General features: G+C 45.1%; 1 protein-coding gene across 1 annotated transcript; it reads left to right on the forward strand.

The window, feature by feature from the left end:
• The first annotated feature begins 18844 nt into the window (after positions 1-18844).
• On the forward strand, positions 18845-57374 carry LOC141109011 (uncharacterized). Its single transcript, XM_073600969.1, has 6 exons — positions 18845-19198; positions 38642-38857; positions 45832-45910; positions 48155-48322; positions 52436-52609; positions 56814-57374. The coding sequence occupies exons 1-6, from the start codon at positions 18845-18847 to the stop codon at positions 56831-56833; spliced, it is 1011 nt and encodes a 336-aa protein (XP_073457070.1). The 3' UTR covers positions 56834-57374.
• Positions 57375-72089: the final 14715 nt, after the last annotated feature.

The following is a 72089-nucleotide window of genomic DNA, read 5'->3' on the forward strand; positions in this document are numbered from 1 at the left end:
TGTGAGACTTTTACACAGTTTGGCCACATACAGAGGCCCAACATCCAAGTAGCACCATCAGGCATTCTAGGAGCATAAATTACATATATAATTTCCTGACAACCTATCATTTTTGAAGGCCCTTCATATTTCTAACACATAGCATGTACATACCAAGAATTACAATCCAAAATAAATTCTATTGCGGAAAGGGTAAAAAAAAAAAAAAGTATTACCTGTGCTTTTAGTAGTGTTCACAGAGGAGAGCACTGGTCCAGGCAGCAGGCAGGGATGTGCTTAGCGACAGCAATAGTAATTATCCAGGCAGCAGGCGGGAATATTGTCTATAGTCAGCACAAGGATATTGTCAGCGCAGCCAAAGCATTTGTCCATAGAAATTGCCCAGGCAGAGACAGCCAGCACAGCCATAATATTGGTCCTGGTACACTGTTACCTGCAGACACTCATTATTATACCGCTCTCCAGCCCTTCATGAACATACTGCCTCTTGCTACAGCTAATTATTTGCATAGTCCAGGTAGCAGGCAGAGGTGTGGTCCGTTAGTCAATAGGCTGTGGGCCGCAATCAGGTAAGAGCGGTGCACAGGGGTGGAGGCTTCGCCCACCCAAATCTCTATGAAGCCTCTGGACTCCAGACCCTAATCTGGAAATTATGAAACCCGGAGAAAACAAATAAAAATTGTTTTCTCCATCCTGAAAAACAATTATGGAGCCCCTCACATATGTGAGACCCCTGTGTACTACAGTAGCAGGGCAACAGATCAGTCCAAGCAGGAGGGAAAAGCATAGTCCATAAAACAGGCCAGGGTCAGTTCACATGCACGCAGCCCACGCGGCCGGCAGAAGCGTAGTTGATAAAACAGGCCAGGGTCAGTTCACGTGGAAGCAGTCCGAACGGTAGGCAGAGGCATAGTCAAAAAACAGGCCAGGGTCAGTTTACGTGGAAGGCAGTGGCATGGTTATTTGGGGAAGCATGGAAAATGGTCAGCACAGATGATGAAAATGGTTAAAAATATGGGCTAATATTTTAGGGATGTATGATAAAGATGGAAGCATTCACCAATGCAAAGGCCAGGTTGGTGGGGACACTGGGGACAATGGTAGCTGGTATCTCTTCAAAATCCTCTTTTGCTGCACACGCAACATTTTTTTTTTGCCGTCTTCGGCCTGCTTCAGATGGTGGAATGTTGTACGGGAAGTGACGCTCATGAAGTTGGCTAACAGTATCAGAGCGAAGGTCTTCTGAGGGGGGTCTTTGTTGATAGATGAGGGACGTGAAAACTTCTTCTATGAATTTTAGGAAGGGGGCGGGGCTTTCCGTGAATTTGGTGTAGACTACATAGGAATTATAAATGGCCAAATGGATGAGATAAATTGCTATCTTCTTGTACCAGAATCGGGACCTCCTTATTGACAAATAGGGCTAAATCATTTGATCATTGAAATCCACCCCCCCTTGTAGAGACTGTAATGTTGGCTTTTCAACGGGACCTTGTCTTCTTTGAACCTCTTTGTAGTGTCATCGTGGATTGTGGACATCATGTGAATGTTCCTGTTATCCTTCTACCTCAAGGCCAGCACTTTGTTGCATCTCAGTGTTGCTCTTTCCCCCTTCACAGCTTTTTGTTCACTAGAGATTGTGGGAAGCCTTTCCTATTCTTTCTGGAGGTTCCACAGGCCAGGGTTTTTGTGATGTATAAATGTTTGAAAAGGGGCAGGCTGCTGTAGAAGTTGTCAAGGTATAAGTGATATACTTTTTTCAGAAGTGGGTATGCCAGGTCCCATACAATTTTTCCAGTTGTGCCCATGTAGGCCGGGCACTCAGGGGGCTGGAGCTGGGAATCTCTTCCTTCATATATGCGGAACGCATACAGATATCCCATGACTCTCTCACAGAGCTTGTAAAATTTGACTCCTAGCCCTTTTGCTAGGAATGTATTGCTTTATTCCTAGCCGGCCTGAAAAGGGTACCAGGGACTCATCTACACATATATGCTGATCGGGGATCTAGAGTTCTGCAAATCGTTGGGAAAAATAATTTAATCAGTGGGCGAATTTTATATAACTTATCGTAATTTGGATGATAGCGGGGAGGGCACTGGGTGTTGTCACTAAAATGAAGGATTTGCATAATCATCTCATATCGGGACCTGGACATTACGGCAGAATAAATGGGCATGTGGTGGATGGGGTTGGTGGACCAATAGGCATGTCCTTTATTTTTTTTTGTAAGCCCCGTGTTTATGGTGAGGCCCATAAACAATTTGAACTCCTCCAAATTCAGATCTTTCCACTCAAACGGACAGGCAGATGATGATTGGGAGTTGTTGGCAATATACTGCTGGGCATATAAATTGGTCTGGTCCACAATGAATTGCAGCAAAGTGTCAGGCAAAAACAGATAAAAGCAATCGATCTCAGTGAAATTTTTGTGTTGGCCTGCACACCTGGCTGTGCTGTGAACGGGGGAATAATTGGTGATCCCGAGTCGGAAAGCAGCCATGTTGGTTTGGCAAGACCATCTGGCATGTATGTAGAGGCCCTGGCTCTTGGAGGACATGACACTCTAGTAGTTGGGGGGATTTGAATTCCCTGTGCTGGTACTCAGGCGTGATGTGGTAGCACTGGTACTGGGCCTGGGCATTTGTTCCCGGGGCCAATCGCCAGTGGCAGCACTGGTACTTGGCATTTGTTCCCGGGGCCTATAGCTGGCGGCAGCGCTGGTACTGGGCCTGGGAATTTGTTCTTGGGGCCTACTGCTGGCGGCAGCGCTGGTACTGGGCCTGGGAATATAATCCTGGTTGCTGGCGGCTGCCTGGTTTCCAGAGTGCCGTGCACTTTTAGGAGGGACCCATTCTTCATATTCATTTGCCGATCCACTACTCTCAAACGGTTCAAATGCCGAATTTGATTCGGAATCAGAATTGGAATCTGATAAGAACTCCCCGCTGCTCTCATCAGTCATGGAGAGAATCTGGAACGCCTCCTCACTGGTATATACTCTTTTGGACATGACGCTGATGGCTATGTGATGGGTGGCAGGTGACGGTCACTGATGGGCTGTGCAGTGGGTGGCAGGTGACGTTCACTGATAGGTAATGACGGTGTGACGGCGATGGTCACTGATGGGTGACAGGCGATGGTCACTGATAGGTGACAGGCCACGGACGGTGATGGTCACTGACGGGTGACAGGCCATGGTCACTGATGGGTGACGGGGCACGGTCACTAATGGCTGACAGTCACCGATGGGTGACGGGTGACAGGCCATGGTCACTGATGGGCGACGGATGATGGATGACAGGCCACGGTCACTGATGGGCAAGGGGTGATGGATGACAGGCCACGGTCACTGATGGGTGACAGGCCATGGTCACTGATGGGTGACAGGTCACGGTCACTGATGGGTGACGGGTGCACCGCTGATGGTCACTGATGGGTGACAGGTGATGGGTGACAGGGCACGGTCACTGATGGGTGACAGGCCACGGTCACTGATGGGTGACAGGTCACAGTCACTGATGGGTGACGGGTGCACCGCTGATGGTCACTGATGGGTGACAGGCCACGGTCACTGATGGGTGACAGGTGATGGGTGACAGGGCACGGTCACTGATGGGTGACGGGTGCACCTCTGACGGTCACTGATGGGTGACACGCAACAGTCACTGATGGGTGCACCGCTGATGGTCACTGATGGCAGTCTCTTATGTGACAGGTGCACTTTATGGGGGTGACTGTTGGGTGACAGATGACAATGGGGGGGGGGGGGGCGATGGGACAAGTGTGGTGTTGGTGCAGACACTATAGAACACAGGTCTGTAACTCACTGTTCCTGGCTCTTCTCTCCTCACACTGGAAACGGTATGTGAGGAGGGAAGAGCCAGTAACAGATAGTTAACCACTTGCCTACAGGGCACTTAAACCCCCCTCCTGCCTAGACCAATTTTCAGCTTTCAGCGCTCTCACACTTTGAATGACAGTTACTCAGTCATGTAATACTGTACCCAAATGGATTTTTTATCCTTTTTTCTTACAAATAGAGTTTTCTTTTGGCGGTATTTGATCACCTCTATGTTTTTTATTTTTTGCGCTATAAACGAAAAAAGAACGAAAATTTTGAAAAAAACACATTTTTCTTAGTTTCTGTGATAAAATTTTGCAAATTATTAATTTTTCTTCATAAATTTTGGCCACAATTTATACTGCTACATATCTTTGGTAAAAATGACCCAAATTATTGGATATTATTTGGTCCTTGTGAAAGTTAGAGAGTCTACAAGCTATGGTGCAAATCATAAAAAATTGATGCACTGGTGGCATCTCATTTCTTGCGACCCGAACAAGCCAGGAAAGTACAAATACCCCCCAAATGATCCCTTTTTTGAAAGTAGACATTCCAAGGTATTTAGTATGATGCATGGTGAGGTTTTTGATGTTTTCATTTTTTCCCACAATTCTTTGCAAAATGAAGATTTTTTTATTTTTTCCCCCACAAAATTGTCATTGGAATAGGTTATTTCTCTCACATGGCATGTATATACCACAAATAACACCCCAAAATACATTCTGCTATTCCTCCTGAGTATTACGATACCACATGTGTGGGACTTTTTCACAGCCTGGCCACATAGAGAGGCCCAACATGCAGGGAGTCCCATCACGTGTTCTAGGAGCATAAATTACACATCTAACTTGTTGACTACCTATTACACTTTTGAAGGCACTGGAGCACCAGGACAATGACACGTGACACTGAGGAGCCCTGATGACAGATGGCACTGATACATGGCACTGATGACACTGATGTGGCACTGATGACAGATGCCACTAATACGTGGCACTGATGACACTGATGGCACTGATATGTGGCACTGATGACAGATGGCACTAATACGTGGCACTGATGACAGATGGCACTAATACGTGGCACTGACAGCTGGCACTAATACGTGGCACTGATGACACGTGACACTGGTGACAGATGGCACTTATATGTGGCACAGATGGCACTAATACGTGGCACTGATGACACGTGACAATGATGACAGATGCCACTGATACGTGGCACTGATGACACTTGACACTGATAACAGATGGCACGTGACACTGACAGGTGGCACTGATGACAGATGGCACTAATATGTGGCACTGATGACAGATGACAGTGGGGACAGATGGCAGTGGTGACAGTTGGCAGTGGGGACAGATGGCAGTGGGGACAGATGGCACTGACAGGTACTGTGTTCACTTTTTTTTCGTTTTTTTTTTTTCTGACACTCAGGCTGCAGCGGTTCGTTCTCCCTCCTCACACACTGTCTCTGTGTGAGGAGGGAGAGCCGGCGATGAGAGATGATCTCATATGTTTACAGAACTTCCCTGATGCACGCCCGCGGGAGCGCGCATCGCGGAAGTAAACAGCAGGACGTCCAGGGACGGCCTCCCGGCAGTTAGCGCCCGCGCTGCAGCCACCTTTCGGCTATAGTGCGGGCGCGAAGTGGTTAAAGGTCTATGTTTACATTTAGTGAATGGATCACAGCCGATCACATGGTAAACAGCCATGCCCAATGGCTGTTCACCCCCGTCGGTGACGAGCAGTGTCACGGTGACACGCCACTACCGACAGTACAGGGCTGTACGCACATGATCGCGCGCATGCCCTGTTTAAATGGATGGACGTCATATGATGCCCGCCCAGAACGAGAGCCGCACCGGCCAGGCGTCATATGACGGTGGGCTGGCGGAAAGAGATTAAAATGATCAGCTTTTATTTATTCATGTAAAACTTTTATCCCAAAAGGAAAAAAACAACTATTATGCCCTGTACACACGATCGGACATTGATCGGACATTCCGAAAACAAAATCCATTGGATTTTTTCTGACGGATGTTGGCTCAAACTAGTCTTGCATACACACGGTCGCACAAAGTTGTCGGAAAATCTGATCGTTCTGAACGCGGTGATGTAAAACACGTACGTCAGGACTATAAACGGGGCAGTAGCCAATAGCTTTCGTCTCTTAATTTATTCTGAGCATGCGTGGCACATTGTGCGTCGGATTTGTGTACATACGATCGGAATTTAAACGATCGGATTTTGTTGTTGGAAAATTTTATATCCTGCTTTCAAACTTTGTGTGTCAGAAATTACGAAGGAAAAAGTCTGATGGAGCCCACACTTGATCGGAATTTCCGACAACACAATCCGATCGTGTGTACAGGGCATTACTGTTACTGTAGTGTGAGCTGGAGTTTAGCTTCAATTTGTTAGTGTATTTAAATTTGCTAGTGTCGGGGGTAGAATCGGGGGGCTTCAGTAACCAAAACTGCAGTGTTTATCCTTATGACACAACACAGGAAGCACCTCCATGGTTAACAGAGGACAGAATTATAATTAGACTTGAGAAACTTAACATTAATAAATCACCTGGACCAGATGGCTTTCATCCGAGGGTACTTAGGGAACTCAGTCAAGTGATTGCCAGACTGTTGTTCCTAATTTTTACAGACAGTCTACTGACTGAAATGGTACCAGCTGATTGGAGAAAAGCCAATGTAGCACCAATATTTAAAAAGGGCCCAAAATACATCCCTGGGAATTACAGACCAGTTAGCCTAACATCAATAGTATGCAAACTCTTGGAGGGGATGATAAGGGACTATATACAAGATTTTAGTAATAAGAACGGTATCATTAGCAGTAATCAGCATGGATTCATGAAGAATCATTCTTGCCAAACCAATCTATTAACCTTTTATGAGGAGGTGAGTTGCCATCTAGATAAAGGAAGGCCCGTAGACGTGGTGTATCTGGATTTTGCAAAAGCATTTGACACAGTTCCCCATAAACGTTTACTGTACAAAATAAGGTCCGTTGGCATGGACCATAGGGTGAGTACATGGATTGAATACTGGCTACAACAGACGGGGGCGTGACCGGATGTGGAGGTGAACAGAGGTGTGCGAGGTCTCCTCCTCGCTCCAGCTCTCTGCTGCTTGCTTGTGATGGACTGATCCGAATCCGAGTGTATCATTGCCCGTACCTCCTGGTCTCCTGTTCTCCTCCTTGCTACCTCCACTAGCCCTGTTGTCTCGTTGACGCTGCTATCCTAACCCTGCAGCGCATCCTTACCTGGAGGATTCCGGCAAAGAAGGGGGAAGAGGACGGCAGTAGCAGGGATCGGAAGCCCAGCGGTAAAGTCAAGGAGAGACTGACTGATTACTTCAGGCTCGGGCGGTTGCCTGGCAACGCCCCAGGCTCCCGTTCCAGGCTCTCGCGGGAGCTGTGAAATCTACGCGTCCTGTCAGTAAGTGGCGGGCGGTTCGTCTGGCCTGGGAAGCCGAGGGAACGAAGGAACGATAAGAGGGTAAAGGAAGAAAAAAGAAAAGGAAGAGAAGGAGGAAAAGAGAGGAAAGAAAAGGGAAGGAAGAAAAGAGGAAAAGGGGGCACAACTACACAGCAGTCCTGGACAACAGGGCGTCCCGCTGGAAGGGCTTCATCAAGCTGAGAACCGGCCGGCTTCGCTGTGAGGTAATAACCTAGAACTTTTCCCTTTTTTAGAAGAACAATACTCTCTGTGTTAAGGTATTGCTGATAGGCACTTCAGTATTCACCGTTTAAGTTACTTTGCAATTCAAGTTGCATTAGGTTCTGAATAGCACCCTGGTTCATTAAGGAAAAGAGGAAGTTGCATTGGTCACCTTTCCAGTCATAGATTCCCGGAATAACTGATACATATACTGGGCAAAATGACTAAGAAAAAGGGAGAGGAGCACCCCCAGCACCCTCATGAGGGTTCCCTTGCACAGACTACCCGGGCAGCTAAGGAGAAAGGGAATCTAGCAGCGTCCGCGTCAGCAGCGGCATCTAAGTTGGAGAAATTTGCCCATACTCCCTCGCAATCCCCAGCTAAGGGTACTCAGCAACCCCATGAGAAGACACTGATGGGGGCTACAGGGGATAGAAAAAGCTTAAGTAAGACTACATCAGCATCATTAACTACTACAAAAGCTGTGAACAAAAAAAGCCCTGAAAGGGACCCCCTGGGAAAAATGACGGAAGCTAATCTTGATATTGAGGCACGCAGTGAACCCGAACCTACACTGAAAGAGGTATTGAGCGCGGTTAATGCTTGTAGGGGATCACTGAGTGATTTATTTGACCAGTTAAGAAGAACTGTGCTCCATGAGTCGTGAATTACAGAATGCTGTGGAAAGGACTTCCAACTTAGAGGAGAGGCTAAGTCAAGTAGAGGATAGTTTATATCCTATGAGGCAAGAGTTTAAAACAATGCAGACCCAGCTGGATACTTATAAGATCAAAATGGATGAAATGGAGAATCGCCTCCGCAGACAAAATGTGAGGGTTCTAGGCTTCCCAGAAGGAAGCGAGGGGTCCTGTCCAGAAGTATTCTTGGAAAGGTGGCTAAGGGAGGTTTTCAGGGCGTAGACTTTTTCCCACTTCTTTGCCATTGAGAGGGCTCATAGGGTGCCTACCAGGGTAATCTCTTCAGGCTCCCGCCCTAGACCATTGATTATGAAGCTGTTCAGCTATAAGGACAAAATAGTATTAATGCAGAAAGCTAGGGAAAAGGGAGACATTATCTACAAAGACACCAGAATCTCAATATACCCAGATTATTCCCCGGATCTGCAAAAGAAAAGGGCAGGATTTGTGGAAATTAAGCGCGGCTTGAGGAACATGAAAATTCCATATGCATTGCTTTACCCAGCGCGGCTACGTGTTAATGCTCCAGGAGGGACACAATTCTTTGATTCAGTTGATAGGGCCAAAGAATGGCTGGAAGAAAATAAAAAGAACTTTTAGATTCGGAGTAATATTAGCTGATTGATAATTTTTTTTTTTTTTCTGCAGCGGGGACTGGAGGGGGGGGGGGGGGGATGGGAGCGTTCGAGGTGTTGGAGAAAACCACCTATGGAAGTCTATACAAGGTGGAGGATGATTGTATTTTGGTTAGTAGAGTTACAGGTGATTGAGGTTGGAGAGGGGGAGGGTACGGTGAGAGGGGCGGGGGGAGGGCGATTGAGGTGTTGGAGGAAAATATCTACGAGAGTCTGTAAAAGGTGGAGGATGATTGCTTTGTGGTTAATAATGCGATTGGTGATTGAGGTGGGGGGGAGGGAGGGTAGTGCGAGAGGGGTGGAAAGGTCAAATAGGGGAAAGTTTTTTTTCTCTGCCTCTGTTTGGCCGAGGAAAAGGGGAATAGATTTGGGGAATGAGTTGGTTGGGAGGGGTAAACGGGTCACAAGGTATGCTCCTAGGGTAGGCCAAGAAAGGCAGGGGGGGGGGGGCGGGGGATGGAGGGGCACAAGGGTAGAGAAATATGTAAGACTCAATTAAAAATAAAAGGTTGTTATGCACTAATACCAAATGCACATATGGTAAAGATAAAATATCACATAGATTGCTGATACACTTATTCACATCTTAAATTAGGAAAGGAAAATTTTGGTAGGATTAAAAAGAGTGGGAAATTTGGTATACGAGACACACACACACATATATATATATATATATGCATATACATATAAATAATATTTGACACTGGTGGGGTTAACTAAGGAAGGTTTTAGTGCTCACTATCATAAGAGGTCTATGTCCCTGATGTTTTTTTTTTTTCTTTCTCTCTCCCTTTGATGTAAATTTATTTATTTGTATGTATTTTGTATTTATTTATATGTATGCTTATAATTTAAAGGAGGGTTAGGATGGTAAGAATAACCTCATGGAACATCCGGGGTATGGGAGATCCCATTAAAAGAGCTACTATACTTTCAGAGCTGGAATCACAGGGTACGGACCTGGTGTGCTTACAGGAGACACACCTCACCAATGAGTCTAAATCTTTAATTTGGAATAAAAAATTTCAAGTACAATTCCATTCAGTGCACACTTCCTATTCAAGAGGAGTGTGTATAATGGTTAAAAAGGGGATGGTGTTCTCTTGTAAGGATGTTAGGATAGATCCGCTGGGCTGTTATGTTTTTTTATTCTGTACAATGGAGGGTAAATCTTTTGTTATAGCTAATGTGTATATTCCCCCTCCCTTCAAGATGGAGATTTTATATCACCTCCTAGAATATGCTGAGGTCAAAGGGGATACCCCACTTATAGTGGTGGGCGATTTCAATATGGTCCTTAACGGTAAAATTGATAGGTTCCCTCCAAGGGCTAGGGAGGATAGGGCAACTGAGGGACGGCTCACTCAGCTGCTTGAAGAGATAGGGTGGTGCAACCTCTGGAGAATCCGTAACCCAGAGGAGTGGCAGTACTCTTGCTTCTCGGAGTCGCATCGCACTCTCTCTCGTATAGATATGGCAGTGGGAAATAGGGGGGTGTTTCCCCTTCTAGGAAAAATAGAATATAGGCCGAGAGGGGTATCGGACCATTCTCCTCTGACGCTGACATTAAACATCCGTAACAGACGTAATGAGAGAGTATGGGCATTAAATTCTATTTGGCTGGAGATTATAGGAAAAAAAGAAGAATTCGCCGAAAAAATAAAAGAGTTTGTGGTAATTAACTAAGGGTCGGCGTCGCAGGGGATGGTCTGGGACTCTCTGAAAGCGTTTCTGAGGGGTATCCTCTTACAGCATATATCACGGGTTAAGAGACAATCAAGAGAAAAGGGGGATCAGATTAGGAAAGAGTTACTAGAGCTAGAAAAACAATACGTGGCGGACCCAAGCCCAGGAAAACAGGAGCTTTGGGTAAAAAAGCAGCAGGAGTATAAGATGGATATACTTAACCACTTGCTTACCGGGCACTTAAACCCCCCTCCTATCCAGACCAATTTTCAGCTTTCGGCGCTGACGCACTTTGAATGACAATTGCGCGGTCATACAACACTGTACCCAAATGAATTTTTATCATTTTTTCACCACAAATAGAGCTTTCTTTTGGTGGTATTTGATCACCTCTGCGGTTTTTACTTTTTATTAAAAAAATGTAAAAAACTGAATTTTTTTTAAAAAAAAAGTTTATTTTTTTATATTTTGTTTTAAAAAATTTTAAACGGGTAATTTTTTTCCTTCATTGATGTACGCTGATGAGGCGGCAGTGATGGGCACTGATAGGCGGCAGTGATGGGCACTGATGGGTGGCAGTGATGGGCACTGATGGGTGGCAGTGATGGGCAGCACTGGCAGGTGGCACTGATTGGCACTACAGGTGGGCATTGATAGGTGGTACTTGTGGGCACTGATAGGTGGTACTTGTGGGCACTGTTAGGTGGCACTGTGGGCACTGTTAGGTGGCACTGTGGGCACTATTAGGTGGCACTGTGGGCACTATTAGGTGGCACTTTTATTGGGCACTGATGAGGCAGATGTGCCTCTTCCACTTGGGGACCGATGTCCCTCACATCCGATCCGGTGATCGGCTTTTTTTTCTACTCGCGCTGTCAGCGTGAGTAAAAAAAAAAAACGATTACCGATCTTTTGTTTACATCATGTGATCAGCTGTCATTGGCTGACAGCTGATCACATGGTAAGGGGCCGGGACCAGCCCCTTACACAGATCGGTGATCAGCCGAGTCTCAGTGACTCGGTGATCACAACGCGCCCGGCGCGCGCCCTACAGGGCGCGCGCAGGGAGCGTGCACAGGGGAGGACGTCATATGACGTCCTCCCGGGAATGTAGGTCCGCGCTGTAGCCGTCATTCGGCTATAGCGCGGATGCCAAGCGGTTAAAAATGCTGAAAATAAGAGACTATTCCAGAGGCAGAGACACTTTGGGGAGGGGGAAAAACTGGGCCCTATGTTGGCATTAATAGCTGATACTAATTCACCCTCTTCAACGATCGCAGCGATTCGGACCTCTAGTGGGGTAACTTCGTCAGACCCCTTTATGGTTAAAAAGGTATTCTTTGAATACTATAGTAATTTATATAAATCGCAACAACAACTAGAAGTAGGAGAGATAGAGAACTTCTTAGAGGGGGTCAGCCTGCCACACCTCTCTGAAAATAAAAGGAATAGCTTGGATTCCCCCATAACCCTTGAGGAAGTACAGCAAGCGGTATCAGATATGCCTAATCAGAAAGCCCCAGGTCCTGATGGCCTGCCTGTGGAAATTTATAAGCATTTCGGGAAGGTTCTACTCCCAGAATTTTTGAAGACATTGAACTGGGCGATTACTGATGGCAGCCTGCCCTCTTCAATGACTGAAACCAACATAGTCCTGATAAGGAAAGAAGGGAAGGACCACCTCGAAGCAGCATCATACAGACCCATCTCGTTACTATGGTCCGATATAAAAATATTGGCAAAGGTAATGGCTACTAGGCTAAAGAAATATATATCTGAGCTAGTGCACCCGGACCAGTCAGGGTTTATCCCAAATAGATCCACTAGTATTAACATCAGGGCATACCTGAACCTCCAGTCACCAGTAGGGACTAGGAGCTCCAGAGCGGTCCTCGCTTTGGATATTGCCAAGGCGTTTGATAGCCTGGAGTGGGAATATCTCTGGTGGGTACTGGAGAAGTTTGGGTTTGGCCCTAAATTTATTAAATGGGTTAAGACCCTGTATTTCCATCCAAAAGCCAGGTTAAAGATTAATAGCAAATATACGGAGTGGCTATCCCTTGAGAGAGGGACGAGGCAGGGGTGTCCACTTTCGCCCCTGTTATTCGCTCTAGCAATGGAGCCACTGGCAGTGGCAATTAGACACTCGCCTGGAATACAAGGCTTTGGAGAGAAGATTAGACTGGAAAAAGTGTCACTTTATGCTGATGATGTGCTGATTTTTCTCGGGGATATGGGACCATCCCTTGAAAAGGCAATACAATTAGTGGAAAGATTTGGGAGGTCATCGGGCCTGGTGGTTAATTGGGAAAAATCAACATTGCTTCCACTAGACCAGCACTTTCATCTTCAAGCTGCTCCACTTGGAGACCCCCCTCACGTGTAACGTTGACTGCAGGGGACTCAGGGGCGATTGATCCTTAGTTTTTTCCCATGGCTTGTTGGGGCATCCCGAGTGGGGGAATACCTGAATGCCGCTCATTTGCTACATCCCCCCTCCCTTCCCCTCTCCTTTGGCCATGGCCGACGACTCTGACTGTTCCTGCAATGTTAACATTTAAGTTTGTGCCCCTGGCAGTTGCCGTGAGACTGCACCCAAGTTTTTATGAACCGGTCTCCAGCAAGAGACTACATGTACAACATTTAACTGCTGAACTGTGGATGCCATTCCGCGTGCATTACCCCACCACAGGCGTGATCGCCTCAGTTCTAAGTTGCGATCCTAAGCCTCCCCAAGGTTGGGGCTGGGGTTGGCGGGGTAGGGGGTTGGTTGGGAAGGTTTTGTTATAAGTTGTTTTCTTACTGTTTTTTCACAGGCGATGCATGCATGTCACTAGATACTTAAGATGCTACGTCTTGACCTGCGCAGTGGTTCAGACTCTGCATTTAATGCTGAAAGGTAGATTCTGGTTTGAAAATGTGACACTAGACGAATATGGCTGAATGTACTATAATATCATGGAACACCAGGGGTTTGAATTCCTCTATGAAGAGGTCACTGGTGTTTGAATTCCTTAAAACATACCGTCCCCAAATCTGCATATTGCAGGAGACTCACCTGACGGGCAGTAAACTTTTGAGTCTTCGAATGCCGTGGGTGGGTCATCAGTAACACTCCACATACACCAACTACTCTAGAGGGGTCAGCATCCTTGTACACAAATACCTACCGTTTAGATTGCTGGCACTGGAAATAGATCCGAATGGCCGTTATGTTATACTACAAGCCATAGCAGATAGACTGAAACTGGTGGTGGTGGGTTGATGATCCATGAGAATACTCAACCAGCTGATTTCCAAAATTGCTGCCTTTGCCACAGATAATGTGGTGATACTGGGGGACTTTAATCTGGTTCCGGACTCTGGGGTCGACAGACTCTCGCCTGGAGCGGGCTCATCCTCGGAGTTGCTCTCTTTGGCTGAAGCCTCCAACCTGACTGACGTGTGGAGGTGGCGCTATCCTTCTCGGTGGGCCTATACATGTCACTCAGCTTTACACAAAACCTTCTCACATAAAGACCTTGCCAATGCTGGGGGGTCTGTCCTCTCCAGAGTTCGGGACATTTCTATTCTCCCTCGCAGCATAACCGACCACGCTCTGCTTGCTTTGAAGCTGTGCGTCTCCAGTGCACTGGGGGAGAGTCTGTGGAGACTGTCCAGGTTTTGGCTGTCGGACTCGAGGATCTCTGAGCCATATAGATCCGAGGCAATCCATTACTGGCGGGACCTGGACCACTCTGTACCCTTGATCACATCCTGGGACGCATTTAAGTCCTTCACTAGGGGCAGCTTGCAAACACACATCCGTAAGATCAGGAGGGATCTGCGGGAGGAAACCCTGAAAGCTGAGGAAAGGGTGGCTACACTCGAGGTGGAATACTCCACAACTAGGACCCCCAAGGCATACTCAAACTTTCAGGCAGCATTTGGGAATGTTCTCCTGCTACGAACAGCAGCCACTAAAACTAAATTCCTACACCAGTCCCAAATAATTTTTTGAGCATGGAGAAAAGACAGGTAGTATGTTGGCATGGCTGGCAAGGGAAAGCTCCTTTTGGGTGACTATTTCAGCTATATGCGACTCGGATGGGATGACTTTGACCGACCCCACCGCTATTAATGGCAGATTTGCATCTTTTTTATCAAGAGCTCTATAGCTCCCGGATGGTGTGCACGGATGAGAAGCTAACAGCATGCCTTGATGAGGTAGACCTCCCTTGCCTGACATCCACATACAGGGAGGCATTAGATGGCCCTATCAGGTTGGAGAAACTACAGCGGGTGGTAGCCTCTTTACAAAATAGCAAAACCCCGGGCTCAGATGGCATCCCTGCCGAGTTCTTTAAAACATATGCGGAAGAGATACTCCCATCATTTAAATTAATGCTCCAAAAGTCCATGGAGGGAAACTCTTTCCCCCCCGACAATGTGAGGCGGTTATCGTTGTCATTCTTAAACCTGGTAAGCCCCGTGAACTGCAAAAACAAGGAAGACAGAGGCGCCTCTGGGTGCAGACTGTAAAAACAATTTTGAATAAAAAAGGCAACAACAAAGTTTGCACTCACATTTAAGATGAAAATATCAGGCGTTTAAAAAGTCCCAAGACTATCAAAAGAGGGACTGTGAAGTCATCTCTCTTTGCCATGGATGTATCGTCAATCTGGTTCATGGGCGCTGTTGTTCCTGTTCTTGTTCCTCACTTTTTTAGCTTTATATAACTTCTATCCGCATTCTCTACTTTATATCTTGATAATACATTTCCACCTCTATTATTAAACATCATGCGATGACTTTTAATACCACCTAGCATAGAATGACCGTTCATCCCGGTCCATCCCTTGTTTTTATCATTTAATAATTTTTTTATTTTTTATACATTTTTTTTTTTTTTAATTCATAGTTTAATTCATTCTTTAATATTCGCTTCCATCCATTATTCCATCCCCTTTTCATTTCCCCTCTTTCCATTGTTAATTAATGCTCTTTTTCAAGGCTACATCTCCGCCTATTATCCACTCTGGTCTAAAACCCAAATCTGTATTTTTTCCCACTCATTCCAAGGGCCCCTATATAGAAAGTTTCTACAGAGTAGTCTTCTCAGATATGACCAAACTCTGCAATACTACATCCATTTCCAAGTCACAAAACCTCTCATCTCTCGAAACCAGAGCCCTTCAGCAGTTTATTCATGCTGAAGACCTCATAATCAAGCCTGCTGACAAGGGAGACGGCATCATCCTCCAGAACAGAGCTGATTATATTGCGGAGGCAGAAAGATTACTGTCGGATCAAGCGCCCTACATGAAACTTTCCAAAGATCCGACCCAAGAATACACCGCAGAAGCAGATCTTCTAGTTTTGGTGGCCCTTACTGATAATATCATTTCCAAAGTTGAGAGCTCCTTTTTTCATAAACCATTTTACTCCATTCCTCATTTTTATCATTTACAAAAAAAACATAAAAATAAACAAAATCCCCCTGGTAGACCAATTGTGGCTTCTATGGACAGCATCACCACAGGCTTCAGCCTATATGTGGTTCGATATCTACAACCTTTAGTCCATCAACTTCAGTCCTATATTCGGATGGGACACATCTCCTGGAACTCCTTTCACCATACAGTTGGGAACCATCTTATTCATGGCTATCCTTGGACGTCTGTTCTCTATACACGTCCATCCCCCACAGTTTTGGGATCATGGCCCTTGAACACTTTCTCTCCACAGACTCATCCATCAACCTCTGCCAGGCTTCCTTCATAATAGAAGCCACCAAATTTTGCTTAACGCATAATTATTTCACATTTGATGGAGACTTCTATTTACAGCTCCAAGGGACGGCGATGGGGGCTAACTTTGCCCCCTCGTACGCAAACCTGGCCATGGGGTACTGGGAAAATCAATTTATTTATCACAATAATCCCTTTTTTTTTTAATTCATAGTTTAATATTCGCTTCCATCAATTATTCCATCCCCTTTTCATTTCCCCTCTTTCCATTGTTAATTAATGCTCGTTTTCATTATTGAAAAGCTTTGTTTCTCATTATATTTTTCATAGATATCTTTTTCCACCACTAGACATCACGTGATGTCTGTTAATAGCATTCATTTAATCGATCAAAATCTTCGGTCCTATCCTTCAATATACCTAATTCCCATTTGCTATTTCTTTCTACCCATCGTCATTTTTTATTATTTTATTCCCCTCCATCTTTCATGGTCATTCACTGTCACGTGTAAAATAGTCTTCTTGGTCAGGTTACACTTTCTCTCTCCCCTCCGCCTCCCCCTACCCCTATTCCCCGCCCCTTTCTCCCCTCATCACTCGTTCAGTCACTCCTTCTCTTACCCTTTTCGTCTATCTTCCGCCCCATCCTCCTCCCATCATCTCCCTATATATTGTTCTCTAGCCCCTTGCCTATCAGCTTGAAAAAAGAGCGCAGCCGTCACGCCACTCACGGCTAGCTGGCTCAAGAAACGCGTCGCAGATGGTGTGACCTCATCCACCCTCGCCTGAACTTGCGCTTGCTTCCCAAGCCTCGCTCTGGTGTTCCCCTTCGCTGTCGGCCGTCAGTACATCCAGCGCCTGTGAACCAGATTGACGATACATCTATGGCAGAGAGAGATGACTTCACAGACCCTCTTTTGATAGTCTTGGGACTTTTTAAACGCCTGATATTTTCATCTTAAATGTGAGTGCAAACTTTGTTGTTGCCTTTTTTATTAAAAATTGTTTTTACAGTCTGCACCCAGAGGCGCCTCTGTCTTCCTTGTTTTTGCAGTACCTGTTTGGGACTTTGGTTTTCATTCCCACCGGAGGGCTGCCGTGTATGTGGACTTCACACACCATCCCCAACATTTACCACTGGTATGCCATATTATGGACTATTTGACTTGAAACTTTTATTTTTTATCACACTCTGTTATTAGCAGATTTCATTGTGTATAGTGTTATACCATTTGGATTGTGCGTTTAAATTCTTTGCGCCAAACACTTGTATTATTAAGCCCCCTGAACAGTGTTCCTCGTACCGGTCAATTTCTCTCCTTAATGTAGATGCCAAGTTGTTGGCCAAGGTATTGGCCGGACGACTGAACACTGTGATTATGGCATTGGTGCATGCAGACCATTCTGGATCTATGCCAGGCAGGGGAACCGATAGAAACATCCAAAGCCTCCTCACACATCTCTCCAGGGCAGGCGGAGACGGTCTGGAGGTGGTAGCCTCCTTGGACACCGAGAAGGCTTTTGACTCGGTTGAGTGGCGCTACCTCTGGGCCATCCTATGTAAATTTGGGTTTGGCCCCCGTTTTATAAACTGGGTTCAGATGTTATACCACAGTCCCACAGCCCGCATACGCACAAACAACTCGCTGTCATCACCTTTCCCCCTGTCCAGGGGCACCAGACAGGGCTGTCCACTCTCCCCTGGAACCCATGGCGGCCCGCATCACATCGGCCCCCTCTGTGGAGGTAATTCGGGTGGGGGTAATAACAGATAAAATATCCCTATATGCCTATGACACCCTCCTTTTCCTTAATGATGTTTCCTCTCTTTCACCAGCACTTCAAATAGTAGCTGTGTTCGACTTGTTCTCAGACATCAAAGTCAACTGGGGGAAATCACTCCTCTTCTTGCTAAACGCATAGGGTCATCACCCACCAACAGGCACCCCCCTAAACTGGACACCTGAGTTTAAATACCTAGGAGTAAGGGTTGGAACCCGCTGTCCTCATACTTTGAGCTGAATCTCCAACCACTACTCAAAAACTTCTTGCAGAAATGTATGGCCAGGAGGACTCTTCCCCTTTCACCAGTGGGTAGGGTAAACTTAGTTAAGATGGTATACTTTCCTAAATTTCTCTACTTCTTTCGAAACTCCCCTCTAATTCCTCCCGCCTCATTCTTTGCCAAATTAAAAAGTATAATATCATCCTTTGTCTGGAACGGGAGGCCCCCACGACTGGCCATCTCTACCCTTCAGCTTCCCGTCACCCAGGGAGGCTTGTCCCTACCAGACTTCCAGGTCTACTTCTGGGCGGCTGTCCTGGTGACGGTCAGATGGTGATTCTCCCAACCCCATGACAACCCAGCAGTGACTCTGGAAGCAGCTATAATGGGGTCCTACTCCTCCCTTAGCAACGTGGTGTTCAGGGGGGCGAGATCCCACCCTGGCATCACGGAACTGATGCATACAACAATCACGATATGGCACAGGGCCAGGATCCGTTTTAATAACCCCGAGACATTCTCCCCTCAAATCCCCCTCTGGGGTAACCTTAACCTACCACACATGAACACTGTTCCAGATCCTCAGATCTGGGCGAGAAAGGGAATAGTGAAACTGAAGCACATTGTCATGGGAGGTAAACTAAGATCTTACTCTGATCTCAAGGATGCCTACTCACTACCGGGCTGGATGTTGTTCCAATATTACCAGCTTTGCCATACTTGTAGAAAACAGTTCCCGCCACTCCTCACACTAGAATCAGACTCTGTGGAGGGATTGCTTACTGCCAAGATCATAGACAAGCCCTTGTCCTCCCTATATTTCCATCTGTCCATAGCTCCCACAAAGAAACTTGAAAAAACTCTGGACAAATGGAAAATGGACATTTCTGACCTATCAGAGGACAAATGGGAAATGGTATATATCCTCCGTTGTTACCAATATGATTTCAGCAAGAGACCGATTCATGCAGGTTAAGTTCCTCCAGAGCCTATTACACCCCGAAACGACTGACAATTATGAATCCTACCACCCCGGTGGCCTGTCCCAGATGTGGTCTAGAGTCTGCCTCCTTTTTCCACATGGTCTGGTCCTGCCCCCACCTCGGAGACTATTGGTCGGGAATAGTTGACAGCCTTGACCAGATTACCTCTCTGGATCTGGGAATTAACCCCAAACCGATGCTAAATGTTTTCAACCGTAGTGTACGGGGCAAATACACTAAATTATTTGTAAGCTGCGCTACGTTTTACGCCTGTAGGGAGATATTCCTCCACTGGAAGGACGCTACGTCTCCCACGGTTTCCTCATGGCGCTTAGTATTGAACTCGGTGCTGCCACTGTACAAGATCACCTAATCGAAATTGCCCTAATAAATAGTCGGGATGGATAGATGCTTGGGGTAGAGTTGGCAGATGACAACTGAGACATTGCTGATGCACCACTGATATGATCTCCTGTATAACCATGTACTGTCTATATCGTATGAATCCAACTACTCAGATGAGGTCCCCCCCCATTTTTAATTTATCCTACTCCTCTCCTACCCTCTCCTTTCCACTCTGGACCTCCTTAAATCAGTCTGCCGAGAACTTCTTCTTCCGTCCAGTATCTCACTGTAATGGTATATAACAGCTTTGAACACCTCTCTCCTGTTTACATCACCGAATCAACTGACAATTTATGCAATATTATATTTGTAACTAACTGCGTATATGCATCGCTTGTACTGTAAAACTTTGAATAAACATTTTTCTTGTGAAAAAAAACAGACATTGAGCCATGGTATTATTACTGCACCCCAAGCTGCATGTTAACATGGCCAGCCATTTGCAGTATGGTGAAATTGATAAAACCTGTCATGTTTGGCAGGCTGAACTGCCACTAAATTTACCCTTTTCGAGTGTAATGCTCGCAGTTATGGCAAAGTGCTACATGCTTTTACTAGTTAAAACAAGCATTCAGGAGGCAATATATTGGCTGTGAGCTGCCTTTCAATTATCTTTGAAAAGTGACCCACTGTGGATCCACTGTTGCACATGTAAATGAGGCCTTACATTTCCTTTTCTGCACACACACACATATATATATATATATATATATATATATATATATATATATATATATCACTTTGTCTAAGCCTTCCTTAACCACTTCAATACAGGGCACTTATACACCCTTCCTGCCCAGACCAAATTTCAGCTTTCAGTGCTCTCATACTTTGAATGCCAATTACTCAGTCATGCAACACTGTACCCAAAAAACTTCATATCATTTTTTTCATACAAATAGAGCTTTCTTTTGGTGGTATTTAATCATCACTGTTTTTTTTTTTTTTTTTTTTTTTTTTGCGACATAAGTGAGAAAAGAGCAAAAAAAATTTTTTTTTTTAGTTTCTATGATAAAATTTTGCATAATAAGTCCTTTTTGTTCATAAATTAAATGAATACTGCTACATATCTTTGGTAAAAATAACCCAAATTAGTGTGTATTATTTGGTCTATGTGAAAGTTATAGAGTCTACAAGGAAATGTCAGGACAGTACAAATACCCCCCAAATGACCCCTTTTTTAAAAGTAGACAGTACAAGGTATTTAGTAAGAGGCATGGGGAGCTTTTTGAAGTTGTAATTTTTTTCCCACAATTCTTGGGAAAATTAAGAATTTAAAAAAAAAAAATTTCACACAATTGTCATAATAACAAGTTATTTCTCACACACAGCATATGAAAATTACACCCCAAAACACATTCTGCTACTCCTCCTGGGTATGGTTATACCACATGTGTGTGACTTTTACATAGCCTGGCCACACAGAGAGGTCCAACATGCAGGGAGCGCCATCAGTGGTTCCAGGAGCAAAAATTACACCTCTAATTTCCTAACGACCTATAACATTTTTTGAAGGCCCTGGCACACCAAGACAATGGAATTACCCACAAAATGACCCCATTTTGGAAAGCAAACACCCCAACATATATTCTATGAGGCATTATGAGTCTTTTTTTTTTCCACAAGTCTTCAGAAAACTTGGAAAGAAAATGAAAACCTATTTTTTTTACACAAAGTTGTCAATTTATAAGATATTTCTAACACATAGCATGAACATAGCAAAAATGACACCCCAAAATATATTCTGCTACTCCCCCTGAGTATGGCGATACCACATGTGTGAAGCTTTTACACAGCCTGGCCACATAGAGAGGTCCAACATTGAAGTAGTATCTTCATGCGTTCTAGGAGCATAAATTACACATCTCATTTAATTTCTTCCTAACACACTTCTGAAGGTCCTGGAGCACCAGTACACTGGAATTACTCACAAAATGACCCCATTTTGGAAAGCAAACACCCCAACATATATTTTATGAGGCATAGGCTGCAGATAGATACTCAGGTACTCTGATGGGCTGGTGACAGGTACTCGGGTACTCTGATGGGCTGATGACAGATACTCGGGTACTCTGATTTGCTGCAGATAGGTACTCGGGTACTCTGGTGGGCTGCAGATAGGTACTCGGGTACCCTGATGGGCTGGTGACTGGTACTCGGGTACTCTAATAGGTGGTGACAGGTACTCAGATGGGCTGTGACAGGTACTCAGGTGGGCTGTGACAGGTACTCAGGTACTTAGATAAACCGTGACAGATACTCGGGTAGTCAGATGGACTGTGACAGGTACTCGGGTACTCAGATGGTCTGTGACAGGTACTCAGATGAACTGTGACAGGTACTCAGGTGGACTGTGAGAGCTACTCAGATGAACTGTAACAGGTACTCAGGTTCTCAGATGGACTGTAACAGGTACTCAGATGAACTGTGACAGGTACTCAGGTACTCAGATGGACTGTGAGAGGTACTCAGGTACTCAGGGCTGTGACAGGTACTCAGATGGACTGTGACAGGTACTCAGATGGACTGTGACAGGTACTCAGATGGACTGTGAGAGGTACTCAGGTGGGCTGTGACAGGTACTCGGGTACTCAGATGGGCTGTGACAGGTACTCAGGTACTTTGATGGCTGGTGACAGGTACTTTGATGGCTGGTGACAGGTCCTCTTTATTAGGGGGGGCAATCAGTGTGTGTTGGAGTGCACTTTAAGAGGTAACGAGCTGTTACCGCAATCTCCTTTTCACATATGATCGGTGTGTGAGGAGGAGAACCCAGTAACATCTCGTTAACGCAGTTTGCTGACATTCTGTGACCGGCTGTGATTGGACACAGCTGGTCACATGGTAAAGAGCCAATTTCATTTTTTTATTGGCTCTTTACACACATCTGGGATGGGCTGTGTCCAAGGGACATGCCTCATCCCGGATAGCCACGCTGCGGGCCCCCGGGGGCCCGCAGGAGCGGAGAGAAGCCGAGGACATCATATGACGGCCGCCCAGGATGGGAGATCTCATCTGCGGACGTCATATGACTATGACCTTGTATTGAAGTGGTTAAACAGGAGCTTTATTAAAACCATTCTTGGTTTCAGTGTGAGAAATAGTGCCCATCATTGGTGTCAGAGGAAGGAATAGTGTGCACCATCATTGGTGTCAATAGAAGGAATTGTACCCAATTGTTTGTGTAGCCAGGTGCTTGCGTAAGAATGGAGAGTGGGAGAAACACTTGCTAAAGCTGCACTCTGTAGCTGCTGACCTGCAGTGCTTAAGTGGTTCACAGCTGTACCAGCAAGTGGAGGGAGCAGCTGAGCAGGAAGTGTTCAATAGACTTAATAGAGTCAGGCAGCACGCACTGTGGGAACTGTAGTCCAATAGAGGGAGACTCTATTGTAATCAAAAGTTTTTGAACTGAATTTCCCAGAGGGAGATTGATAGGAGGAGGGGAAACAGCTGCATTTTCTCAAGCTGTACAGGACACGGCTTTCTCTTGCCATGAGGGAACCCAGAGAGTGCACATTGCTGCTAGTGTGCACCACCACTGGTGCATAATGGTGGCCTGAGCAGGACTTGGAGGGCTGAGTCCAGATGTGCTGACAGCCAGAATCACCTGGGCGCAGAGCAGAGAATGGACCGATCGCTGTGCATGTCCGGATGGTGAGCTGCAATATCGCTGGGACTGGTAAACTGCTGCTGTGGGGATTTACTATTTGCTGCTAGAGAGACTGAGCCCTTTGAGAACTGACCATACAGCCATCCAGTAGCCTTATTGCTGCCTGCAGGCTAGACTGGGACTAATGTCAAGTGCACCAATGGTACAACTGGGTCCCAACACTAACTGGCTGATGAATTAGAAATAAAGACTGCCCCTTTACAGCTGCTACACAGAGACCCTTACATATTGCTTTTACTAAGAAGTACCTCTCAGGGAAAATGGCACCAAATCCTAGATATTCTCCTAGAGTGCTCTCTAGACTAGTCATAGTATTATTATTCACATAGCAGTTAATGCTTACAGTATATGCACTGTTTATTGCTGACTTTGCCGAATCATGAGTTAATCCAAATCTACTGGTAAGGAACTCTAACCTAATTTACCTTGGCTGAGTGATTATATAACCATTTGAAGACCAAGCCTTTTCTGGTACTTTTGTTTATAAGTTTAAATCTGTATTTTTTTATAAACTACTTTTAACCCCCAAACATGATATATTTTTTTTGGCAGAGAACCTTGGGAATAAAATGGGGATCATTGCAATGTTTTATATTTAACCAGTTGCCCTTACCAGTTTTACTGTTACAGGGTGGCCACGCTGCACAGGATCACATGCACCGAGCACTAACAGTGGGAAGGCACCCCATATTGGACCCGGAGACTGCAAAGGTCATACCCAGGAGACAGCCACTGTGGGATCGTTTTGGACATTTATCTGCTCGTTATACAGCCTGTATTATATAGGTTCTAACGAATGCTTATCCCAATTTGGCTTATTCAACATACCTGGATATTGGTAACACAATATACATATAGCCTCTTCATTATCTGGGTCTGGCATCCATGAAACACGTCATTCAACCTTGGGGGTCTAAGTGCTGCCTGAACACAAAGTCATTCCACTGGAACCTATACACTTGTAAAATACTTGCAACTCTCAAACCCCTGATGAAGGTATCAGAATACCGGAAACGCGTCGGGTATTGGGGTACACCACCCCCAGGAGAGTACATCTAACATTAACATTTGTATATTTCTTGTTCCAATTTTGTATGGAATGTATTTCTTGTACTTTTGTATGTCATAGACATCTCTACGTCTTTTTAAAGTATACTATTAAAATATATTTTTTACCTTAAGAGTTGGTGGTCTAATAAAGTCCCATTTCAAGGGGGGTACTCTCTTCTGTGGTCTATTACGTGAGGGATTGGATCACCACACTCTATATTTGTCATGATGGAAGCCTCTTTCTTGCTTGTCAACATCAGAAGACCGGAGGGAAGAAGACGACGGAGAAGACCGGGCCAACGCTAGCAAAAGAGCGAGCAAAAGAGCAGAAGATAGTGGGGGAGCCCGGCAGAAGACACTGGAGACCGGGAGAAGAGGCCGGAGAGTGGGAGAAGAGGCCGGAGAGAGCAGAGAAGTCAGAAGAGACCCCCGGAGCTGCCTAATAAATTACTTTAAAAACTGGTCTAGTGTGTTTTTTTTTATTGACACTTTTTTCCCCCCAGGTGAATGGGTAGGGGTACGATGTACCCCATACTCATTCACATTATTATTATTATACAGGATTCATATAGCCCTGACAGTTTACGCAGCACTTTACAACATTAGGGCAGACAGTGCAATTACAATACAGTTCAATACAGGGGGGATCAGAGGGCCCTGCTCGTTAGAGCTTACAATCTAGGAGGAAGGGTCAAGTTATACAAATAGGGAAATAGCTGTGGGGGATGAGCTAATGGAGAAAATAGTGCAGTTGTTAGATGGAGGCAGGATAGGCTTCTCTGAAGAGGAAAGTTTTCAGGCATCGCCTAAAAGTGGATAAATTTGGAGAGTCTGACAGATTGGAGTAGCGATTTCCAGAGGATGGGCGAGGCTCGGGAGAAGTCCTGGAGGCGGATATGGGAGGATGTGATGAGGGAGCTAGAGAGCAGGAGGTCTTGGGAGGAACCAAGAGGGCGATTAGGTTGGTATTTTGAGACTAGTCTAGTGATGTAGCTGGGGGCAGAGTTGTGGATGGCTTTGTAACTTAATGTTAGTATTTTGAATTTAATCCGTTGGGCAAGTGGCAGCCAATGGAGGGATTGGCAGAGAGGGGTAGCAGACACTGTGCGGTTTGTAAGGTGGATGAGTCTGGCAGCAGCATTCATGATGGACTGAAGGGGAGATAGTCTATTTAAAGGTAAGCCAATGAGGAGGAAGTTGCAGTAGTCAAAACAAGAGATAAACAGGGAGTGAGTGAATCAGGAGCTTTGTGGTTTCCTCGGTTAGAAAGGGACGTAGTTTGGAGATGTTACGGAGGTTGAGGCGGCAAGCTTTGGAAAGTGATTGGATGTGGGGCCGAAAGGAGAGTTCAGAGTCCAGGATAACACCTAGCACGCTGACATGTGGGGATGGGTGGATGGTTGTGCCATTGCTCTTGACAGAGAAGTCAGGGGAAGAGGCACATGGACAGGGCCGTCTTTAGCGCAGGGCAAACGGGGCACTTGCCCTGGGCCCAATCTTTGGTAATCTCCTGCAGTATGTCCGCAGTTCACGCGCTAGCCGTGAATTGGGGCCCCGATGACAGCTTTGCAGAGTGCGCAGAGGACACGGGAGGATGTATTCCGTGCTAACCAGCTGAGAGGGGGTGGGGCCGGGAGCTCCACTGACGCTCTGACCCCGCCTATGTGACGGCTTGTAGTGAGAGCCAGTGATCGGAGTGGGAGTGTCATTGGAGCTCCCGGCCCCGCCTCCTCTATACTGGCTGGTGAATACAGAGGTCCGGGGGCGGGGCCGGGAGCTCCAATGACACTCCCACTCCAATCACTGGCTCTCACTACATACGCTCTATTCCGAGTACACAGGCTGCACGTGGGCGGGGTCAGAGCGTCAGTGGAGCTCTGAGCCCTGCCCCTCTCAGCTGACTAGCGCGGGAATACATCCTCCTGTATCCTCTGTGCGCTCTGCAAAGCTGTCATCGGGGGCCCCAATTCATAGGTGATGCGGCCCCCAACACAAAGCGTCAGTGGAACTGTTGTAGTGAGAGCAGAGAGTGGAAGCCCCGCCCACACACCTGAATGTATGTAGTGAGTTTGGCTGGCCAGGTATGTCTTTACACCCATAAAATGCCTGACTGCTGAAACCCTGAGCTATGTTATTCAACTGTAAAGCTGTGCATTGCTGAAAGTTCTTTGACCATCTCCTGTATAATGTCTGCAGTCTCTGATTGTCTCCTGCAGTATGTCCGCAGTCTCTGATTGTCTCCTGCAGTATGTCCGCAGTCTCTGATTGTCTCCTGCAGTATGTCCGCAGTCTCTGATTGTCTCCTGCAGTATGTCCGCAGTCTCTGGTAATCTCCTGCAGTATGTTCGCAGTCTCTGGTAATCTCCTGCAGTATGTCCGCAGTCTCTGATTGTCTCCTGCAGTATGTCCGCAGTCTCTGGTAATCTCCTGCAGTATGTCTGCAGTCTCTGGTAATCTCCTGCAGTATGTCCACAGTCTCTGATTGTCTCCTGCAGTATGTCCGCAGTGTCTGATTGTCTCCTGCAGTATGTCCGCAGTCTCTGATTGTCTCCTGCAGTATGTCCGCAGTCTCTGATTGTCTCCTGCAGTATGTCCGCAGTTTATGATTGTCTCCTGCAGTATGTCTGCAGTCTTTAATTGTCTCCTGCAGTATGTCCGCAGTCTCTGGTAATCTCCTGCAGTATGTCCGCAGTCTCTGATTGTCTCCTGCAGTATGTCCGCAGTCTCTGGTAATCTCCTGCAGTATGTCTGCAGTCTCTGGTAATCTCCTGCAGTATGTCCGCAGTCTCTGATTGTCTCCTGCAGTATGTCCGCAGTCTCTGGTAATCTCCTGCAGTATGTTCGCAGTCTCTGGTAATCTCCTGCAGTATGTCCGCAGTCTCTGACTGTCTCCTGCAGTATGTCCGCAGTCTCTGGTAATCTCCTGCAGTATGTCTGCAGTCTCTGGTAATCTCCTGCAGTATGTCCGCAGTCTCTGATTGTCTCCTGCAGTATGTCCGCAGTCTCTGGTAATCTCCTGCAGTATGTCCGCAGTCTCTGGTAATCTCCTGCAGTATGTCCGCAGTCTCTGCTTGTCTCCTGCAGTATGTCCGCAGTTTATGATTGTCTCCTGCAGTATGTCTGCAGTCTTTAATTGTCTCCTGCAGTATGTCCGCAGTCTCTGGTAATCTCCTGCAGTATGTCCGCAGTCTCTGATTGTCTCCTGCAGTATGTCCGCAGTCTCTGGTAATCTCCTGCAGTATGTCTGCAGTCTCTGGTAATCTCCTGCAGTATGTCCGCAGTCTCTGATTGTCTCCTGCAGTATGTCCGCAGTCTCTGGTAATCTCCTGCAGTATGTCCGCAGTCTCTGGTAATCTCCTGCAGTATGTCCACAGTCTCTGATTGTCTCCTGCAGTATGTCCACAGTCTCTGATTGTCTCCTGCAGTATGTCCGCAGTCTCTGGTAATCTCCTGCAGTATGTCCGCAGTCTCTGGTAATCTCCTGCAGTATGTTCGCAGTCTCTGATTGTCTCCTGCAGTATGTCCACAGTCTCTGATTGTCTCCTTCAGTATGTCCGCAGTCTCTGATTGTCTCCTGCAGTATGTCCACAGTCTCTGATTGTCTCCTGCAGTATGTCCGCAGTATCTGGTAATCTCCTGCAGTAAGTCCGCAGTCTCTGGTAATCTCCTGCAGTATGTCCGCAGTCTCTGATTGTCTCCTGCAGTATGTCCACAGTCTCTGATTGTCTCCTGCAGTATGTCCGCAGTCTCTGAACCTCTCCTGTAGTATGTCTGCACTCTCTGACACTCTCCTGTAATATGTGTATTAATGTGCCCCTTTACTTGCTCAATTATTTGGGATTGCTCCACTGCTCAGTAAGTGATAATGATGTGCTGTAACCCCTAGCAACCAAGTGAGGGCTAATAATGTACATTAACCTCTAGCAACCAATCGGCAAGCAGAAATTATGTGTTGTAACCTCTAGAAACCAGCCAGTGAGCAGTAAGGATAGGCTGTAACCTCTGGCAAACAATTGCAATTGCTGCGTGATCTGCTGCAGTAAACTGATTTTGAGTCTACCTGCTATTTTTTGTATGTCTCAGAATGGAGGGGTGGGGCCCCAAGAAAATGTTTGCCCAGGGCCCAATCAAAATTAAAGACGGCCCTGCACATGGAGGAAGAAATATTATAAGCTCGGTTTTGGACAAGTTGAGTTTGAGGAAGTGTTGTGACATCCATACAGATATGTCTGTTAGTAAGTTAGCCATGCGTGAGGAGACTGACGGAGTGAGTTGAGGGGTGGAGAGATAGATTTGTGTGTCGTCAGCGTAGAAATTATATTGAAAGCCTTGAGAGGCTATCAGCTGACCCAGGGAAGAGGTGTAGATTGAAAATAAAAGAGGTCCAAAAACAGAACCTTGGGGAACCCCGACGAAGAAGGGAACAGGAGTGGAGGAAGTAGAATTGTAAGTGACACTGAAGGTGCGTTGGGAAAGGTAGGATGAGAGCCACTGAAGAGCACAATCACGGAAACCAAGGGAGTAAAGTTTTTTGAGGAGGAGGGATTGGTCAACCATGTCAAAGGCAGCTGAAAGGTCCAGAAGTAGAAGTACAGAACAGTGTCCGTTGGTTTGTGCAGTTAGTAGGTCATTTTTGAGTTTTAAAAGAGCAGTTCCTGTGGAGTGTTGAGGGCGAAATCCAGATTGAAGGGGATCAAGAAGGTTATTCTTAATGAGGTGGTCACTCAGTTGGTTGTAAACCAGGCGTTCAAGGAGTTTAGAGGAAAAGGGGAGCAAGGAGATAGGGCGCAGGTTGTAAAGATTGGTAGGGTCCAAGGATAGCTTTTCAAGTATTGGGGTGACCAGTGCATGTTTTAGAGCATTGGGGAAAATGCCAGAGGTGAGGGAGAGATTGAAGATGTGGGTTAGAGAGTGTAGGATAGAGTCAGAGGGCGACCGTAGTGTTTGAGAGGGAATAGGGTCCAGGGGGCAGGTGGTTAGGTGGGCGTTTGAAAGGAGTTTAGCAACTTTGTCTGTAGTAGCAGATTTGAATAAGGGGAGTGTCAATTGTACCTGTTAATATGGTGTCTTAACTGGGGGAGATACCTGTAGAGTAGAGATTTCATCACGGATTGTATCTTTCTTGTTTTTGAAGTGATTAGCAATCTCCTCGGCTGTGAGTGAGTCAGTGGGTGGAGGCTGTGGAGGACGAAGAAGAGAGTTGAAGGTAGAGAAAATTTTCCTGGGACTGGATGAGAAGGTGTTAATAAGAGTTGTAAAATAGGTCTGCTTGGCAGTGTGGAGGAAAGAATAGTATTTTTGGAGGGCAGATTTGTATTGGTTGAAGTCTTTGAGAGACTTAGTCTTGTGCCACAGACGCTCAAGAGCGCGACTACATTTTTTGAGAATTTTAGTGTCATCTGTTTACCAGGGTTGTAGGGGTCAAGGCCTGATTCTGCGTGTAGTGAGGGGAGCAAGCTTGTCCAGGGTGGAGGACAGGGATTTATTGTAGATGGATGTGGCTTGGTTGGCGCAGGACAGGGGAGAGATTTTGTCATAGAGGTGGTCAGTAGCAGAATAGAGGAGAGAGGAGTTGAAGTTGCGCAAGTTTTTTTGAGTCATGGTTAGGCAATTGGAGGGAAAGGTGGTGGAAGACAGGGAGAGAGAGAAACTAATAAGGTGATGGTCGGAGAGAGGAAAAGGATTGTTTGAGACGTTGCATGGAGTGCATAGGTAGGAGAATACAAGGTCAAGGGTGTTGCCATCAGAGTGAGTAGAAGCCTGTTTCCATTGCTTCAGGTCAGATGAAGAGGTTAGACTAAGAAGTTTAGAAGTAGCAGGAGTGTTTGTATTAGCAGGGATGTTGAAATCACCAAGAAGGATTGTGGGAATTTCCGAAGAGAGAAAGTAGGGTAAACAGGCAGAAAACTCATCAAGGAAAGTATGATGTACCCTATACTCAGTCACATAGGGTGGGGGTCGGGATCTGGGGGCCCCTTATTAAAGGGGGCTCCCGGATTCCGATAAGCCCCCCCCCCGCAGACCCCGACAACCAACGGCCAGGGTTGTCGGGAAGAGGCCCTTGTCCTCATCAACATGGGGACAAGGTGCTTTGGGGTGGGGGGGGCGTAGTGAGCCCCCCTGCCCCAAAGCACCCACCCCCCCATGTTGAGGACATGCGGCCTGGTACGGTTCAGGAGGGGGGGTGCTCGCTCCTTCCCTACCCCCTTTCCTGACCGGCCGGGCTGCGTGCTCGGATAAGGGTCTGGTATGGATTTTGGGGGACCCCCAGGCCGCTTTTTCATCGTAGGGGGTTCCCCTTACAATCCATATCAGACCGAAGGGCCTGGTATGCTCTTGGAGGGGTAACCCATGCCGTTTTTTTATTTAAAATTTGGCGTTGAGTTCCCCCTCAAGATCATCAGAGCACAAGTCGCATGCCAAAGTCGGATCAGGCAAGACGGCGATCCGACTTTAATGATATTCAATGGGCTGAAGTAGGATCAAAGTCGGACCAAATTAGTGCAGGAAGCATTTTCAAAGTCGGACCGACTTGTGTCGGGCCAGTTAAGACAGCTCTCATAGGGAAATATTGATTTTCACATGAGCTCCCAATGTCGGAGCGTTTGTCGCACCAGTGTCAACCCGGCCTTAAAGGTATCTATACTCAGGTTCTTATAAGTGCTTGCAGTACCTTTATTTCAACCAAGTGTGTCAGAGGGGCTGAGGGAGTTCTTGGAGTCGAGGCGCAGAACAGAGAACGCAAATTACCAAGTGACTCCTGCAGAGTAGCGCTACATTGGTGTTTCTTTTTTTTTTTTTATCATTACATTTTATTTCAGCATTTCAGAAAATTCCAAACATTATCTTGAAACATATACAATGCAATTTATCTGTTCCCATCCTCTCCCCTCCAATACCGAAATAGAGGGAGGGGGGCGGGAACCACACAAAAGGAAAGAGAGGAAAAAAGACAAAAAAAAGAGGGAAAGAGGAAAAGAAAAAAAAATCCAAAGGAAGAAAAAGAAGGGAGAGGTTGGGGGGGGGGGGGGGGGGAACAAATGTAAATATATAGAACTATCTGGGAGGTACAGAAACTATAAGGTTAATCATTCTTAATTAATAAGTCATATGCTGATTTACCATCAGAGTCTGATATTATTTCATAATATAGTTTAGTTTCCTTACATTTAAACCATGTCTTAATATATTTCCTGGTCAGCCCTTTATTTCTACAGGTTATTTCATCCATTAGACGGAGCTCGTCAACCCTTCATAGCCACTGTGGGATACTAGGTATTAAACTTTTTCCCCAGTATAGTGGAATCAAAGATTTACAAGCCTTTAACAAATATGGGGGTCATAGACATCTTGTATTGCTCTGTTGTTTAATTCGTACAATGAAGTAAAAACATTAATGGTTCAGGTTTAATTACTTGGCCCAGTATCAGAGAGATCAACTTCGCCACTTCTTCCCAAAATGGCCAGGTTTTATGGCAGAACCACCATATGTGTCCGTGTGTAGCTCACTCTCCACGCTCCCTCCAACATAGGGGCGAGGTCGAGATGGACATTGCATGTAATTTTACTGGTGTATAATGCCATCGAGATAAAAGTTTCAAGTTTACCTCTGTCATTCTACTTGAGGTGGTGGGCACATAAGAAAATTATATAATCTTATCTTTTTGTTTATCTGTAAGTGTAATTTGCAAATCTCTCTCCCACCGACCTATATAATCTGGGTACCCAGGGTATTGCATATTCATCAAATCTTTGAGAAAAAGAGAAATACAATGTTGTGGTTGATTTCTATATTGAATAATTGCTTCAATAGGATTCAGTTCTTTTAACGAACGAATAGGCTGCAGGAGATTCCGAATAAATTGAGACAACTGCATGTATCTCCATTGGTCCATAAATGTTGGCTGATCTACTCCACATAAGGACTTAATTGGTTTAATTTTTGTGTCTTTTAATGCTTGGTGTAATAGCGGTGTTACCTCTGGGAACCATGATTCAAAGCCCTTATCAAGTACTCCCGGCATGAAATATTCATGTTTCAGCAAGGGCATTAGTGGGGAATTATATTCCCAACCATACCGAGTATATAGGGAGTCCCATATTGCCAGGGTTGATTTAGAGATATTGTGGCTGGGAGCCCTTTCAAAGGTCGTGATATCCATGGCACTACTGATAAGTCAGTATCCGCTAGTGCCATTTCAAGTTCTACCCAGAGTCTAGTCTTTTTAGCATATTTCCAGTCTGCCATACAGGCTAGTGCAATTTCTTGATAATATAATTTAAAATTTGGTAAAGCTAGTCCCCCTAGCTTTTTAGAATTGTATAAGGTGTTTCGGGATATTCTAATACCCTGTCCCTTCCAAATATAATGTGCTATAGATGACTGTAGCATCGAAAAAAATCCTATGAGGACACCAAAGGGTATCATTTAGAATACATATAGGACTCGGGGTAGAACATTCCTTTTAACAACTTTGATCTTACCCAGCCAAGAATGGCAAAGTATAATAGCAAGTCCTAGTTGCTATCTCGGAACACCCAATAAGAGGATAATATACGACCGGTCTAAACTATGTGGCATGTTCACCAATGCCAGGAGCCTGGTGGACAAGATGGTGAACTAGAGATACTGTTGTACGAGGAGGATTTGGATTTTGTGGGAATTTCAGAGACTTGGTTCAACAGCTCTCATGATTGGCTGGCAAACATTCAAGGGTATACCCTTTATCGCAAGGATAGGGAGGGAAAAAAAGGGGGAGGGGTATGCCTATATGTCAAGAATAATGTACAAGTGAATTTGAGAGATGACATCACTATAAGTGAGCTAGGGAGGAGGTGGAATCCTTATGGGTAGAGCCATAAGGGATGAAGCTAAGGGGAAATAATACTGGGAGCATGCTATAGGCCCCCTAACCTGAGGGTGGAAGGGGAGACAGATCTCCTATTACAATTTGGATTAGCAGCAGGGATGGGAAGTGTTATCATAATGGGGGATTTTAACTATCCAGACATAGACTGGGCGGAGGGAACCACGCATTCATCTAAGGCTCGCCAGTTCCTAAATGTCTTGCAGGACAATTTTATGGGTCAGATGGTAGACACACCAACTAGAAATAAATCGTTACTGGATCTACTGATTACCAACAATACAGACCTGATCACGGATGTGGAAATACGGGGCAATTTAGGTAACAGCGATCACAGGTCAATTGGCTTCAGTATAAATCACACAAATAAGAAACGTAAGGGGAATACAAAGACACTGAATTTCAAAAGAGCCAACTTCCCTAAACCACGAACCTTGCTAGAAGGCATAAATTGGGATAAAATCTTAGGAACAAAGAACACGGAGGAGAGGTGGGTTTGCTTTAAGAGCATATTAAATAAGTGCATTAGTGATCAAAAGACCTGAATAGGCTTAACTCCAATGTAAAAATGCATATAAAAGCAAAGGAGAAAGCCTTCAAAAAATACAGGGTTGAGGGATCATCGTCAGCATTCAGACTTTACAAAGAATGCAACAAGAAATGTAAGGGTGCAATAAGGACGGTTAAGATAGAACATGAAAGACACATAGCGCAGCAGAGCAAAAAAAATCCTTTAAGTATCTAAACAGTAAAAAAGGGACAGACCATATTGGCCCCATAAAGAATGAGGAAGGACATCTGGTTACAAAGGATGGGGAGATGGCGAAGTTATTGAATTTATTCTTCTCAGTCTTCACAAGGGAATCGGGTGGGCTTCAGTAACCAAAACTGCAGTGTTCATCCTCATGACACATCACAGGAAGCACCTCCATGGTTAAAAGAGGACAAAGTTAAAATTAGACTTGGGAAACTTAACATTAATAAATCACTGGGACCAGATGGCTTGCACCCGAGGGTACTTAGGGAACTCAGTCGAGTAATTGCCAGACCATTGTTCCTAATTTTGACTGACAGTCTACTGACTGGAATGGTACCAGCTGATTGGAGAAAAGCCAATGTAGTACCAATATTTAAAAAGGGCCCAAAATGCACCCCTGGGAATTACAGACCAGTTAGCCTAACATCAATAGTATGTAAATTCTTGGAGGGGATGATAAGGGACTATATACAAGATTTTAGTAATGAGAACGGTATCATTAGCAGTAAACAGCATGGATTCATGAAGAATCGTTCTTGCCAAACCAGTGTACTAACCTTCTATGAGGAGGTGAGTTGCCAGCTAGATAAAGGAAGGCCCATAGACATGGTGTATCTGGATTTTGCAAAAGCATTTGACACAGTTCCCCATAAACGTTTACTGTACAAAATAAGATCCATTGGCATGGACCATAGGGTGAGTACATGGATTGAAAACTGGTTACAAGGGCGAGTTCAGAGGGTTGTGATAAATGGGGAGTACTCGGAATGGTCAGGGGTGGGTAGTGGGGTCCCCCAGGGTTCTGTGCTGGGACCAATCCTATTTAATTTGTTCATAAACGACCTGGAGGATGGGGTAAACAGTGTAATCTCTGTATTTATGGACTATACTAAGCTAAGCAGGGCAATAACTTCTCCGCAGGATGTGGAAACCTTGCAAAAAGATCTGAACAAATTAATGGGGTGGGCAACTGAGGTTTAATGTAGAAAAATGTAAAATAATGCATTTGGGTGGCAAAAATATGAATGCAATCTATACACTGGGGGGGGGGGGGACCTCTGGGGGAATCTAAGATGGAAAAGGTCCTTGGGTCCTAGTAGATGATAGGTTCAGCAATGGCATGCAATGCCAAGCCGCTGCTAACAAAGCAAACAGAATATTGGCATGCAATAAAAAGGGGATTAATTCCAGAGATAAAACGATAATTCTGCCACTCTACAAGACTCTGGTCCGGCAGAACCTAGAGTATGCTGTCCAGTTATGGGCACCAGTCCTCAGGAAGGATGTACTGGAAATGGAGCGAGTACAAAGAAGGGCAACAAAGCTAATAAAGGGTCTGGAGGATATTAGTTATGAGGAAAGGTTGCGAGCACTAAACTTATTCTCTCTGAGGGGCTATGATTTCAATATACAAATACCATACTGATGACCCCACAATAGGGATAAAACTTTTTCGCAGAAGGGAGTTTACCAAGACTCGTGGCCACTCATTAAAATTAGAAGAAAAGATTTTAACCTTAAACTACGTAGAAGGTTCTTTACTGTAAGAGCGGCAAGGTTGTGGAATTCCCTTCCACAGGTGGTGGTCTCAGCGGGGGGCATTGATAGTTTCAAGAAACTATTAGATAAGCACCTGAACGACCGCAACATACAGGGATATACAATGTAATACTGACATATAATCACACACATAGGTTGGACTTGATGGACTTGTGTCTTTTTTCAACCTCACCTACTATGTAAGTCCATTTATGTAAATCTAGTTACATTTTTTTAAGTAGATCAAGATAATTATATTGGAATGGGTTGGTAAGGCTAGGTGTAAGATGGATACCTAAATACTTTAAGGTGACTGGTTGCCAAGTAAAAGGGAATGAGGTTTTTAACATTTCAGCTTCGTGCCTAGGTATTGATATATTTAGTATTTCGGATTTAGTCATATTCATTTTAAAATTGTATATATTTTGAAATTCTCGCATTAACCCCAATAAATTTGGCAATGTAATCTTTGGTTGCTGAACATAAAATAAAACATCTGCATAAGCAGATAACTTGTACTCCTTACCCTTCACTTTTACATCATGTATATTAGGATTCATTCTCACAACTGATAGAAAGGGAAAATAGAAAGGGTGATAATGGACAGCCCTGACGTGTACCATTTTTAAGAGTGAATGCATCACTTAGTATGCCATTAACCCTTATTCGTCCAGTTGGTTATACATATAAAGATGCAATCCGATGAAACATTCTAGGGCCTATTCCCAAAGATTTCAATGTTAGCATTAAATATTCCCAGTCCACCCTGTCAAACGCCTTTTCGGCTTCATTGGTGTTAGTGGAAAGAATGGTGCCCTATCATTGGTGTCAGTGGGAAGTATAGTGTTCCATCATTCATGTTCATGGGAAGAATGGTGCTTCATTGCTGATGTTAGTGGGAGGAATTGGGCCATATTGGTAATGTCAGTGGAAGGAATAATGCCCCATCATTAGTGTTAGTTGAAGGAAAAGTGCACTATTGTTGGTGTCAGTGGGCAGAATAGTGCTCATCCTCTGTGTCAGTGAAATAAATAGTGTCCTGTAGTTGGTGTCAATGGGAGGAATAGCGCCCCATCATTGGTGTGAGTGGAAGAAATAGTTCCCCATCATTGATGTCAGTGGAAGAAATAGTTCCCCATCATTGGTGTCAGTGGAAGGAAAAGTGCCCCTTTGTTGGTGTCAGTAGGAGAAATAGTGCCCTTTTGTTGGTGTCAGTGGGAGAAATAGTGCTCTTTTGTTGGTGTCAGTGCTGCCTCCGCAACCAAATCGCTCAGATTTTGTTGCCATTAACAGATCCAATTGAGAACCTTTCCCATCTTTTAGCATGCAGCAACAGCCCTGAAGAAGGGGGAGTCCTTGTCCCCCTGAAACCAATTGGCTCGATGTACTTGCTGCTTTTTTTAAATAAATGCCTTCTAACTCACCTTCCAATTTGCATATTATTGGACTCTGGGCCCTCCTTTCTACCTACCTTTTTAGTCGGTGGGAGGAATAGTTCACTATTGTTGGTATCAGAGGGAAGAATAGTGCCCCATTGTCTGATTCAGTGGAAGAAATGGTTTCCCATTTAGTGTCACTGGGGATAATAGTGCCCCCTCGTTGGTGTCAGTGAGAGGGATAGTGTCCCATAGTTGGTGTCATTGGGGAGAATAGTTTCCCCTTGTTGGTGTCAGTGGAAGGAATAGTGCCCCATCGTTGGTATCAATGGGAGGAATTGTGCCTAATTGTGGTGTAAGTGGGAGGAGTTTTACTGGAAGAATATTTACGTAGCAAGGTCTTTTACCTTTTTTGGTCTGATGAGAACCTCCAAGGCCCAAGATAGCTGACATCCTTCAATATGTGGTGGGTTGTGAGGCATAGTGGGTGCAAAGATGGTGAAAGTCAGTGGGCACCAGACACTTCTTGGATGTAAAAGAGGTTTTATTTCTTTTGACAGTGCTTTTTATATATTTTGGGGGAAAGAGGGTTAGGGCCAGGACACCCTTAGATAGTTGCAAACTAAATTGGCAGACTCCGAGACTTTTATAGGAGAACAGCTGGGCAGGGAAAGGCCCCAGCAAGGTGCCACTTATGCATGTGCAGGATTGCTGTCTCCTATGGTAACAGTCCTTTAACAGTTCCTAACTCAAACGTATCAGTTCTTTCAGCTTCACTACAACTGCTCCTTGTAGTTCTTCAATACTGAGCTCCTGGTCTCTCACTAGACCCACTGATCACAGACTATGAATCCCTTGAGCTCCTCCAAGGTTTGTGGTGATATCCCCTCAAGCGTCACCCCCGCTTCTCTGCTGGGTCCCTAGCTTGGCACTCCAGATACTTTTCAATCTTCCCCCCTGCTAACCAGCTCGGTCACTGGCTTGACACACAAGGCTGCTCTGCAAGTGTCACCTCCGCTGGTTGGGTCCCTGACTTGATCACCGCCTGAAGTTTCCCGATTCTCCTCAGTGCCCTTCGGTGAGAATATGGTTCCGGTACTTGCATCAGTTACTCACTGTGGTCCCTGGTAAAGGCGATTGGTCCCTTCGTGGCGACAGCTTCCCTTTGATCTCTGACCGCTGACAGGTTCTCCGGCTGGCAGAACTGTCACTTCTGGTTGGACTGCAAGCCACAATCCCAACCCTGCGCTGCTCTCTCACTTCTGGATAAGCCCTCACACAACCTAGCAGCCAGATGCCCCCGGGATAGGCCCATTCTCCGGCCAAGCAGCCTGGGGCGTACGACACACGTCCACCCAGCCAGCCATCCAGGTGGCACAGAACACAGATCACCTGACCTCACCCGAATATATAGGCTCTCCCAGCCGGCCAAGGGATTCAAGAAAACTCCTGCCCATTGATTAGGGCACCCACATACCCATAACCTGACCTTGTGTTGCCCTTCTCGTATCTAGTACCACCAAGTACCCGGCCACCTAGTGGTAGAAGAGAAAAGTGCAACAAGGCCAAGCTTAGGGAGAAATCAATAGATCCATATCAATCGACCAAGGTAACTACTCTTGGCAAGTAAAGTTGTGAAGAGCGCCCTGACTAAACTACAGGGTGCTACATTTATTTTGTTAATGTTAAATGTTTCTGATGTTAATCATTAGACAAAGGTCTTTACTCAGACGGACTACAGCTGTCAAACCTATATCAACAGATTGGGGAAGATACGTTACCAGCACAGAAGAGGGGCTGCCAATACCAAACATGAAGATGTTTCTACTTTTCTTTTCTGCCCTGTTATAACAGCAGTGACTGGTAACCCTGTTGAGACAGGGACAGAAATATTCTACCCAATAGCGGAGAATTTTGACGTCATCAAGGTAACTGTCATACATTATTTTACATCTATGACTAAAGCTGATAAACTCTTAAATTCAAACATGTTACAATCTCACTGTACAATCTTTGTATAATCAACTTTAGATTTACCAAAACTATGTAATATGAGCACCCACCTAAGCACCCGAAAAACTTCTATCCAATCACGAAGGCCCTTGCACTACATAGTTGTTTGTATAGAGTATGGTCAGCTTCTGATCTACTAATTGACTGTACAATCTCCTTTAGATCTACCATCCACTATAAAGTGCATAGGCCTGCCTGATTTGACACAAACTGAATAGATTGTTTAGGTTGCCCTCATATTACATAGTTCTGATAAATCTAAAGGTGATTGTGCAGAGATTGTCCAATCAGATTCTATAGTGTATAGCCAGCTTAAAGAAGATTGTACAATCAGATTGTAATGTGTTTGGTGAGCTTTAGGGATTACTTGGATTTCTTCGTGGATGGCTCCTAACTCATGGTTTTATCTTCCTCAAAACCACACCACATATTTAATTGCAGCATCTTTTTTGAGCAACTAGTTTACAATGAACCCAGCATCATGTATTTTTTTCTAGGTTAGATAACCGCATGCTAAGCAATGTGTAAATTGAACTCTAAAGTTGGCCAATGTTTCAATAATCTGTATAAAATCTGTCAGATTATTGTCCAGTTGTATCGATCAAATAAAGTATTGCACTTACATCAAGGTAGTTGTTAGAGGAGACTCTGGATCTCCCAAACATATATTCTCCAGCTAGATGTCTCTTAGGAGACTTGGAGGAAGAAGAGTTATCCACATCACAAAAAACACTTCTGAAAATAGTTTTCTGCTATGCCAAAAAAGCTCTGGCCCTTAAATGGAAAAATCCATCTCCCCCGTCAGTACAAAACTGGTTGAACTTAGTTAATAACGCTCTACCAATATATAAATTAACTTGTCAAGCTAGAGGGTGCTCAAAGAAGTTCGATAAAGTATAAGGCAAATGGATTGAAAAGGTAACAGAAGCGGTAGAAGATAGTTAATTAAAGTGTAAGATCCATTGAGACCTACAATAACACTGGAAATGAGTATACATTACGCTGTATTATTGTACACAAAACAGGATACACGAGAGACACAAGTATGGTTTAATAGTTTAGGAACAAAATTTTGCTGTTTATTGAATAAAAATTGAATATTGCTTTGACATATGCATGGTCTAGCTACATAATAGTGTATTCAGAATGAGATATGTCTACGAATTGTTGCACAAAATATTGACATATAATGCTGAAATGTATAATAATGCTGAACGGTCAATACAATTTACCCTTTAAAAAAAAGGTAGTTGTAAGAAGCATGTATAAAACAAGCCTGCCGGCTGTAGCAAAAACGTCCGTCCTTCCGGGATCACAGCGCGGTGGCGTCAGCACGTCGCTCTTCCTGGCGAGTATCGCCACAAGCTGACGTTGTCACTTAAAGTCCTGTGGAGGGTTCCGGACCTAGCCTCCAACATGTGTACAGCAGTGCCCTGGTCTATGGATTACAGACTTGGTGAGAGTTGCCATTTGGATAAAGTCCCTTGCTGGGTATAAGCCACAAGCAATTGTGACCTTCCATAATAGGAGGTCCCCATCAGCTGGTAAGCGAGCATTTCTTGCGGTGGAGGTTCCACTTTTGGTGGTGGTGGATACTAATATTTTGGAAGGACACTCTATCCAACTTGGATTTGTTTCAATGTTCATATTGTGATTACTGGCTATCATAATAGGATAAACAATTCACATTTGGGACTATTTCACACTTCTTTCACAACTATTTCTAATTTGTCACATGTTTGTTTAAAAGTAGCACAACTCTATTTATCACTATAGTTCCTAGCTATGTTTGCCTAAGTTTACCTTTGTCGTTCGGGAACTTTAGTACAAGTCAACACTATTCTCAGTTACATCATGATACGCACCTGGGTGGAAAATTGGACACTCGGTCGTCCTGACTTACTCATAGTGTGTACTAGGCTTAAAGTGGTTATAAAGGCAGAAGGTTTTTATCTTAAAGTATAATTAAACGCAAAACTGTTTTTTTTAGTTTTGGATAGAGTGGAGAGGGATTAGAACATCTGTACAATTTTATTGCTGTCTGTGCCCCCGTTAAAGTGTGTGTAAAGGCTCATTTTTTTTTTTCTATAAAAATAACAAACTTGTTATACTTACCACCTCTGTGCAGTGGTTTTGCACAGAGCAGCCCGGATCCTCCTCTTCTTGGGTCCCTCTTCTGTGATCCTGGCCCCTCCCTCCTGTTCAGTGACCCCACAGCAAGCAGCTTGCTATAGGGGCACCCGAGCCGAGTCACAGCTCCCTGTGTCCATTCAAACATGGCCCCGCCGCCTCTATCCCCTGATTGGCTAGCTGACTTTGATTGATAGCAGTGGCAGCCAATAGCGCTGTTGCTGTGTCTCAGCCAATCAGGAGGGAGAATCTCGGACAGCTGAGAAACTCGTGGACACCGCTGGACAGAGAGGGGGCTCAGGTAAGTGTTAGGGGGGCTGCTGCACACAGGCTTTTTATCCCAATGCATAGAATGCATTAACCACTTAGCAACCGGCCCATAGCTGAATGACGGCTACCAGGCGGTTGCTTAACTCCAGGAGGGCGTACTAGGACATCCTCCCCGAATCCCGCTCTCGCGCGCACCGAGAACATCTGTGACCGCCGGGTCCAGAGGACCCGGCACATCACGGATCACAGTAAACGGCCGCTGATCGCGGCCGTTTACCATGTGATCGCTCCATCAAATGACAGAGCGATCACATGTAAACAAACCGGCGTCATGTCATGACGCCGGTTCCTATCTCCGCTCTATGTACTGATTGGTACAGAGCGGGAGGGATCGGATGGCAGCAGCGCTGTGGGCTGGATGTGTACAGTGCCTTGCAAAAGTATTCACCCCCCTTGGCTTTTTATCTAATTTGTTACATAACAGCTTTTAGTTCAATGTTTTTTTAATCTGAATTATATGTGATGGATCAGAACACAATAGTCTAAGTTGGTGAAGTAAAATTAGAAAAATATATACATAAAACTATTTTTCAGAAATAAAAAACTGATAATTGGCATGTGTGTATGTATTCACCCCCTTTGTTATGAAGCCCCAAAAAAGCTCTGGTGCAACCAGTTACCTTCAGAAGTCACATAATTAGTGAAATGATGTCCACCTGTGTGCAATCTAAGTGTCACATGATCTGTCATTACATATACACACCTTTTTGAAATGCCCCAGAGGCTGCAACACCTAAGCAAGAGGCACCACTAACCAAACACTTCCATGAAGACCAAGGAACTCTCCAAACAAGGGACAATGTTGTTGAGTACAAGTCAGGGTTAGGTTATAAAAAAATATCCAAATCTTTGGATGACCCCTAGGAGCACCATCAAATCTATCATAACCAAATGGAAAGAACATGGAACAACAGTAAACCTGCCAAGAGACGGCAGCACACCAAAACTCACGGACCAGGCAAGGAGGGCATTAATCAGAGAGGTAGCACAGAGACCTAAGGTAACCCTGGAGGAGCTGCAGAGTTCCACAGCAGAGTCTGGAGTATCTGTACATAGGACAACAATAAGCCGTACGCTCCATAGAGTTGGGCTTTATGGCAGAGTGGCTAGAAGAAAGCCATTACTTTAATAAAAATGCCATAAAACTATCCCCTATTTTGTAAACGCTATGACTTTTGCGCAAACTGATCAATAATCGCTTATTGCGATTTTTTTTACCAAAAATATGTAGAATACATATCGGCCTAAACTGAGGGAAAAAAAAAAATTTATATATTTTTGGGGGATATTTATTATAGCAAAAAGTAAAAAATAATGCATTTTTTTCAAAATTGTCGCTCTTTTTTTGTTTGTAGCGCAAAAAATAAAAACAGCAGGGGTGATCATATACCACCAAAAGAAAGCTCTATTTGTGGGAAAAAAAGGACATCAATTTTGTTTGGGAGCCACGTCGCACGACCGCACAATTGTCAGTTAAAGCGACGCAGTGCCGAATCGCAAAAAGTGCTCTGGTCAGGAAGGGGGTAAATTCTTCCGGGGCTGAAGTGGTTAAGTAAACTCGGAAAGACAGAACAGAAGAATGAGCAGTACAATGAAAGCAAGAAAGCTCACCTGGACCTGTGGCTTTTAAAATGTAGTGCTATAACTCTAGGATACCCACCTCCCATGATGCAGCATGGCCGTACATGCTCCAAACAACCAGTAACTGTGCTTAAGATGTGGCCACCTACCCCTGCATGTGCTGAACAGCTTACTGGCACAAGCAAATAAAAAAGAAATACCTGCACCTTCACAGAGCCTTTCTGAGGCTCAACAGAGAGAAGGCAGCTGCTCTAAAATAATGCAATGGCATCCGTGCTTGCATGGACTGACAACCAGGAATTGGGAAAATGTTGATTGTGGAACACATGCCAGCAATTTAACAGCCATCCCTAGACAAAACAATCAATAATGGGTCAAAGAGGAAAAAAAAAATATGGATAACATGGATGTTTTGTTGCAACTTTTTAATAACCTATTGAACTGCATCAACTGTGCTTCCCAAATACTACCATGTAATCGGGTTGGAAATAGCAAGTTAGATGCTGCCCCAGGATGTAAGAGTACTTTTCCGGTTCTTTGGTTTTGGCAGGTTTTCTCTGGGTCTGACCCACTGATTCCGTGTTGTGGGGGTGGGGCAACAGTCTGGAGGGAGGGAGAGAGCAGGAAGGGGGGCCCGTGTGGGTAGAGCAGAGAGCTTCCCTAGAGACCAAAACAAACAAAGAATGTCACTTATCGCTGCTGAGATGTAAAACTCATCAGAGCTTGGGGTTCTCCCCAAAGACACCTGCTGTAGGAGTATGCCACTGATGGTCTCTGTACTGTATATGGACTCTACCTTTGCAGGTATGCCGGGGAAGCACATAGCATGTGTTAGGATTAGGGACGTAGAAAAGAATTGTCAGAGCTGGGCTTAGCCCTCCCTTCTCAGTGTTCAGCTGTCGGTTAATTGCCAGCACTCATCGTTTCACAGTGCCTCACCTGGTGATCATTTCCTGCTCGTCAGCCAGCCCCTTCTGGCTATTTAAACTGCCTGGCTCATTTCTCCCATGCCTTCGCCTTGGTCAACATATCTGAAGATTCTCTGCTGTGTTCCTGTTAAAGACTTGCCTGGCTGATGTCCCTTCTGGTTCCTGATCCTGTTTGCTGTCTACACTGATTTCTGGCTTCCTGATTTACTGGCTTGCACTGACTACCCACTTTGATTACCGAACCCTGGCTATGTTTTGACTACATTTACTATTTGTACCATTTTTACCACTATATTAGAAGGTGTGATTTTTACTGCATTTTCAGTCTCTGTCGGATTCATAGTTCCTGACAAGAATAATGTTCCGCATGTTGGATTTTGTAATGTCCTTTGCACTTTTCAAGTAAAGTTTTAGGACCTTGTTGCTGCCTGGTCTGAAGTTACTAAAAGAGTGTAATGCAAGTAATCAACACTATTCCATAGTTCAGGTCACCAAGGTATGTTGGGTTTGCGAAGACATCAGTACAAGAAGGTTACCTAGGGTAACGGAAGCTACAAGCAGCCTGTCATTAAGCATGTGGCTGAAATAGATGGGATAGCCTCTTGCAGGAGGCAGTTGTTGTTGGCATTCTGTGAGCGGTTAGTCTCCCATAGCAACGGGAGCAGACTAATACCGCATGGGTACACAGCCTGTGTCCAGGTATGAAAGGGTTAGGTGAAGTTATGTGCACGCATGGAGTCTATGCTCTGTGCCTACGGCGGGACCCCATACCGTTATTGGGAGTGAGGTAGCAGTGATATGCTGGACAGGTGGATATGGACATGGCTCAGTGTGTCCCTCCTAAATGCAAATTACAAAGAAGGTGTACTTTTGTCATAGAGACCCGAGAGCTTACTGGCAAACAGTTACAGTTCAAGTATACACCCGAGTTCATTTATCTCTAAACATAGAGGCCCGTCTTAAGGTCAACTATTCCCCAGCCTTGTCCCAGGGTACTCATGGAAATAGCACAGAAGTATGTGTACAGCAAAGCGATGCCCAGTGTAGCCTAAAAGAACCCACCCTGGGGTAGGCATCTCACTTGGCGCCCAATGAGGAGGGGAACATGGAAGATGTGACAACCACCACAACACCCTTGCAAGCAGAATCGGGTTCCCTTCACAAAAGGCTCATTTACAGAGTGTAAAGGAAGGCTTTATCACAGGAGAGGCTGAGTTTGGATGAAACAAATAGCAGTAAGAGTTCCTGATATCCAGTTCCCAGGTGAAGACATAAAAAAGAATGGGGTACTTTGTAATGGCCTAAAAATGTATACACATCCAGTTATATAAGGTCAAGGGGGCCACAACCCATCATAAACTATCATGCTGCTTCAAAATGAAATCTGATCTCCAGAATTTAAAAAAAAAGTTAAAAAAATAATTTATTGGACTTTCCCTTTTTGCATTTTTGGTGTATTTTGTTCTTATTTGAGGCTTTTTAGATAATAGGAAAAAAAATTCAAAGAGCAACTTTCAATTTTTAAAGACAGTACACAATACCTTTTTGATTTTTCTTTACCTTTTTGGCATATTTTATTGTTGTATGTGAAAAAAAATCAAATAATATTGAAAAAAGTAATAAAAAAAAAAAAACGAAACAATCTTGTGCGCTGTTTATAGCAATTGGACAAGGTTTTCTAAACTGTCTGATTATAATTTATTTAGCTGAAAACTGTAAACTAAAGACATGAGATGTCACCCATTTCAGCCAAAGTCTGCTTTGTTTAATGAAAATCATCTTATGTTTACGAGTTTCAGGGTTCTTTAATTAATATTATTTCCTCTGACTATTAGTCATCTAAGCAGCATTTGGTGTACAATAATTTTCAATAATTTTCAATGATAAAAGTAAATGTATATATTTTTCTAATATTACAGAGATTTGCATGGTCAGTGGGCGATGAAGAGGGCTCTGGACAAACTGCGGATGACACTCTATTCACTGTAAACAGGGCAGGTAAGTGATCTTTCATTACGGGCACATAACACACATTGTTGCAGGGAAACTTTTTTCTAAGCATGCTGTATATTTCATTTTAATTATTTGATGTTTATTTTAAAATATTTCACATGGCTTTCAGCATTTTGTGTTTATCTACTGTATATCATGTCGGGGGGGGGGGGGGGGGGGTTTATGTTGTACTAAAGGCAAATCCACTATGCACTACAAGTGCACTTGGAAGTGCAGTCTCTTTATATCTGAGGGGAAGATCTGAAAAGAGGGGAAGCTCTGCTTATTTTATTATCCAATCATGTACAAGCAAAAATGCTGTTTTTTATTTTCCTTGCATGGCCCCCTCAGATCTACAGCAACTGCACTTCCAAGTGCACTTTCAAGTGCACTTGTAGTGCAAAGGGAATTTGCCCTTAGTAAATCAACTCCATTGGGTGTTTAGGTGCACCTGTATACCAGACAGGGCAGTCTGCATCCTGGCTAAATGGGCTAAACGATTGCTAGTAAAACTTTCTAAAAGTTACCCCACAGGCATCAGATGATTGTCAGATGTGCAAGGAAGATCCAGCTACCAAAACCCAAAAACAAACATGCTCAGATCACACATTCTTGCATGTTTATGTCTATAGAGAGCAGATGTAGAAGGATGTATCTGGAGGTGGATAATTTCAGTGAAAAAATTATAGAGACTTATAGAGAAAATCAAATGCAGCTAATAATTTCTCACAGTCAGCCATATCGTACGTGGAGAAGTCATACATGGGTGCTCAACCTGTGGACCTCCAGCTGTCGCAGAACTACAAGTCCCATGAGGCATTGCAAGGCTGACAGTTACAAGCATGACTCCCAAAGGCAGAAGCATGAAGGGAATTGTAGGTAAAGTAGATGTAAACCCTCACATATACCCAGTGAAGTGAACAACCTCATGATACACAGAGATGGAATAAATCTCCCATGTTTTACATGTATATCTGCTGTCTTCAGCTTTATATATTCCTTTGAAAGTTCAGATCATATTACAGATTTTATCTTCCTATTCAGCAGGGGAAGTGAAGTCTGGGCATACAGCCAAGACAGCTGATTGGAGGAAAGGCACACACCCCTTCTCCTCATAGGCAGAGACTCTCAGAGCTGTCCTGTGAATAGTTTAGCTGTCTGCTAATCTATTTATAGCAACCTCCCCAACACAAATTTCAGGCTGGTTTTATCTCTTATGACAGAGAGCTTGTCATGCTGATAACAGAAGGACGGAACAGGTGAAAGCCACAGGACTTAGAGCTTTGAAGAGAGATAAGAAAACACTGCCCATATATGTGCCCAGCTCAAATTTCATGAATCGGGTTTACATCCACTTTAAGCATACCTGGAGTGCCACAGGTTGAGCACCTATGTAAACAGAGAATGACCATAAACCAATGTCAGGTTTATGTTTGGGCACACCTCTGGTCATACATAAGCTGACCCTATGCACTACAATGTGATTGTACAATCTCCTTTACACCCTTTTTGACAGCCATGCAGGATTGACTACATAGTCCAGAATGCAGACAATGGGGGTTATTTACTAAAGGCAAATCCACTTTGCACTACAAGTGCACTGCAAGTGCACTTGGAAGTGCAGTCGCTGTATATCTGAGCGGAAGATCTGAAATGAGGGGAAGCTCTGCTGATTTTATCATCCAATCATGTGCAAGCTAAAATGCTATTTTTTATTTTCCCTGCATGTCCCCCTCAGATCTACAGCAACTGCACTTCTAAGTCCACTTTCAGTGCACTTGTAGTGCAAAGTGGATTTGCCTTTCGTAAAATAACCCCCAATGTGTGTTTGGGACTGTGCAACAGCTCTTACATGGCTTTTAAATTTTGACATGTGGCTGCTATGTCTGTGCAGCCACTGGTTCTGCATCCACTCTATAGGCAGTCTGCACGCAGCCCAGGGCAGATGCAGGTGCAAAAATAAAGACAAACTGCATTCAGGATGGGTGTTGGCACCTATGAGAATGCAGCCTTACAAGAAAAAAAGGTATCTATACAAAACAAACAAATATGGCCAGAAATATAGCTTAAAGTTTTTAGCGCGTGGTGCAAAGATTGTACTTAACTACATTTTTATCACATCTACGGACAGTTTAATTGGATCTGAAAGCGTCACTAAGCACATCCTTATGTATTTGCTTGTATGTATTCTTGAATATTTGCTTGGATTAACATGGATGCTTAATGCTATTCCATCCTTCCTCCTGTCAGGCTCATGTCGCTTGCACCCAGGTCCAGGTCCTTGTTCGGCAAACATCACTCGCTATTTCTATAATACCTCGTCTATGGCTTGTGAGAGTTTCCAATATGGCGGCTGCATTGGAAACCACAACAATTTTAATACTGAACAGGAATGCATCCAGACATGCAGAACTAAGGGTTGGTATACGTTAATGTGGTTACAGCACTCTGCAATCATGAATCAACTTACTTACTCAGGATGGAGTAGAGAAGCAGGAGAACCACTGTCAGGCCTTTATTGCCATCAAAGTTTGTTGAGGAGCTTTTGCGTTACTCCCTGTTCTGGGGAAATTCTGTTGCATCCTGACACGCAGAGTGTCACCGGGAGAGGAAGTGGAATTTTATAACCTATTTATAACCTATAACACAAATAACCTAAAATGAGACTGAGGCTCTAATTCCTTACCATTGTACTCCTATTTTTTTTTTTAATAGTTGCTTATGTTTGTTGGAGAGTTTTCTCCTCACTTCCTGTTCTTGCAACAGGAACAGGAAGTGATGAGGAAATCTCCCCAAAGGTGGCATAGAGAGCAATAAGACCTTATGTTCCTCTCTGTAAGCCCTTATATTCCTCTCAGGTGACCTGTTTCCCGGACAGCATACTGTACTGATTTAATCTGTTGCCTTGAGTTTACTCTACATTACATTTATCATTGCTACATTTCATGCTAGCTCTATAGAAGGGACAGACTGCACCTAAATGAGGTTGGTGCAAATCTGCTGGTAGTGAAGATGGCTGAAAAGTTAGAGGGGCTTTTAAACTAGGCAATGGGGGGAGGGGGGGGGGGGTCCAGACATAGTGATAGCCAGTGTGGAACATATTTCAGTGGGTAGTATTGGCGGCATTAGTGGTAGGTTGACTAAAACAACTAAACCCATTGTAAGTATGGTAACAAGTCCTATTTGCAACCTAAGAACACCCAATAAGGAGATAGTAAGCGTCCGGACAAAACTACGTGGCATGTTCACTAATGCCAGGAGTCTAGTGGACCAGATGGGAGAACTGGAGCTGCTACTGTATGTGGAAGAATTAGATTTCGTGGGAATTTCAGAGACCTGGTTCAACAGCTCTCACGATTGGCTGGCAACCATTCAAGGGTATTCCCTATATCGCAGGGACAGGGAGGGTAAAAAAAGGGGAGGAGTATGCCAGTATATTAAAAATGATATACAGGTGAATGTGAGGGATGACATCACTAACGGAGCAAGGGAAGAGGTAGAATCCTTATGGGTAGAGTTACAAAGGGAGGAAACCAAGAAGAAAGTAATACTAGGAGTATGCTATAGGCCCCCTAACCCGAGGGAGGAGGGGGAGACCGACCTCCTATCACAGTTTGGACTGGCGGCAAGGATGGGAAGTGTCAATATAATGGGGGATTTTAATTATCCAGACATAGACTGGGCGGAAGGAACTGCGCATTCATCTAGGGCTCGCCATTTCCTACAGTAAATGTCTTTGAGGACAACTTCATGGGTTAGATGGTAAATGCACCGACAAGAAACAATGCCTTACTAGACCTACTGATTACTAACAATACGGACTTGATCGCGGATGTAGAAATACAGGGCAACTTAGGAAACAGCGATCACAGGTCATTTCGTTTCAGCATAAATCACACAAATAGGAAGCATAAGGGGAATACAAAGACACTGAATTTCAAAAGAGCCAACTTCCAGAAACTACGCTCCTTGCTAGAAGATACTAAATGGGATAAAATCTTAGGAACAAAGAACACAGAGGAAAAATGGGTCTGCTTTAGGAGCATATTAAATAAAGGTATTAGCCAGTGCATCCCAAAGGGTAACAAATTTAAAAGAGCTAATAAAAGCCCTGGGTGTCTTAACGCAAACGTAAAAATTCATACAAAAAAAAAAGAGAAGGCCTTCAAAAAATACAAGGCTGAGGGAACATTATCAGCATTCCAACTGTCCAAAGAATGCAAAAGGAAATGTAAGGGTGTAATCAGGGCGGCTAAGATAGAACACGAAAGGCACATAGCAGAGAAGAGTAAGAAAAATCCCAAGAATTCTTTAAGTACATAAATAGTAAAAGAGGGAGGACAGATCATACTGGCCCTATAAAGAATGACGAAGGCATTCTGGTTACGAAGAATTGTGAGATGGCGAAAGTTTTGAATGTTTTCTTCTCCTCAGTCTTTACGAGGGAAATGGGGGAGCTTCAGTAACCAAAACTGCAATGTTTATCCTCATGACACTTCACAAGAAGCACCACCATGGTTAACAGAGGATAAAATCAGAAACAAATTTGAAAAACTTAACATAAACAAGTCACCGGGGGCAGATGGCTTGCACCAGAGGGTCCTTAAGGAACTCAGTCAAGTAGTTGCCAGACCGTTGTTCCTAATTTTTATGAACAGTCTACTGACTGGTATGGTACCAGCTGATTGGAGAAAAGGCAATATAGCACCATTCTTTAAAAAAGGACCAAGATATATCCCTGAGAACTACAGACCAGTTAGCCATCTAGATGAAGGAAAGCCCATAGACGTAGTGTATCTGGATTTTGCAAAGGTATTTGATACAGTTCCCCACAAACATTTACTATACAAGTTAAGGTCTGTCGGCATGGACCAAAGGGTGAGTACCTGGATTGAAAACTGGCTACAAGGGCGAGTTCAGAGGGTAGTGATAAATGGGGGAGTACTCGGAATGATCCAATGTGGAAAGTGGGGTCCCTCAGGGTTCTGTCCTGGGACCAGCCCTATTTAATTTATTCAGAAATGACCTGGAGGATTGGATAAACAGCTCAATCTCAGTATTTGTGGACAATACTAAGCTAAGCAGGGCAATAGCTTCTCCGCAGGAGGTGGAAACCTTGCAAGGAGATCTGAACAATTTAATGGGGTGGGCAACTACATGGAAAATGAGGTTTAATGTGGAAAAATGTAAAATAATGCATTTAGGTGGCAAAAACATGAATGCAATCTACTCACTAGGGGCAGAACCTCTGGAGGAATCTAGGATGGAGAAAGGACCTGTGGGTCCTAGTAGATGACAGGTTCAGCAATGGCATGCAATGCCAAGCTGCTGCAAGCAAAGCCAATAGAATATTGGCATGCATTAAAAAGGGAATTAACTGCAGAGATAAAACGATAATTCTCCTACTCTACAAGACTCTGGTCCAGCCGCACATGGAGTATGCCATACAGTTCTGGGCTCCAGTCAAATCTAGTAAAGGGACTGGAGGATCTTAGTTATGAGGAAAGATTACAAGCACTGCCATCCAGTTCTGGGCTCCAGTCCTCAGGAAGGATGTGCTGGAAATGGGGTGGGCAACTACATGGCAAATGAGGTTTAATGTGGAAAAATGTAAAATAATGCATTTAGGTGGCAAAAACATGAATGCAATCTACTCACTAGGGGGAGAAACTCTGGGGGAATCTAGGATGGAGAAAGGACCTGTGGGTCTTAGTAGATGACAGGTTCAACAACTGCATTCAATGCCAAGCTGCTGCAAGCAAATCCAATAGAATACTGGCATGCATTAAAAAGGGAGTTAACTCCAGAGATAAAACGATAATTCTCCTACTCTACAAGACTCTGGTCCAGCCGCACATGGAGTATGCCATACAGTTCTGGGCTCCAGTCAAATCTAGTAAAGGGACTGGAGGATCTTAGTTATGAGGAAAGATTACAAGCACTGAACTTATTCTCTCTGGAGAAGAGACGCTTGGAAGGGAAATGATTTCAATGTACAAATACCGTACTGGTAACCCCACAATAGGGATAAAACTTTTCTGCGAAAGGGCATTTAAAAAGACTTGGAGCCATTCACTAAAATTAGAGGAAAAGCCATTTAACCAGAAACAGCGTAGAGGATTCTTTACGGTAAGAGTGGTAAGAATGTAGAATTCTCTTCCACAAGCTGTGGTTTCAGCAGGGAGCATTGATAATTTCAAAAAACTATTAGATAGGCACCTAAACGACCACAACATACAGGGACATATAATGTAATATTGACATAAGAGCGCGCACACACACAGGTTGGACTTGATGCACTTGTGTCTTTTCAACCTTACCAACTATGTAAATATGTAACTATGTAGCTACCACATACTCCTCACGCATGTTCAGCATAGGCTAAGAGAACTAAATAAATCCTTCCTTTCAATACTGGACTGTCAGAAAACTAAGACAGATGCAGTTTCATTGGATACCTTTTGTCTAGCTTTGTCCAGCTCACTAAACACCTCTTTTGGGTTCTGGCTGACATCCAGTTCTCTCTTGTAGCTGCCTGCCGTATTCCGATTGCCACAGGCTCATGCAATACATCTGAAACCCGCTGGGCATTCGAAGAGAACCAAAGCAAGTGTGTCACCTTCCAATATGGAGGTTGCAAAGGAAACAGCAATCACTTTTACACAGAGAAGGAGTGCAAAGATTTTTGTGAGGTGCTCATAGGAGGTTGGTAGAATTTGGAGTTTTAAGGATATTGTATATTTTTAAATGTTTTCGTTATGTTAACTAGTTATTAGTTAATTAGGTATATTACCTGTGTCGTTTGTGTACCATACCGTGTAATGATGGGCTTGCTGTGACTGCAGTTTGTAGTATCATGGCTGATCGATTCCCCTATGTCCATATTTATTTAACCACCTAGCTTGTCCCTAAGAAGAGGCAAATTCTTGTTCCAGGTCAATCAGTGTCCAGTGCATGCCTTACCATTTCCTTTGTTGCATTACAAATGTTGGAGTGCAAATGTGATGAAACACATTTCTTCCAGCATGGTGAGAGCTCCTTAAAGTGATTGTAAAGTCTCTTTTAAAAAAAATAAAATAACAAACATGTTATACTTACCTGCTCTGTTGCAGTGGTTTTGCACAGGGCAGCCTGGATCCTCCTCATCTCGGGTCCCTCTTTGCTACTCCTGGCCCCTCCCTCCTGTTGAGTGCCCCCACAGCAAACAGCTTGTTATGGGGGCACCCGAGCCGAGCTGAGCTCTGATTTCCATTCAGACATGGAGCTGCCGTTCGGCCCCGCTCCCTCTCTCTCCTGATTGGTTAACTGACTTTGATTAACAGCCGTGGGAGCCAATGGCGCCGCTGCTGTGTCTCAGCCAATCAGGGGACAGAGTCCCAGATGGCCGTGAGACTCGTGGACATCGATGAACAGAAATGGGGCTCAGGTAAGTATTAGGGGGTGCTGAGGTGGTTGCTGCACATAGAAGGCTTTTTATTTTAATGCATAGAATGCATTAAGATAAAAAGCCTTTTGCCTTTACAACTCCTTTAATTACTCTGCCTGTTTGTGTCAGGTCTAATTACTGTTTAGCTCTCACCTACAGACCACTAGACTGAGAGACCCAGGGATTGTGGGACTTGTAGTTTCTTCAGAGGAAGTGTCATTTCTTAGACTACAGACAGAGATCATGCATTAACCTGGGCAGTGCCATGCTTCATGCCTTATGTTTGAACAGAAACAGAAAATTCTGACACCACAATGTGAAGATTTACTCTACTATAGGCTGTGTGTACAGACCAACAAATGACACCATGAAACTACATGATCAATGCACGTCTTATGCAGGTGAAAAACACACGGTGCAGGTAGGAAGGTTTGTAATGCCTTTATTGTTCACCTTTACCAACAAACTGCCTATGTAGGTAAGAGTTGCATGAAGATAAAAACAGGCGGCGTGTAAATCACCTAACAGTGCGAGCTGACTGCAACAATGTGAAGACCTTTACTAGCAGCACAGGAGAATCACGTAAAGGGTAGCTCCATAAATATATAGCATATACAATTTCTACACAAGCCATATTGTTATGTAATGTTATTAAAAATTACCTTCACTTTTTAGTCTGCAGCCGTTTAATTTTTTTTTTCTGTTAAATTCAATGTAATACGACAACCTGGAGGCCTTCTGTACAAAGTTGATGTTCAAAACTTCCCCAGAAATGTCATTTCCTGCTTGTGTGATTGGCTCAATGATTTTCCCAGAAGTCTGCACTAAGACCTCCTTCACATGCATGGCTGATTTTACTGTCACAGGGATGCGCAAATGTTGCATGCATCCCCATGTTGGTAGTCCCACAACTGTCAATTAGGGCACAGTGGCTGCATGGATACAGCCACTGCTCCCATTGTCACACCAATCACCTAAGTAGGAAATTACATTTCTGGGAAAGTTCTGTACACCAACTGTGTACAGAAGGCCTCCAGGTTGCCATATTGCATTAAATTTAACCAAAAAACTACAGTGGCTGCAGACTGAAAAGAGAGGGTAATTTTTAATAACATTATATTACTCATGTGAATGAGGCCTAAGATACAAGTCACATTTTAGGTATGCTGTGCAATAGAAATTACATTTTTGGTGAGATACTCCCTAAGGGTTAACTACTTCCAAATGGATGCCAAAAATGCAACTTTCCTCATTAAACCTGTTAAAGTGCATCAGCTGATTCAATTGAACACAGACAATCCTATTCAGGAACCAGTATTCCAAGAACATAGTGAAACATACAGAGTTAGATAAGAGAAGTATACCTTTTTGAAAAAAAAACATACTCACCTGGGTGGATGCAGCATTGATCCAATGCTGCTTCTCTCCCCCTCCAGCTCTGCAATCACAACTGAGCAGTCAAACACTGCTGATCACTCAGTTCTCCCCTCTGTTTTGAGCAGTGAGCCGTGATTGTCAGTCAGCGGCTCTCTGTTCTCCCCTCCAGCGCTCACTGGAGCGCTAAGCTGTGGAGGGGGTGGGAGGGGCTGGCTCAGGCTCTCAGCGGCAAGTCCAAGGTTCTGGGTTGGGCAGTGTCTAAGTAGTTAGAACTTCCACCTAGCAGCACTGGGATCTTCGTGGGTTTGAGGCCCGACCATGATACTATCTGCCTGGAGTTTGCATGTTCTCCCCGTGCCTGTGTGGGTTTATTCTGGTTTCCTCCCACACTCCAAAGACATGCTGGTAGGTTAATTGGCTCCTGTCTAAATTGGCCCTACTATGTGTATGTATGAATGGTGAGTTAGAGACCTTAGATTGGAAGCTCCTTGAGGGCAGGGACTGATGTAAATGTACAATATATATGTAAATATGTAAAAGCACTACATAAAATGATGTATAAATACCTGTAATAAATAAAATCAAAATAGATTTATTATTATTATTATTATTATTATTATATAGGATTTATATAGCACCAACAGTTTGCACAGCGCTTTGCAACAAGAGAGCAGACAGTACAGTTACAATACAATTCAATACAGGAGGAATCAGGGAGCCCTGCTTGTTAGAGCTTACAGTCTAGGAGGGAGGGTCAAGTGATACAAAAGGTAGTAACTGTGGGGGATGATCTGATGGAGAAAATAAAAGTACAGTTGTTAGGTGATGGCAGAAGAGGATTCTCTGAAGAGAAAAGTTTTCAGGGAGCGTCTAAAAGAAAGCAGAGTAGGGGATAGTTGGACAGATTGGGGTAGGGAGTTCCATAGGATAGGAGAGGCTCGGAAAAAGTCCTGGAGGCAAGCATGGGAGGAGGTGACAAGGGAGATAGAGAGCAGGAGGTCTTGGGAGGAACGAAGGGAAAGATTAGGTTGGTATTTTAAGACTAGATTAGTGATGTAGCTGGGGGCTGAGTTGTGGATGGCTTTGTAAGTTGTTAGTATTTTAAATTTATTTGTTACGTGAGTGGAAGACAGTGGAGGGATCGACAGAGAGGGGTTAGGTTAGCTGAATGTGCCTACCCCACCCCTCATAGCAATGACAGAATAGTTAGCTCTGGTTTACACCAGCAGCTAGTGTGTGGTATGATGACATTGGTGCCAATTTGTCGATCATGACACTATTTTTTTCGGGGAACTTGGCTGAAATGTCACAAAGTGACATTTTAATAAGTTGTACTGGCCACAGCATGGTGCAACGCACTGAAAAAAAGATTGCAGGCTGTATTTTTTTGTTTTTTAACACCCACCACCATATGGTGATATGAACTGGCCTTATAAGATATAAGGCATTTTGCTTTGTCTTTTGTTGGGACTGTCATGGTTAAAGCTACCCATCCCAGTGCTTTTGGTGTAAAGGAGCCCTGAATAAGTAATCGTAGTTAATAAGCTTGTTAACTTTAAAAGAGAAGTATGGGATTCATTTTTATTTTAGAAGCATACTTACCTAGGTGGATGCAGCATCATTCCGATGCTGCATCTATCCCCCGCCAGCTCTAAGACTTAGAACCGAGCGACCAAACACAGCTGATGGCTCAGTTCTCAGAGCTTCTTGAGCAGAAAGCTGACCCCCCCCCCCCCCCACGCTCGCTGGAGTGATGGGCTGTGGAGGGGGTGGGAGTGGCTGGCTCAGGATCTCAGCGGCTCGCTGAGAGGCTGAGCTGGGTGCTGGTCCAGGCATGTGGGCAGATCCCGACCATATGGTTGTGGTCTTTCCCGAGCCTGGACCAGCTCTGTGACGTCAGCCGACAGCGGGCTTCAGAATGAACTGCACTCCTGTGATCCATAGGTGAAGTACAGCCAAACGAACTTTAGCTGTACTTTTCCTTTTTAAAAACATGCAAGATAAAATTGACCAAAACACTACTATAACTCCTTTAATAGCTCTAGTTTGTCTTTACTGACTGCCAACAGTGTACAGTTATGACTTCACACTTGTTTGTCTTTTCAGATGAGGAGGGATTTATATAAAGAAGAATCTGTCTACAAGGTCGTCTCTGCTTAGTTCTCTGCATTGTTTGCATTTAGTTTACAAAGGTATATTTTACCATTCTGAATCTGGTCACACACTAACAAAATGCCAATAAATACTGTATGGCTACACAGTGAAGGGGTAGTTTGTGCAGATACTCGAACTGTATGGTACATTTTGATGATCCAACAGAAGATCCTGAGCAAAATTGGTGTGTGACCAACTTAAAGTGGACCTATTACTATTACATTTTCCTACGCTTCACATCGCTGACATGTCGCAATAAACATCAACGTTATACATTTTCAAAAAAAAGCTCTACCATTTATCAGTAAAAAGAAACCCTTGTGCTTTGCCTTGGCTGAGATTATGGTATCAGTCTTCTTTATGCACTGGGAAGCAGTTCCTCAATCTCTTCTCCCATACTGATCACTCACACTGCACATTGTAGCCAGTTATAAGATGAGAGCCTAGGATAATGGCTAAACAGAGGCAATACTGTACTTCAGTGTGTACAGAGGAGGCAGAGAGCTCAGCCTGCACCTCCTCCCGGCTCTCTCCTCCTCTTTGTACTATTGGCAGTAAAACAGAAAGCTGTGCTGGCTGACCGCCTATGTACTACTAACTGATAAAGTAATCGGTTGTTAAGGACTTGTTGGGGGGGTTGCAAGCTAAGCTCTTTGCCACGTCTGTACATAGGGGTTAACAGAGGATTGTTCACATTGGACTGTTGCTACGGCACTCCTGAGGACTCCTTGCAGCACCCCAGTGTGAAAATGCTGCTGTACATACCTGCATAGTTGCCAACATTAAAAAAAAAAAATGTGGGACACTTTTGTGGCTGTAGGCGGAGCTGTCCAATAATTAGGGGGTGGGGCATTCGTCAGTAGGCGTGGCCTAGCAAGAATAGACAAGTGCGGCGCGCAAAGTGCGCTGTGGCGAAAAATGGGCGTGGTTTACGCGAAATGATGGGCGTGGCTTAAATGGGCGTGGCTCAAGAGGGTGTGGTTCGAGTCTGAGATGAAGGTGAGAGGGAGAGAGGGGGAGAGAGGGGGAGAGAGGGGGAGAGGGGGAGAGGGGGAGAGAGGGGGAGAGGGGGAGAGGGGGAGAGGGGGAGAGGGATTAGAGGGGGAGAGGGAAATGACGGGACAGCAGCCCCAGATCCTACACAATAAAAATATGTGTATTCTAGAAAGTTTAACAATCAGCAGATAAAGATACTCCAAACACCTGGTGTTAGCACTTCAATCATCCCGGCACCATGGTTGTTATGGTGTCAGGATGACTGAAGGGCAGTATTTCTATTATGACATTGTAATATAAAATGAAATCATTCAACTTACCATAATGCAGAATCAGTGGGATCCCTGAGCGTGTCACTAGCCATGTCGCCTGCCACCAGCCATCCGTCCTTGCTTCAGATGTCCGAGCAGAGTCCATCCTTGCATCAGGTGTCCCAGCAGAGTCCGTCCTTGCATCAGGTGTCCCAGCAGAGTCCGTCCTTGCATCAGGTGTCCCAGCAGAGTCCGTCCTTGCATCAGCTGCCCCCAGCGGAGCCCCCCTTACATCAGATGTCCCCAGCGGAGCCCCCCTCACACCAGGAGTCCCCGGCGGAGCCCCCCCTCACACCAGAAGTCCCCGGCGGAGCCCCCCCTCACATCAGGAGTCCCCGGCGGAGCCCCCCTCACATCAGGAGTTCCTGGCGGAGCCCCCCCTCACATCAGGAGTCCCCGGCGGAGCCCCCCTCACATCAGGAGTCCCCGGCGGAGCACCCCCTCACATTAGGAGTCCCCGGCGGAGCTCCCCCTCACATTAGGAGTCCCCGGCGGAGCTCCCCCTCACATTAGGTGTCCCCGGCGGAGCACCCCCTCACATTAGGAGTCCCCGGCGGAGCTCCCCCTCACATTAGGTGTCCCCAGTGGAGCCCCCCTCACATCAGGTGTCCCCAGTGCCCCCTTCACATCAGGTGTCCCCAGTGCCCCCCCTCACATCATGTGTCCCCAGTGCCCCCCCTCACATCAGGTGTCCCCAGTGCCCCCCCCATCAGGTGTCCCCAGTGCCCCCCCATCAGGTGTCCCCAGTGCCCCCCCCTCATCAGGTGTCCCCAGTGCCCCCCCCACTCACATCAGGTGTCCCCAGTGCCCCCCCCTCATCAGGTGTCCCCAGTGCCCCCCTCACTCACATCAGGTGTCCCCAGTGCCCCCCCCTCACATCAGGTGTCCCACAGCGGTGCGCGCGCCCCCCCCCCCACCTCAGAGGTGTTCTAGAAGTGTGTCCGCAGCATGGCTAGAACCCCCGCCCCTTTCCATATCAGTCTGGCAGCGGAGCGGGGGGTAGGCGGGCCGAGGCGGAGCGGGCCGAGGTGGAGCGGGGCGGGGGGTGGGCGGCGACGCAGAAGCTCCGTCTAGCCCCCCCCCCGCCGTCTTCCTGAACTTCAATAAAAGGCGGCGGTTTCGAAAATCGGGAACCGGATTTTTCGGGACATTTCCCGGGACACCACAAATTCGGGAATGGAGTCCAAGTCCCGGGAATGTCCCGGGAAATCCGGGACAGTTGGCAACTATGCATACCTGTATGGCCTAATTCACACAGTCGTACTTAAGTGTCCATCCGTGTACGCTATTAGCAGCAGTGCTGTCAGCCTGCCGAGCAAACTCTTTCAGTTGTCTGTTGAGCTGCCTTCTTGATAGACTTGATTGGCAGACCAACAGCCAAATAAAGTTGTGCACACTACAAGCTGGCGATGCTGCTGCTAACTGCAAGGAAGTGGCTTAGTGTTGTTGTCAGCCTGCAACAGGAAGTGCTGTCACTGACAGTATCTCCAGCTGTGGAAGAGGAAAAGGCCTTATCTTGCTTCCATCTAATGATCTACGCTGGCCATACACATATCAATCTGAACATAAGTCTATACTGGGCCAAGAACAGGTTCAGTATATCTCCAGATTTCTACTGAGATTATTCTTTAAAGTGGACCTTTGCCCAATGAAGTAACTTTTTCTCTCCAGCTTATTCCCCTCTCCCTCTTACACAATAGCAAAAGGTTTCATCACTTTTGGAAATGTTTAGTACCTTTTTTGTGCTAAAGTCCAACAATTCCTGTTTCCTTGCCTATTCGAGAACAACATAGAGACCCCGGCTGTGTGACATGGACATCCCAGGCGGAACGGTGTTACTAAGGGGTGCATGTGTGCCATGAGATCTGTGCACGCACAAACAATGCTGGTCTCTACAATGTCCCAGATACCTGAAACCAGGCATCGTGCAAGTGCGGGAATCACCCACGTGTGGGCAGGTATCTACCAGGATATTTCAAGATGGAAGCACAGAAGAAGAATGGTTGGAGGAGAATTTTTATCATTTATACATTTTTAACCAAATTTAACTAACTAGAGAAATTACTAAATCTAAATATGAGGAGACCTGGTTCTATCAATACTGACTGTGTGTAAAAAGCCACCTGTGGGTGAGTGCTCTGCATCTCAGTGACCTCTGACCTTCTGTCATCTTTTGTGTTTTAAAGATGAGATTACTCTTAGTAAACCCTGAGCTTTCCCCAGTCCCTCACTATACATCTTCAGATCACATTTCTGTCCATTACTCTCCTCTCTTATTATTGCGAAATAAAACACACCAATAAGGCCAAGCATAATGCCATAAGGAATTTTAGCCTGCAATCCCAAATTGCCCAATAAGCTTGTTATTCCACTGTCCTAGTATTTGCATTCTGCAGTACATGGTGTATCCATGGACAAAAGCCAAGGAATTCAATGATGATCTGTGATTACAAAAAACATTGGAGCATTTAGGGGGCGTGGTCGACCACGCCCCCTAAAACGTCACAGTCCCAGCATGCCCAAGGACTGTGACATCATATGGGGGCGGGGTCTCCGCCTATATAAGTCACAACGCAGCCCTCAGAGACCAGTCCAGCCGGAGAGAGCGTCGTGTCAACATCTGGGGGAAGAGAAGAGAAGCCAAGAAGCCCAGAAGTCCGGACCTCCGCTCGCAATAGAGCTACATGAAGAGAGCGGAGGGGCCGGCCGAAGACCTGCGACACCGGGAGAAGAGGCCGGAGAGCGGAGAAGAACCAACCGGACGCCGGGAGAAGATGAAGCGGAGGGACCCCCGAAGCCGGAAGAAGACCCCCGAAGCCGGAGGAAGATCCCCCCCCCGGAGCTGTTTAATAAAATATTTTAAAAACCTGTGTAGTGTGTTTTATTACTTACACTTTTTTCCTAGGTAAATGGGTAGGGGTACCATGTACCCCATACTCATTTACATAGGGTGGGGGGCCGGGATCTGGGGGCCCCCTTATTAAAGGGGGCTCCCAGATTCCGATAAGCCCCCGCCCGCAGACCCCGACAACCAACGGCCAGGGTTGTCGGGAAGAGGCCCTTGTCCTCATCAACATGGGGACAAGGTGCTTTGGGGGGGGGGGGCGCAGGGCGCCCCCCTCCCCCAAAGCACCCACCCCCCATGTTGAGGGCATGCGGCCTGGTACGGTTCAGGAGGGGGGGGGGGCGCTCGCTCGTCCCCACCCCCTTTCCTGACCGGCCAGGCTGCGTGCTCGGATCGGGGTCTGGTATGGATGTTAGGGGGACCCCACGCCGTTTTTTCGGCGTAGCGGGGTTCCCCTTTATAATCCATACCAGACCTAAGGGCCTGGTATGCCCCGCGCTCGCCGCAATAGGAAGATTTGTTTTTCCTATTGCAGCGAGCGCGAGATGCAATACCATCCCCTCGTGTCGTATTTGGTCTGTCGGACCAGCCTACACACGAGCGGGCTTTCCGTCGGACCAGCACACACACGAGCGGACTTTCCGCCCGAAACTGAGTCCGACGGAAAGATTTAAAACATGTTTAAAATCTAGGTCCGGCGGGCTTTTGGGAAGAAGTCCGCCGGAAAAGTCCGCCGCCGCCCACACACGGGCGGATTGTCCGGCACACTCTGGTCCGCCGGACCAAGTATGCCGGAAAGTCCGACCGTGTGTACGCGGCATTAGAAGTGTAATGAAAGAAATATTAGAACTGCCATTACTGACCTCCTAAAAAAGCTGGTTGGTTGGCTCTAATGCCGCGTACACACGGTCGGACTTTTCAGCTACAAAAGTCCGACAGGCCGTCCGACAGACTTTCGACAGACTTTCGAACAACTTGCCTACACACGATCACACCAAAGTCCGACGGATTCGTACATGATGACGTACACCGGACTAAAATAAGGAAGTTGATAGCCAGTAGCCAATAGCTGCCCTAGCGTGGGTTTTTGTTCATCGGACTAGCAGACAGACGAGCGGATTTCTGGGTCCGGCGGAGTTACGACGTAAAGATTTGAAGCATGTTCCAAATCTAAAGTCCGTCAGATTTGCGACTGGAAAAGTCCGCTGAAGGTCCGGTGAAGCCCACACAGGATCGGATTGTTCGCCGGATTTGGTCCGTCGGCGTCTGTCAGACAAGTCCGGTCGAAAAGTCCGACAGTGTGTGCAGTCACTTCTATACTCAGTCACTTACCAATAATAAGCATGCAGATCAGGAAAGTCAGAAGACCTTAGCCGTATACTCGATGTGGGTCAGCAACTAAAGGTATTATAAGCCAGAGGGCCAGCATGACAGCCAGGCAACTAGCATTCTAATAGGGTATGAAACATGTAATCTGCCATTTCTAATTTCTCATTTTACAAATATTAGCTTTTTGGTTTCAAAGTTGATCCTCTGGCTTCAATATGCTAACTCATTGACCCAGAACATAAGACTTATGATTTGCCTCAAGCTTTCTCAATCTGCATATTTGTTCCAGGTCAGTGACTCAGAAAACACTGAAAATAGCCAGGCAATTAGCATTTTTAGAAGGGGGTTCTCTAAGAAAGGTTTTCATTGACGGTTAAAGGCGACATACAATTCACACTTCAATGCATCAATAGAATGTCTACATTCCTTTATTATTATGGGTAAAAAGTATATCTCTTCCTGGAAATGAATACAAATGCTGCTACCATCCTAACCTAGGCAATCAAAATCAATCAGTGGTGAGATAAGAGGATCAAAAAAGATTGTTCCATGCACACAGGTACTATGAAATAAACGTAGAAACACTTTATGTAATACATTAACACACAAGTAACAATGATTACATTTGGAATTGATTATTATCAGGGCCGTCTTTAAGGCAGGGTGAAAGGGGCAGCTGCCCTGGGCCCTGTCATTGTTGTGGGGCCCAAAGCAGCTGCTTCATACTTGAAATTCCCTTGTCCCTTGAAGTTTTAGTCCTGTGCTGTGTCCTGATATCCCAGTGTGAAGTGCTGCTACTAATGCTGCCCAGCTCTGCCCTATTGCAGTGTACAAATGACTCACATGCAAGCCCTGTGTTTACATGTAAATAACTGGCATTGATATGTAAATAGCGGTGTCATTCATATGTAAAAAGCAGTGGCCGGTGGCATTGATATGGAAATAAAGGCGGCATTCATATGTATATTATGCCCCCCTGAGGTCATATCCACCATCACCTATACTGAATGCTGCCCACTAGGGAGACAAAGGGGCATGCTTGAAAGTCCTGCCTGCAACTGTGTTCGTTAAGCCTAATATCAGCCTGTTCTGCAAAGGTAAGCAAATTGGTGGGGGGAGGGTAGTGTGGGGTATGCAGAGGTAGGCAGACAAGGAATTACAGTTTGGGTTGCGCAGGTGAGCAAGGAGGGGATGTATAGAGGTAAGGAAGGTGGGTGCAAAGATGAGCAGAGGAGGCAGGTAGAGTTAAAGGGGGGGGGGGGGGGGTTGGAGTGGAGAGGATGGGGGTGGTTTGGGGTGCAGAGGTTAGCATGGATTTTAGGATGCAAAGGTGTACTGAAAGGGTGGATAAAGATGTAGGTTGCATGTAGGGCAGCCCATTCATTTCAATGGGCTGCTCTATGCGCTAGAAATGCAGAAGAAAGTCCCTAAACCTTTTCCAAAATCACGCGGAGCCACAGCACATGTCAGCAGATGCATGAGGGTTTCATTAACAATTGATGGCACTGCTGTGTATCTGCTAAAGGGCAGCACATTTCTGTGGTGTCAGTAAATCGATTTTGCATGCGTTCCTGACACACACAAATGTGAACGCAGTCTAAATGTCTCAGTTACACTGGTGGTCCGTGTAAATCTTCTCATTACATTGGGGCTTGGTGTAGAATCCTTTCATTCATACTAGTGGGCAGTGTGAAGGTCCCCTTTACATTAGTGCTCAGTGTAAATCCCTCCTTATATTGGTGGTTACTGTAAATGCTTCTGTTTCATTAGTGGTCAGTGTAAACCCCTATTTTATTGGTGGCCAGTGTTAAAACTCCTCTTTATATTGGTAGTCGGTAAAACAAAAATCAGCATTGCCATTGATCACACCCACCCTCCCCTCCACCCAGCACTGTCACTGATCCCAAAAGTTCTAGGATCCCTAGGAGGTTTCTGTCTATCGATGAATCCGCTCACCTCCCCAGTCCATGGTGTGCAGGCAGAGAGGAGATGAAGTGCTGTAACCTCTAGCAACCAATCAGTGAGCAGTATTGATGTACAGTAATCTTTACCAACCAATCAACAAGCAGAAATCATGTGCTGTAACCTCTAGCAACTAATCAGTGAGCCGTAATGTGTGCTGTAACCTCTAACAACCAGTCAGTAAGCGGTAATGATATGCTTGTAACCTCTGGCAACCAATCGCAATCGCTATCTGATCTGATTCAGTAAACTGATTTTGAGTCCAGCTGCTATTTATTTGTATGTCTCAGAGCAGGTGGAGAGCGAAATTGCAGAATGGAAATTGTCGAATGGATGGATGGCTCAGCCCCTGAATCTCCTGAGGGGTCTTGACAAGGGACGGACCCGAACGAGACACGCTCACGGGCCAGAGGAGACCCGCACAGACTTAGAGGAGAAGTCAGATGCTGGCAGAAGTTCTCCGCAAAAAATACACACAGTGAGGGCACCGAAAGCTGGAGACCATGCAGCCCAAAAAAAAAGCTGTTAGACACAGGATAACTATAATCCAAACTGAGAGGATGCTGACTCGGTCCAGGACTACATGTTTTGGGGTTTAACCCCTTCTTTAGGTCACAAGGCCATGTAGTTCTGGACCAAGTCGGCATCCTCTCAGTTTGGATTATAGTTATCCTGTGTCTAACGCCTTTTTTTTTGGCTGCATGGTCTCCAGCTTTCCGGTGCCCTCACTGTGTGTATCTTTTGCGGAGTCTGCTCCTTAACCAATAATTGCTGCATTCTTCTGTGTATATTTCAGTTGTCAGCGGGAGAATCCCGCCGACAGCTGAAAGAACCAAGCCAGCAGGTATCGGTTTTAAGTATCAGTGCATTTGCACAAGTACCGATACTCATGCGAATGCTTAGTATTGGCACCGATACTGTTATCACTGCAACCCTAATATATATATAAATATATACATTATATACAGTATCTCACAAAAGTGAGTACACCCCTCACATTTTTGTAAATATTTTATTATATCTTTTCATGTGATAACACTGAAGAAATGACACTTTACTACCATGTAAAGTAGTGAGTGTACAGCTTGTATAACAGTGTACATTTGCTGTCCCCTCAAAATAACTCAACACACAGCCATTAATGTCTAAACTGCTGGCAACAAAGGTGAGTACACCCCTAAGTGAAAATGTCCAAATTGGGCCCAAAGTGTCAATATTTTGTGTGGCCACCATTATTTTCCAGCACTGCCTTAACCGTCTTGGGCATGGGGTTCACCAGAGCTTCACAGGTTGCCACTGGAGTCCTCTTCCACTCCTCCATGACGACATCACGGAGCTGGTGGATGTTAGAGACCTTGCGCTCCTCCACCTTTCCATTTGAGGATGCCCCACAGATGCTCAATAGGGTTTTTAGACATGCTTGGCCAGTCCATCACCTTTACCCTCAACTTCATTAGCAAGGCATAAAAAAAAGCAAGGGAAGGGGGGGTAACAAACCCCGTGACTTTAACGGTGTTCAATATGGAGACAAGGTAAAGACACAATAGCATCAATAAAATTTAAATATTTTATTAAACAGATAAAAAACACGAGGAAATTTGACCATTCGTGTCAGAGTTATGAATTCCACTAAAAAGCATAAATACAACCAATACCACTCAACATGTTTCGCTTTTGGAGCTTCTTCAGGAGTTTCTGGTAAGAGGTAAGATTTTAAGGTAAGTGAAACATGTTGAGTGGTATTGGTTGTATTTATGCTTTTTAGTGGAATTTATAACCCTGACACGGATGGTCAAATTTCCTCATGTTTTTTATCTGTTTAATAACAGATAAAACAGTCGTCGTCTTGGAGGTGTGTTTGGGGTCGTAATCATGTTGGAATACTGCCCTGTGGCCCAGTCTCCGAAGGGAGGGGATCATGCTCTGATTCAGTATGTCACAGTACATGTTAGCATTAATGGTTCCCTCAATGAACTGTAGCACCCCAGTGCCGGCAGCACTCATGCAGCCCCAGATCATGACACTCCCACCACCATGCTTGACTGTAGGCAAGGCACACTTGTATTTGTACTCCTCACCTGGTTCCTGCGACACACCACGCTTGACACCATCTAAACCATAAGTTTATCTTGGTCTCCTCAGACCACAGGAAATGGTTCCACTAATCCATGTCCTTGGTCTACTGTTCTTCAGCAAACTGTTTGCAGGCTTTCTTGTGCATCATCTTTAGAAGATGCTTCCTTCTGTGAGACAGGCATGCAGACCGATTTGATGCAGTGTGCCGCATATGGTCTGAGCACTGACAGGCTGACCCCCCCCTCCCCTTCAACCTCTGCAGCAATGCTGGCAGCACTCATACGTCTATTTCACAAAGAGACCTCTGGATATGATGCTGAGCACGTGCACTCAACTTCTTTGGTCGACCATGGTAAGGCCTGTTCTGAGTGGAACCTGTCCTGTTAAATCGCTGTATGGTCTTGGCCACTGTGCTGAAGCTCAGTTTCAGGGTCTTGGTAATCTTTTCATAGCCTAGGTGATCTTTATGTAGAGCAACAGATTTTTTTTTCAGATCCACAGAGAGTTCTTTGCCACGAGGTGCTATGTTGAACTTCTAGTGACCAGTATGAGAGAGTGAGAGCGATAACACCAAATTTAACACACCTTCTCCAAATTTACACTTGAGACCTTGTAACACTAACAAGTCACATGACATGGGGAGACAAAATGGCTAATTGGGCCCAGTTTGGACATTTTCACTTAGGGGTGTACTCACTTTTGTTGCCAGCGGTTTAGACGCCTTTGACAACGTCGATGACAAAACGCGTAAGGCAGAGCTACGTACCTACGTCACACGCGGAAGTCGGAGAGAGTGTGGAGCGCAGCTGAGGCGCACGCCGCTCGGCTGTCAGCTTGTATCCACGAGTCTCTCTCAAGGCTTGCACTCCCATACGCAGTGTGGTAGTTTAACTCCTCTCAGGAGTACGATTTTTTAACATTTGTTTTTTAATTAATTTGACTGGTATTCAGCATTTTTTTTAATAAAATATTTTTTTTTTATGACATTATCACACTATGGGAGCCCTGTCTCTTTCTTATGAGGGGAACCCGGAGCTCTGAAGGACATACTTAACTGGAGTGGCAACCCCCAGGGACAACTTTACTGGAACCATAGAGGCCATCGATTGCTGGAGAGTATATGCTGATTACCCCTGTAGGGGTGCATGGAGTTGGTGAGTGGGGATCCTTGAGGGGGAGCACCGGAGTCACTGGATATCAACTGTCACAGTCACAAAAGTCACTTTACAGAGAATATCTGAATGTGAAGGATTTATATGGAACTTTTCAAGCTGGGACTTTCACAACAAACTAATAGTTTTCACAATTAACTTTTTCTACATTTTTCAATTTTTAATACAACTTCTTTATAAATTTAATGTGGTTTAAATAATCTCACAAGGAGTTACACTTCTATTATATGGTGCTCTGTAACGCTGATGTACTGCGGGGAGGCTAGAGTTACCGCCCTGTTGTGTGCTGGGGTGATTATGTGGTACATGTATATCAGATGTTATACCAATAATTGGTAGCAGGTTGGTGATTAACGATCACATGAGGTGGAAGGAGGATTTTCACTTATAGTTTTTTATTTTCACTTATCCCCTTAAACTTATTTAGAGGGGACGGTCATTAGAGTGATTATATATTCTGATTAAGTTGTCACTGATGTGGGTGTATTTGTATTTTTTTACACAATAAGAATTTATCTGCTGCACATATTATCACGGGACATTTAGTCCATATATGGCACATATTTATTTTGGAATTTATATTATTGTTATGTTTTGAGCAGTGCACATTTACGCACCCAGTAGAGAATATACATGTAACTAGGTATCCAATACAGGTAGCGCCACTCACCCCTATCTATAAATTCAACATATATCTCACCCTTTTGGGAAAGGGGAAAAAAGGGGGGGGGGCTGCAAGCCTCGGTCCGTGAGCGCGGAAATTTTTCCTATACTATTAATGGCTGTGTGTTGAGTTATTTTGAGGGAACAGCAAATTTAAACTGTTATACAAGCTGTACACTCACTACTTTATATTGTAGCAAAGTGTAATTTCTTCAGTATTGTCACATGAAAAGATAGAATAAAATATTTACAAAAATTTGAAGGATGTACTCACTTTTGTGAGACACTGTATATTATATACATATATACATACATACACACAGTTTACAGTAGGATGGGGAATGCTTATAATCTCTGTGGTTTACATTTCTCACTGTGTCCCTGTTGTGGAGATTTCCCTCACCTCCAATTCTAATGTAGACAGTTGTCACCAGAACAGGTGACCTTCTTGAAAGATTTTTCCTTTACACTAACATGCCTGTTCTAGTGAAACTTGTAAAACTTTGGATTTCCCCAACCTTTTGAGAATGTTCATCTGGACACAAAGTGAGGGGGAATCTCTCCAACCAGGGCCGGTGCTACCATTAGGCAAACTAGGCAGCCGCCTAGGGCGCACTGCTGCCTAGGGCGCCCGGCCACTGGTGTTGCTACTCTCTTCTCTCTGCAGCAAGCAACTAAGTCTCAGCATCAGCCGCTGCTCCGTTCGCACATAGTGTCAGAGGAGCAGCGGTGGCGGAGGACTGTGTCTGTGTCCCGAACGAATGGAAGCAAGCAAACATTCATTGATGGGTGCTGGTAGGCTGCATTGATGGGCGCTGGTAGGCTGCATTGATGGGCGCTGGTAGGCTGCATTGATGGGCGCTGGTAGGCTGCATTGATGGGGACTGGTAGGCTCTATTGATGGGGGCTGGTAGGCTGCATTGATGGGGACTGGTAGGCTCTATTGATGGGGGCTGGTAGGCTGCATTGATGAGCGCTGGTAGGCTGCATTGATGGACGCTGGTAGGCTGTACTGATGGGCGCCAGTAGGCTGCATTGATGGGGGCTGGTAGGCTGCATTGATGAGTGTTGGTAGGCTGCATTGATGGGCGATGGTAGGCTGCATTGATGGGCGCTGGTAGGCTGCATTGATGGAGGCTGGTAGGCTGCATTGATGGGGGCTGGTAGGCTGCATTGATGGGGACTGGTAGGCTGCATTGATGGGGGCTGGTAGGCTGCATTGATGGGGGGCTGGTAGGCTGCATTGATGGGGCTGGTAGGCTGCATTGATGGGGGCTGGTAGGCTGCATTGATGGGGGATGGTAGGCTGCATTGATAAGCGCTGGTAGGCTGCATTGATGGGCGCTGGTGAGGCTGCATTGATGGGCGCTGGTGAGGCTGCATTGATGGGGGCTGGTAGGCTGCATTGATGGGCGCTGGTATGCTGCATTGATGGGCGCTTCATTAAAAATGTGCCTTATACATGGGCAGGGCAAAGGGGGTGGAGCCAAGGGGGAGGCAGCAAAATGAGGTTTCGCCTAGGGTGTCAAAAATCCTTGCACCAGCCCTGTCTCCAACAGATCAGTAGACAACGATAAAAGCCTAGCCATCTAGCAATATGCCAGAGAATATTATATATGAAGAATTATCATCCTGTGTGGAGTTTCTATTTACCCTATTAGGAAGATATGCACTTTACCATACATACCATTGAATGCTATTTCTTTTTTAATTTTAGTGTTTTACTCTGGATTTTGCCTTCATCTTGCATTTGGGTTAAATCTGAGCTATGTTCTTTTGATGGGTTGAACCACTTTTATATGGCAGGCACAATTTGATCTTAAAAATATTTTTGACTCTAGTGGATACAATCTATACCAAGGGTGTCCAACCTTTTGACCTTCCTGGGCCACAGTGGAAGAAGAGGAATTGTCTTGGGCCGCACATAAAATACAACAATAAGGATGGATGAAGAGCAGAAAAAGTCAGGCAGATCACAAGTTATTGATCACTGATTTAGATAATGTACCTATCTGAATAATAAAACTTCATTTTTTATAATATTTTGTATTATAAAAGTAAAAGAGGGCAACATAAAGCCAGTGCAATATTTGGCACTGTTCTTGATAAACTAACACATCCATATCTGGTTCTGCATATCGTGTGCTTCATTCTTGAAAATAGTTGCTCACACAAACACAGTGATCATGTGATCTGGCACTAAGGAAACTTTACAGAGGACTGACTTGTCCTCTATGGCTCCCAGCAGCCATTTTGAAGGAGCCAGTATCTGAATGGACACTGAGGTTTCCTGGGATTTGGGCAACCATTTTGGGACCTTAAGAGGCCATACATAGCCCCTGCTGGGGCAGTCTGGCATGCCCACAGTGTGGGGAGTAACTAGATAGGGCATAAAAATTGCAGGGAATGGTTCCTGACTAGTAGGAACACTGTAAGGATGGCCTGGAAAACTAGAGACTGTTGCAAGGGCCCTATTCCAGCCTGCATCGCGACTGATGCATTCATGGGTCCTATCTTGCCAGCACAGCACTCTATTGTGAGGCCACTTTATGCTAGCCAAGGGGACCTGTTTAAGGTGCACTCCTGGAACATGTTGCCACCTGTATGCTCTGCATACTGATTGCCTTGTTAAAGAACTGTTAAGTCCCTTATTGTACATGCACATACTTAAGGTTATCACCACCCTGCTATACTGTTCAATATTCATTACATAAAACCAGAAAATTCCGGGAATATACTGTCCCACTTATTCCCCTAAAATTATCACCACCCAGTTAGCCTCATCCACAAGCTTGCAAGCTTCTTAATGTTGCAGGTAATATGGAAAAGTCTTTAGTTTTGTGTATTAATAAAAGTGTTTTATCTTTCCTCAAATACTGCTCTACTAAAATTTCTCTTTTTAAACAGTAAAAGCTTTACAGAGGTTCTAACCCCTCCCCATTTATTCCACTACTCTCTTCCGTGATATTTCCTATCATTATTATTAGGGTTGTCCCGATACCGATACTAGTATCGGTATCGGCACCAATACCGAGCATTTGCCCGAGTACTTGTACTCGGGCAAATGCTCCCGATGCTTCCCCCGATACCTGGACAGTCAGCAGTGATCAGTGCGTGGGGGAGTTACAAGCTTTTCCCCAGCGGCTTTCAGCTGCTTTAGTGACATTTATACAGCGGTGATCGGTGCTTGTAACTCTCCCACACAAGATCACCGCTGACTGTCACCGCATCCTCCTCCATGCCGTTCTGCTGTCCCCCTCTGTTCTTCCTCCATGCCTCCTCCGTTCTGCTGTCCCCCTCCGTTCTGCTTCTGTCCCCCTCTGTTCTTCCTCCGTGTCCCCCTCCATTCTACTTCTGTCCCCCTCTGTTCTTCCTCTGTGTCCCCCTCCGTTCTGCTTCTGTCCCCCTCCGTTCTGCTGTCCCTCTCCATGTACTCTTCCTTTTCTGTATTGACAGAGTCAGCTGACTCTGTCCATTCACATAACTTAAACATTGTAGCCTCCTGTGATTACGATGTCTCAGTTTATGAATGGAGAGGAGCCGCTGTCTTCTCTCCATTCATTTTCAGTGTGGCTGAGGCTGCAGAGAAAGGGACTAGGAAATCTCTATCCTTAGTCTCTTTCCCTGTCTCAAGGGGGAGATATCAGGGGTCTGTTAAGACCCCTGATATCTCATCAAAGCCCCCCAACAGGGCTGATTAAAAAAAAACGCAAAGTATTGCAATAAATAATAAAAAAAAAATATTATTGTAAAAAATTATAAAAATGTAAATAAAAAACACACAGACACCCTCCACCCCCCCCCCCCCCCTAAAAAAAGAAAAAAAGAAAAAAAGAAAGCATTGTAAAAAAAAAAAAAAAAAAAAAAACACTGT

This window comes from Aquarana catesbeiana, linkage group LG09 (genome assembly GCF_042186555.1).
Source record: "Aquarana catesbeiana isolate 2022-GZ linkage group LG09, ASM4218655v1, whole genome shotgun sequence".
In the NCBI taxonomy this organism is placed as follows: Eukaryota; Metazoa; Chordata; class Amphibia; order Anura; family Ranidae; genus Aquarana; species Aquarana catesbeiana.

Coding starts and splice junctions, on each gene's coding strand:
- LOC141109011 (XM_073600969.1), top strand. CDS start 18,845: ATGAACACTGTTCCAGATCCTCAGATCTGGGCGAGAAAGGGAATAGTG. Junction 19,199..38,641: donor CAGAGGACAAATGGGAAATG/GTATATATCCTC, acceptor GTTAATCATTAG/ACAAAGGTCTTTACTCAGAC. Junction 52,610..56,813: donor TTGTGAGGTGCTCATAGGAG/GTTGGTAGAATT, acceptor TTGTCTTTTCAG/ATGAGGAGGGATTTATATAA.